Below are 55,622 nucleotides of genomic sequence, written 5' to 3' on the forward strand. Positions count from 1 at the left end.
TTTTATGATGAATCACAATGTTCCGTCGTTTTAACATCTTTTCTTTCGAAGAATTTTTTTTATGACGTGATTAATTATCTAAGGTTATTATTTTACCTTAGATAAACATTAAATGCAAAATTGTGGAGGGAAAAATTAGGTTAAAATTAGAGATGACATTTTGCATAAATTAAATATAGGGTTAATATACTAAAGTCACACGAAAAAATAGGTTAAATCTATGGTTAATATTGCGTCAAGGATTAACATTTAGAAATAAGATATGACATTTTGCATAAATTAAATCTAGGGTTAATATAGTAAAGTCACACGAAAAAATTAGGTTAAATCTAGGGTTAATATTGCGTCACAGGTTAACATTTAAAAATAAGAGATGACATTTTGCATAAATTAAATCTATGGTTAATATAATTTGTTTAGTAAAATTAAGGAGAAAAATTAGGAGCGATTTGTTTATTTTGATTTCCCTAACAATTAACGTTAACATTTTGATTAAATTAAATAAGATTAATACAGTAAAATTAAGCAAAGAAGTTAAGTTAAATCTAGGGCAAAATTTTGCGTTCGGGTTAACTTTAAGGAATAAGATATTACAATAGTTGTTATATTATTTTTATGTAGTGTTTTAGTCACTGTGTTGCCAAATTTTGGTTTACGCAGCTTTGATTTTCATATTTATAAAGGACGACAATTTTTCGTAATTTATAAGATTTCTCCTTCGAAACTAAATTTTTAAAAAATACATTATTCAACTCGTGCGAAGCACGGGTTTGTAACTAGTAATTATGAAGAAAAAAAAAATAATAGCCAGAGTGGCATAAATGAAATTGTAACAAGCTGAAAACAACCCTTCCCTAAAAAAAAAAACTGAAAACAACTCATTGGAATTTTATGTAATTGTTAACTATAAGGGGCATTCTAGGGGGTAATTGGCTATGGGTGACAACGTGAAGAATAACTGTAAAAGTTAGGGGTAAAATAGGGAATCAATTAAATGTTAGTTTTAGCGAGCAAAACGGTTTCGTATTTACGCGGTGGTTGCGGAATCTAGGGGTTATACACCATATCCCGCTTCATTTGATTTTCAACTCCGTTTTCTCCTTCTCCGGTCACCCACCGGCGGCCATATTGATAAAGACAACGGTATCGCCGATTATCCTTTTTAAGTGATACCGTTGCTTTGCTTTGCTTTGTGAGAGAGATTATTTTGAGTAATGTGAAAAATAAGATAACGAAACGTTGAAGAAACGAAATGGATAAAAGAGGTGGTGTTGTTGCTGCAATGGTTACGAAATTGGTGTTCTAATTGTGATTCGTGAAGATGAGCGAGGAGCAAGGAGGAAACAATGTTCCTTATTCAAATGGCAAAGAAGAGAGAATCTATGTTGCAATTAGAGTAAGGCCTTTGAATGAAAAAGAAAAAACGAGGCAGGATGTTTCAGAATGGGAATGTGTTTCTCATAGCACGATCAAATTCAAGAACAATGGTCATGCAGAACAGCGATCATCGCCGGATACATATACATTTGGTAGTAAACATGTTCATTATGTTGATTTGTTTGTTGTAGTTATAATTTATGAAACTTTGTAATACATAAATGTTGTTGTTGTTGTTGTTATTTGTGTTAACCCTCAAATTCTCAAAGGTCAGCATCCATGTAATCCTGTGTTCGACAAATAGTAAGTAAAACATGACCGAATATTGTTCAACTCACGAATCAAACTTGGAATCCCCGAACATTTTCATTGTTTCGTGAATCTCATTAACTACTTGAGTCAAATCACATGGTTACATGAATATTAATATGATTGATAGATTTTGAAGCATTTTGTTTTTTGAATTCCTACTCATATTTTATCGATGATTTGTTGGAAGCAGATAGGGTATTTGGAGAAAAATGTCCCACTAAGCAGGTTTATGAGCAAGGGATTAAGGAAGTTGCCCTTTCAGTAATTAGGGGTATCAACTGTGAGTAATATTATTCCCGTTCTTGTTATATGCTTGGTGATTTTATTTATCTATTGTTATGGTGGCTGATCAAAATTTCATTTTTGTTTTTCATCAATGAATTTTAATCTCAGCTAGCATTTTCGCGTATGGGCAAACAAGCAGTGGAAAGACATATACCATGACTGGAATTACTGAACTTGCAGTGAAGGATATCTATGAATACATAGAAAAGGTATAAAACAATTTGAATAGACGATATTGTTTGATTTTTGACAAAAAAAAATGACATTTTTTTTCTTGTATCTCAGCATAAAGAAAGAGAGTTTATTGTGAAGTTCTCTGCCTTGGAAATATATAATGAAGCTGTTAGAGACCTTCTTAATTCAAATGCTACCACACTAAGACTCCTAGATGATCCAGAGGTAAACTTAATAGGATATTTTCCTTATTATATAATAATGGTCAAGACTTTCTGGCTTTAGTTCTTTCGAATGGTTGAGAATCTATGTCCCTTGAACAGAAAGGGACTGTTGTTGAGAAACTTACTGAGGAGACTCTGACAGAGAGGAGTCAATTGCAGCAACTTATTTCAAAATGTGCAGGTACTAGGTCTAGTTAGTGTTTTTCTTATAATGCTTTTGATATTTTCTGATGCTCCATTTCAAGCCATATCATTATCTTGCAGCTGAAAGGACAACAGAAGAAACTGCCATGAATGAAACAAGCTCCAGATCTCATCAAATTCTTCGATTGGTATTCACTTTATCACTAAATTACATAGCAATTGAGATTAAAATATCGTATTTTACTCCTGAATTTTCCCAACATAGTAATTGAGATTAAAGTAACGTATTTTACTCCTGAATTTCCCAAAATGATGAGTTTATGGTTTTCTGCAGACACTTGAAAGCAATCCTAGTGATTTTGTAGGCACTGCAAGATCTGGCGCACTTTTTGCCAGTGTGGTAAGATCCTTACCCCTTTGGTGTGTGTGTTTAAATTGTTTGGTTGATGAAATGAAGAAGAGTTAGTTTCTTTGCACAGAATTTTGTTGATCTGGCAGGAAGTGAGCGTGCTTCTCAAGCATTATCAGCAGGCACAAGGTTGAGAGAAGGTAGTCACATAAATCGCAGTTTACTAACCCTCGGAACCGTAATCCGAAAACTAAGGTAGAACTTCCTTCTTCTTAAGCTCGCTTGTCAAGCAATAATAGAGACTAAATAATAAATCACAATCATTGATTGCAGCAAGGAAAAAAATGGGCACATACCTTACAGAGATTCTAAGCTTACTCGCATTCTGCATAACTCTTTAGGAGGCAATGCCAGAACAGCCATCATTTGTACAATTAGTCCTGCACGCAGCCAGATTGAGCAATCAAAAAATACTCTATTTTTTGCTAGTTGCGCAAAGCAGGTGACTACTAATGCTCGGGTCAACGTCGTCATGTCAGACAAGCTTTTGGTAAAGCAGCTACAAAATGAATTGGCTAGAATGGAGAATGAGTTAAAGAGCTTAAGTACCATCATACTTAAGGAAAGGGAACATCAAATTGAACAGGTGAGGAAGACACAATAAATTCAGTGTTTTGGATGGTAATTATACTATACAGTAATATCTACATTGCATTAAATATTATGGCAATACTTTAAACAATCTTATAATTTTGGTTCACTAAAAAAAATATTGCATATATGAATTTGATAAAAAAAATTATTAACTAACTGCTTCAAATGAAAATAATCAGACTTTATTCAATATGATGCTAATTTTTCCTTCAAACTAGTGAAGAACTATACGGTTAGTAAGTTTCATATCCAAACAAGGTTGAGTTTGCTTCTAAAATATAATAAAACCCATTGCATTGTATGCCATTTATTTATTTTCTTCTAATTTCCTCGGTACGAAGCTTAGGAACAATGGAACAGGAGGAAGTTGTCTATTTTCTGTTTTCTTAAAATGTTCTTATTCCTTGTGAACAATCACACTTTAGTTTCTTAAATCTCAAATAATGTTAAAAAATTATAAGTTTTAAAATTATTTTCCCCCTATTATAGTATGTCCAAAGAGATATCCATACTCTAACTTTTACAACCAAAATCAAATTCACTTAGTATATATGTTAAAATGGTAATAAGGTAATGCATACCATGCCATAAAAAAAAATGTTGACTTGGTAGAGTTGAAATATGGATGGGGCTAGTGGTTTGTAAATCTTGATGAGATTATTAAAGATCAACCATTTCTATAATTTGTTGCCAAAAACAAAATTAACACTCATATAACACAGTTACAAAAAGAAAATATTGAAAAGATACAAAATTTAGCTGTGTTTTTATTTTCTTTTTCTATTGATGGTTTTGATTCAGTTAGTCCTTTTCCTCCTTAATTTGAAAATTTGCAGAAGGATAAGGAGATCAAAGAATTAACTAGACAACGTGATCTCTTTCAAAATTTGCTCCAATCAGTTGGGAAAGATCAAGTTTTAAGAGTAGATCAAGATTGGGCCTCAGAATGGTCAGGTGTTTCTAATGATCTTAGTCCGGTTACAAATGTCATTCCTGAGAATCTTGACAGAACAACATCTGGTTCGTCTATTTCTAATGAGAACCTTTTCAAGCAACCTGAGTATTCTGAAGACAACTTTCTCTTGGACGGTTGTCCTCCGACATTTGTTGGGCCCGATCCTTGTCAAGGTTGGGAGGAGATGGCTAGCAGATCTGAATTTGAAGATAGCTTCAAGGAATTACCGTGCGTTGAAATAAAAGAAGTGGAAAAAGAGGACAAACCAGATATTAATATGCCTATTTCTACTTTTGAAGAAAGGGAAGGATCCACTCATGCTTTTGAAGAAAGTGAAGGAAATTCACCCATGATTCAATTTGTGGAAGTAGATGGTAAATCACCCATGGGGAGTGGACATAGTGATCAAGATGCTCCTCAGCAAAAAATTGAGGACATTAAAAGGACCAACAACCATCATGTAAACCACACAGAGAAATTTAATGACTCATTTGAATCTGAAACTTGTTGTATGGCTACCATATCTCTTCCTCAGGTAGAATGTAAATCATCTATATGGAATGGGCATAGTGATCAAGATGCTCCTCAGGAAAAAATTGAGGACATTAAAAGAACCAACATCCATCTTGCAAACCATACAGAGAAATCCAATGACTCATTTGAATCGGAAACGTGTTGTATGGCTCCCATGTCTCCTCCTCAGGTAGAACGTAAATCATCTACAGAGAATGGGCATAGTGGTGAAGATGCTCCTAAGCAAAAAATTGAGGACATTAAAAGGACCAACAATCATATTGTGAACCTCAAAGAGAAATCTATTGATTCATTTGAATCTAAACCATGTTGCATGGATGCAATGTCTCTCCCTCAGGTAGAATGTAAATCATCTATATGGAATGGGCATAGTGATCAATATGCTCCTCAGAAAAAAATTGAGGACGTTAAAATTACCAACCACCATCTTGTGTACGTATCAGAGAAATCTAATGACTCATATGAATCAGAATCCTTTTGCATGACAGCCCCGTCTCATCCTCTGGTAGAATGTAAATCATCTAAAGGGGATGAGCATAATGATCAAGATGATCCTCAACTAAAAATTGAGGACATTAAAAGGACCAATGACCTTGCGAACATCACACATGAATATAATGATTCGTTTGAGCCTGAACCCTGTTGCATAGCTGTCATGTCTCCTCCTCAGGCAGAACCTAAATCATCTACATGGAACGAGTGTGATGTTCAAAATGCTCCTCGGCAAAAAACCGAGGACATTGAAAGAACCAATGACCGTCTTGTGAACCTCAAAGAGAAATCTAAAGACTCGTTTCAATTTGAACCATGTTTCATGGATGCCATGTCTCCTCGACATGTCGAACCTAACTCATCTATAATGAACGGGCATAGTGATCAAAATGCTCCTCGTCAAAAAATTGAAGACATTGAAATGACCAACGACCATCTTGTGAACATCGCATATAAATCTAATGACTCATTTAAATATGAACCCTATTGCATGGTTGCCATGTCTCCTTCTCGGTCAGAACCTAAATCATATAGAAGAAACAGAGATAGTGATCAAAATGCTCCTCACAAGAAAATTGAGGACATCGAAAGGACCAACGGCCATCTTGTGAACCTCCCAGAGAAATCTAATGACCCATCAGAACATGAATCATGTTCCATGGTTGTCGTGTCTCCTCGTCAGGTAGATTGTAAATCATCTACAGGGAATGGACATAGTGATCAATATGTTCCTCAACAAAAAATTGAGGACATTAAAAGGACGAACGACCATCTTGTGAACCTATCAGAGAAATCTATTGACTCATTTGAATCGGAACCCTGTTGCATGGCTGCCATATCTCTTCCTTTTGTAGATGGCAAGTCATTTGTAGGGAATGGGCATAGTGATCAAGATGCTCCTCAACAAAAAACTGAGGATATTAAAAGGACCAAAGACCATCTTGTTAACATCTCAACTAAATCTAACGATTCATTTGAATCTGAACCCCGTTGCATGACTGCCATGTCTCTTCCTCAGGTAGATGGTAAATCTTCTATAGGGAATGGACATAGTGATCAAGATGCTCCTCAGCGAAAAGTTGAGGACATTAAAAGGTCCAGTGACCATCTTGTGAACCTCTCAGAGAAATCTAATGACTCATTTGAATCCAAATCGCGTTGTATGGCTGCCATTTCTCCTCCTCGGGTAGATAAGGTGGATCAGGAAAATTCATCGCATTCTCAGTTCCTTAAGTTGGAGCAGAATATGTCACCTTCTTCGTCCAATAAGCTAGACCAGGAACCCACATCACCTCATCAGTTTGATCAGGAAGACCTTAAAACTATATCACCTCCTCAACTTGATGACATGGAACAAGTATCATTCAAAGCATCAGCTGGTGCTGAAAAGGAATACTTTTTGGAATGCTTTCCTGAGAAGTTATCTGAACCGAAGTTACGTGCTAAAAGAAGAAAAACTTCAAAAAAATCTTCTATAATTCACGAGATGAATGCTTCAGTAGAAGATGCAGAATCTGTTATGGATTCTGATACGGAGGAAACTTCCAGCGTCCTTAGTTTTGTAGTAAGAATGGATGAAAGTCTAAAACCAAAACCAGTGGTCAAAGACATTGATAATCTTATGGTAAGCAACTAAGCACAAACACAAATTTTGATGCTGTCCGTCTTTCTTAGGGTATACCTATTCATGATTATTTCATTTTAATTATTTGTTACATGGCTAGGCATAAACTTGAATAAAAAGAGACTATTGGTGCAAAGACGAAACTTGGGAAATAAAAATATAGTGCATGAACCTTATCGTTATGCTAATTCTTAAATATGATCTGAAATAGTGTGAAAAATTATCGTATGAGATGCAATAAGCATATAAATTTTTCCATTTGGCTAGGAGTCATTCATGTTGTTTAAGCATATAAATTTTTATAGCGTGAATTCAAAGATAACATTGGTGTTCTTGCATGTGTAATTACTCTGGTGCTCTTGTATATAACTTATATTTAAATAGAAAATAGGAATTGTTGTCTAATAAGAACTCACCCTTGGATCTTTTGTGATTATAACTTAAACTAAATGTCACGAGATTAAAAGTTCTATGCTCTTACCTAAGTTCATGAGTTCCTTCATGAAGCCTTCACCAATGTGTTTGTTTTATTGTATGATAGGTACCTATGAGAACACCTCCAATCAACAAAAATGTGAACAGAGTAAGAGGTCTCAGTTTACCCGGAGTTTGGGGGACTTTAATACCCTCTAAATTTGAGATGCAGCAAAGAGATATAGTCGAACTTTGGGATGCATGCAATGTGCCACTCGTACATAGGTCCTATTTTTTCCTTCTCATCAAAGGTGAACTTTCAGATTCTGTGTACTTGGATGTAGAGCTCAGACGTTTGTCCTTTTTAAAGGACACTTTTTCTAGTGGAAATCAAACTACAGGAGTAGAAGGTCATGATGTCACACCCAATTCGAGGTAAAATATTTTGCTGCTTCTCGAGTAGATTTTGAAATACAATTCGCAGTTACATTTGTAAACATGATCAACCATGTTCATTGATTTTCACCGGACAAGTTAGTTTATTTTGCATGTGTCATATTTTTGTTATATATGGTGCAAGACATAATGACTGATGTTTCACTGAAAATATGAAGCATGTGATCATCCCATGAGATGAAACATAATGGCTGGTGTTTCACTTTGAATGCTTTACATCAAACACTTGCATAAAGTCACAATTATATGCTATTTTTATGTCATATATCAAGTTTTCACACTATTTTCATGCCACAATTACTGAACAGCCTGCTGTCTCTAACCCGTGAGAGGAAAATGCTCAGTAAGCAAGTGCATAAGAAGTTTTCGAGGAAGGGAAGAGAGGAACTATACCTGAAGTGGGGTATTGATTTGAAGACAAAACACAGAAGTATACAATTGGCATGGCTCATATGGACGGATACAAGAGATTTGAACCACATAAGAGAAAGTGCTGCGCTTGTTGCAAAGTTGGTTGGTTTTATTAACACGGGTGAGACCTCAAAGAAAACTTTTGGATTTGGCTTCTTAAGCCGACGTAAGAGCATAAAATCCCTTAGTTGGAAGGACACAATGTCTACCCTTTAATAGAGCTAGCTTGAGGGGGAAAAAGGGGACATTTCAGCAATTTAAATTCAGGTCGGTTAAATTAGTGTTGCAGTTTACTTCTACTTTTATCTTCTAGGTTTCGTTCTATCATTGAAAAGAAATGTAAGATGATAGTGATTAAATTAAAGTAAATGCTTCCTACCTATATTCATCTTCATCATCTATTCATTTCTTCGAAAAAAAATTCTTCATCATTTATTCATGAACAAGTTCTCATGGTTAGTTGATTATTTGTTCTAACGTACTTGGTTATATTTTTTTAACAACTTGCTAATTTTTGGTGCAGGCTTATTTTTTCTGCTTGCTGTGTCGTATGACAATGAGAAAAACCCTTTGTCGCACATCATGCTTGATGCCCAAGCCAACATTAGTAATAAAACATTGGGCAAAACAAACAAAAGAAAGAAAGAAAACAATTCTTGTGCAAATAAATCTGTTATGGAGTTGTTAATATTGTGTAACACATCTATCATTAAAATTTCTTTTTCATGGGTTTGAATGTGTATGAAGATTGATGAAGGTGATGGAGATGAAGAAGAAATAGAAGGAAGGAGATGAAGAAAAGAAAAGAAAAATCATGTGTTTGTGGTTCACTATTAAATTCAATGGTATTACATGATCCAAGGGTCTATTTTGTTTCAAAATAATTGAAGGTTTTTTTTTTTTTTTTTTGCACAAACCAAAATGATATATATTAACAACAACGGTGTAGTCCCCCGCACAAGGTATGCTTAGGGAAACACCGCTCAAAGAGTACAACCAGAGATGCCGAGAAGTTTGAGGCACCTCCAACACCAAAAATTAAAATAAAAAAAAAGCAAGCACCCTAACAATGTAACGGGTGTTGCCACCAATCATGATAACATAAAGTAAAGGACGGCCTATTACCTTTCAGCCATAAATAAGAACTCAATTTGATTTTCTCAATGAAAACGGAAGGATTTGATCCCGTATTCTTGAAGACTGGTCGTTACGATCCTTCCATATCATCCGGACACAAGCAAATCAAATTACGACATAATGAGAATGGCGCGGCATCCCCGCAATTAAAGAGAACCGAGTGTAATGTTCTCGCAACTGACAAGGAGACACTGTAGAAACGCCTATCCAATAAATTAAATAAATTAATAAAAACTACATAGTGTAGCCTATAATTTTGATCCACTTTAAACATTGAGTTAAAATTATCAAGAATGAGCTAAATTGGCTGATAGAATCGTATTTGAAAGAATGAGTTAAACATTGATTTGTTTGTTGTGTTGTTTTTATAGAAAATATAATGTTCTATTTATTTAAGATCAATTATATGTTTGCACAAATGAATTAATCAATGTATATCAGATACATCGTTTATTGAATGAATATAAAAAATCAATTTTTGTTTATAATAGTGATCGGATGATATAATAGTTAATGAAAGTGTGCTTCTCTAACTTGATGGGTCGGTTTAATAGTGTTGGTTTGAGATTTGAATGTACTCTTATTATTATGTCAATTTGGATAAGTAAATTTAACATCATTAAAAAATAGTTAGAGAAAGCAAAAAATTTATTTATTTTTAAATAATAAAGGTTGATAATTATTTGTTATGTTATATTTTTTTTCGTTTGGATTTAGATCCAGGACATCTAATCTAACTTCTTGTTTTTCAACTCAAACTAGTTACAAACTCGTGCTTCGCACGGGTTCAATAACGTATTCGATAAAAAAATTCTTCGAAAGAAGATATGTTAAAACAATGGAATATTATGATTCATTATAAAATATGTATGAGCTGATTAAGAGAGCATATAATCAGTTTATGAAATTAGGAATTAACATAATATTTAGGATGAAAACAATTAGAACCAATAAAGGAACCAATGATGTGTGAATTTACATATTATCCAAAATTATAAAAAAGAGTGTTGTTGTTATAAAGTTACTAAAAAATGATTGATACTCATATTTACATCAAATGAAATCAAGCAAAGAAGTAGCATCGGTGAGTGAAGATAATCTAGAGTTAAGGTAATCTGTTGAAAGTGCGGATCATGAACACCAAATCTTTATTTAGAAACGACTTGAACGTGCATATTTTTAGATGACTTCTCTAGATCAAAAATTAATTTATCACCTACTTCTAACATATGTTCTCGGCAAAATTTGAACCATTGATCGCCTAACTATTTTTTGTAACTTGCTCTCTTTGCCGTTATCAAGCGACACTTATACCTTTTTTGAGCTTGTTTGTCGATGAGTGTGATTGTTTTCCGTGTTCCTTTTAGAAATGTCCTTGATATCTCATTTGAGAAGTGTTAGGTACAAAACAAATTGCAGTGTTAATTAGAACTTATATATATGTACATTTCTAAAACATTTACCAAAGCATTATAAAGATTTACCGTAGGAAAATATTATGTTTTATTTTGTTCAAGAGATTAGGAAAACAACATTACAATTAACATGATACTAATTGGAACCAATGAAGGAACCAACAATGTGCAGATTAACGTTACATAATAGTTGGGTTTATAAAAAACTGCAAGTTTCATAGACTAACCAAAAAGGGATTTTCGCCAATATTTACATCAGACAAAATGAAAAGAACAAATGACATCCCAAAGTCAAGATAGTTTACGACTACAGTCCAAAGCGGTACGTCAAAATAGTAGAAGTTCAAATAGTTCAACAACAAATATCTACTTTGGAACAACTCGAATTTGCAAGTTCTTCTGCGACTTTTCAAGATCAAAGATGAGCTTACCACCTTCTTCCATCACTCGTTATCTGTAGAAATTGAACCACTGCCCACCCAAGTAATTTTCATGGCTTGCTCTATCGGCTGTAATGAGGTGACAGTTATACTGTCTCTGTGTCTGCCCATCAAAGAGAGTGATTGTTTTGCGCTTTCCTTTCAAAATTGTTCTTGACACGTCGTTTGGCAAATGCTAAACAGAAAAATAACTGCAATATTAGTATAATGAATATTTACATGGATAAGATGTATGCGAATATAGTTACATATAATTTATAAAATAAAGATATCATAACTAATTTTAAGCTAAAGAAAATGTAGCATGACTTCTAATTTATCTTCCTATCATCTTCATATAAAGTCTAGATAAATGCATGCATGTACATTATATGTACCACGTTGACCAATTAACATTGTTGAAACAAATGGAAATTAAGCATCACTTCTGCATGTGGATATATAGCTAGCACCATTTGACATTGATGTCTTCGAACATTTGGTACAACTCTTATAATACAATCCAAACTGGTTAGGATTGAATTTAGTTGTTTTCCAAATAGCGATGCAGTATGTTTCCTAACACAAATTATGCACATGAAATAAAGAATAATGGAATATGTATTTTAAATTTGTGCGTAAAAAAACTCAAAGCATGTTTGTGCATAAAAAAGCAGACGGTGACCAAGTTTATAAATTCAGCAATTGGCCTAACCTGAGACAGTTTGAAAAAATCGTTGTACGAAGTACATTGAAAAGAAGTCGAACTCTGACTTAAGTTCTAACTGAAACTTTGACTATGAGCTTGAGAAGTGTTAAGGTCACGACAACAATTCAAGAAACATTGTCAAAAAACAATCAAATCAAACTGTGAAATAATAAGTTACTCTAACACTGTATTGTGAAATCATAATGCAAACTTACTAAGTCTTAAACTTCTCAACAGCCAGATGATGTAGGTTGATGAGCAGCCTCAAACCTGACCAATTGTTACATAAATTTGGGTTTCCATTGACTACAAAATGGAAGCAAAGAAATCAAGGTAAATAAATGGTAAATGATAAAGCTACGGAATATTTTTCCCATAGTGTTACATCAACTATATTCCCACTACATAAGGAAAGACATATTTCGGGTCATTATCAAACTTATACAAAATTCTATCATATGATGCTGACAAAATAGAAAATAATACATTTTCTATTTAGCAATGTTTAGTTTTTTTGAATAAGAAAAAGATATGCATAGTTTGTTACGATATAAAGGTGCAATATATATATATATATATATATATATATATATATATAAGCATAATTTTATTAGGTATCTATACCTTTTTTGAAGAAAAGAGATATACAATTTTACTTTTAATTAAAATCAAAATTTTATAAAAATTATACGCATTAGCGTAACAAAAAAGCAGACACACATAAATTATTACTCTAAACGCTAATATGCGTGCCTGTATATTTGCGAGGTTGAAGCAGGAAAATAAAAATATTTTGTATCATTAAATGATAGCATGAATAAAAATATTTGTGAGGTTGTTATGATTAAACGATATTTAACTAAATATATAAGTGATAAAAGATAATAAAATTTCTTTGAAAAAAAGGTAATAAAACTAAATGGAACCTCCTTACAAAAATTAAATGGAACGGCTAAAAAAAATTAAATGGAAGAAAAAAACATATTGAAATATAATATTAGAAAATAAAAGAAAAGGTTCCCCACGTGAATTGAAGAGAGATCATTGTGGAATAAATTGTCGAGAAGTAGTCTTTTGAAGTAGCATTTAACAACTTTTGGCCAAACCTCATTTCATTCAATTTTATGCATTAAAAAAAGTACTTTTTTTAGCAAGTACTTAATTGATATTGTACTTGGACTAACTTCTCCTTAAAAATGTAGAAAAGTTGAAGAAAAAAAACCCGGGTCAAACGTTATCTTAATCTCCCACAACGGCAGTGTAGAAGCAACTGAATTTGGGAGAAACAAAATTAGAAAATAGTTAAAAACAAAAAATTGGAAAATAGTCAAAAGTTTTTAAAAATATGAAAATTGGAAAATAGTTAAAAAAAATTGGTGAGATAGCACTCAACCAAGCAATACTAAAAAAAAATTATATGCATTAGCGTAACAAAAAACAGACAGACGAACATAAAATATTACTTTAAACGTTAATGTATGTGTGTATATTCGCGAGGTTGAAGAAATCAAATAAAAACATTTTGTATCATTAAATGACAGCGTGAATAAAAATATTTGTGAGGTTGTAATGTTTAAACAATATTGAAATTAAATATATAAGTGATAAAAAATAATAAAATTCTTTTGAAAAAAAGATAATAAAATTAAATGGAATGGTCCAAAAAAAAAAGTTAATGAAAAGAAAACATATTGAAATATAATATTAAAAAATAAAAGAAAATGTTCCCAGCGTGAGTTGAAAAGAGGTGCTTGTGAAATATATTGTCGAGAAGTAATTTTTAAAGTAACATTCAACAACTTTTGGCCAAAGCTTGAAGAAAGGAAATAAAAATATTTGATATGATTAAATGAGAGCGTGAATAAAAATATTTGCGAGGTTGTGATGATTAAACAATATTGAAATTAAATATATAAGTGATAAAAAGATAATAAAATTCTTTTGAAAAAAAGATAATAAAATTAAATGGAACGGTTCAAAAAAATAAAGTAAAATAAAGTTAAATGAAAAGAAAACATATTGAAATATAATATTAAAAAATAAAAGAAAAGGTTCCCAGCGTGAGTTGAAAAGAGGTGCTTGTGAAATATATTGTCGAGAAGTAATTTTTTAAAGTAGCATTCAACAACTTTTGGCCAAAATTCATTCTATTCAATTTTATGCATTAAAAAAAGTTCTGTTTCTAGTAAGTACGTATTGATATTGTGTTTGACCTAACTTATCCTTAAAAATGTAGAGAAGTAAAAAAAAAACCAGGTCAAACGGTATCTTAATCTCCCACAACGGCAGTGTAGAAGCAATTGAATTTGGGAGAAAAAATTGTAAAATAGTTAAAAATAAAAAAATTGGAAAATCATTAAAAGTTTTTAAAAACATAAAAATTGGAAAATATTTAAAAACAATCGGTGAGGTATCACTCAACCAAGCAACACTAAAAAAAATTAGGCTTAAACGCTCAATTGGTCCCTTAACTTAATTTCAAGTATCGGTTTGGTCCCATAAGTAATAAAAGGTCCGTTTAGGTCCCTTAACTTTATTTAAAGTATCGGTTTGGTCCTTTCTGTTAATTTAATTCAAAAAAACGTTAAGTTTAGGGACCAAACTAATACTAATTAAATAAGTTAAGGGACCAAACTAATACTAATTAAATAAGTTAAGGGACCAAAATTTAACGTTTTTTTGAATTAAATTAACAGAAGGGACCAAACCGTTACTTTAAATAAAGTTAAGGGACCTAAACGAACTTTTTTTTATTTAAGGGACCAAAGCGATACCAAATAAATACTTAAGGGACCAAAAGAGCATTTAAGCCCAAAAATTATATGCATCAGCGTAGCAAAAACACAGACAGACAGACATAAAATATTAATCTAAACGTTAATGTGTGTGTGTGTTAATATTTGCGAGGTTGAATAAAGGAAATAAAAGTATTTGGTATCATTAAATGACAGTGTGAATAAAAATATTTGTGAGGTTGTGATGATTAAAACAATATTGAAATTAAAATAATTGATAGTGTGTTTGACCTAACTTCTCCTAAAAAATGTAGAAAAGTTGGAAAAAAGACGGGTCAAAAATACCTTAATCTCCCACAACGGCAATGTAGAATCAACTGAATTTGGGTGAAAAAATTGAAAAATAGTTAAAAGTTATTAAAAATATAAAAATAATTAAAAAAAATGGTGAGGGGTAAAATAGGAAATGCACCCTAAAAATGATGAGGTGGCATTAACCACACCCCCATCAATAGGAAATTACAAAAATGCCCCTCTTAGGGGCAAAATGGTAAAATCATAGGAATTTGTTTTTTTATATATAGTAAGTAGATTAAGGGTCTGTTTGGTAAACCCAAAAAAAGAGCTTTTAGCTCTTAGTTTATAGCTTATAAGCTCGTTTTACAAAAAAAGCTCTGTTTGGTAACACTTTTTGACCATGAGCTTATAGCTTATTTCACGAGCTTATAAGCTATTTTTCAGAAGCTATTCCAAGTATCGTTTGAGCTTATAGCTTATAGCTTCTCATTTTTTTGTCTCATTTTTACCCTTATCAATTTAACAAAAATTCATATCTACCATTTGTAATAAATAACTATGTTGAAGAAAAACATAGCACTTTTAATCCCAGATTTCACTTTAACTAAATATATATGCTCACGCTTTTATTTATTTTTACAAAATATATGCTCATGTTTACAAAAATAAAAACTACATTTTTTCTTAAAAAAATATATGTTACGTTTGCCTAAATAAATCATATTACGTTATGTTTAATTTTGTTTTTAAGTCTAAAAACAAAATTTTGTTTGATTTTGGGTCAATACGTTTAATTTTGTTTTAGTGGGTAACAATTAATTTTTTTTAAAGGTTTTGTTTAATTTTTTTATAAAGTCTAAAAACTGAAATAAAATCAATTTTAAATAAAACATTAGCCAATTTATGAATTTAAAAATAACATATGAAAGACATATTAGATTAATATATTTAAACTATGAAATTTTAAATATTTTAAATATCAATTGATACAAATTTTATAATGAATTAAAAATACCCTTTTATGTCATTTTACGTTTATAAGCTAGTTGAACCGCTAATTTTATCAAACATTTCAGTTAGCTTATCTTATCAGCTAAAAGCTATCAGCTAACTTATCAGCTATCCGCTATTTTTACCAAACAGAGCCTAATTGAACCGAGGAAGTGAAAACTCTCTTACTAAAAATTGAAGATTATATTCCAAAAATAAAAATAAAAATAAAAATAGAATCTCAGTTGTAAATTATAATCACAACACAAATACATTAATTGAATAGAGGAAGGGAAAACTCTCTTACTAAAAATTAAAGATAATATTCCAAACAAAAAAAAAAAAAATAGAATCTCAGTTGTAAAATTATAATCACAACACAAATACTTGCGAGAAAATTTGAGTGATATACGACTACGAACGAGGATGATGTCAGCAACAGCGACATGAAGAAAAAAAGGCAACCAACCAGAAAGGTAACATCCATGAGAAAGTTTGGTTCTACTCACACTCAACACTTTAATTTTAAGCACATATTTATATAAAACTAACAAAATTAAATAAAAAGTATGATGACGTTAACTTGTGCCTAAGAACATATATTAAGGAAGTCAAGATTTTCTTCATTTTGTATCCTCTCAATTTCTCCATTTGGAGATATATAGATTCAAAAAAAATTGGAAAAGGTAAAAAATAATCAACGATGATGGAATCCACTATCTATTTTATGTGTCTATCTCTCTCTAAATTGTGTATTTTCATTTATTTTATCAAATGGAGAGGATCATAACCTATGTTAAGGAGGTTCAGATCCCCATCTTTTGACAAAATAAATGGAGTTTACAATTTGGAAAGATAGACACAAAAATAGATGGTGCGTCCCACAATCATTAATTATATTTTACTCTTTTTTAAGATTTTATGTGTATTTATTTCTCCAAATGGTAGAAATGGAGAAAGACATAAATGAAGAGAATCTTAATTCATGTTAAGGAACTCAAAATGAACAATTTTGCATCGGAAAACATGATAGTTTAACTTTTAAGAAGTTGACTGCACGTCTTATAACACGTATATTTCTACAATGAGTTATTTAACATATGTCATTGAGGGCACAAATTAACATTTGCCAAAAAGTATTTAATGACATCAATTGATACATTATAATTTTATTTTTCTTTAATCTTTTCTTGGTTTTTTGTGTGTCTAAACTTGAAGTGTTGTATTTGTCCAAGCAAGACTTTCTTTCTCAACATCCATTTCCATTCCATTATTGTGGGGTAAAACTGTAAAAGTCGTATCCACCGGTAGATATCCAAATAATCCGTATGTAATGTAATGAACATGTTCCAAAAGTTGAGGCTTTTATCCGTATTTTGTTTCTTTTTTAATACTAGTACTACTATACATTACATTACATTACATACTATTATTACTCTTCCATCTACATAACATAAAATAAGAAAGAGAGAGGGAATCACATCACACATTGAAATACAGCAACAGCTGACTCTTGTTGTGGGGAACAGCAGCGTTTGCAGTGACCAAAGTAGCAGATTAGAGCGCAAACGCTCCTGTGAACTGAATAACTAGCTAGTACAAACAAACAAACAAACACCAATCCCAGTATCCACCAACCAAACCAAACATTATTATTACTATGTAGTACATCTCTTCTTCTTCTTCTTCATTCAACTCACAACACACAAATGGCAACAACGGCTATATTTCTCACCTTCATTGCATTAACCTTAACACATTCAGCAGCTGCAGCAACACAAATCAACTCATCTCATTCCGAAATCCAAGCCTTAACAATCTTCAAACTAAACCTTCTTGACCCACTCAATGCCTTAACAACTTGGGATCCATCAACACCTTCAGCACCATGTGATTGGCATGGCATTCTCTGTTACAACAACAATAACAGAGTTCACACTATACGTTTACCTCGTCTTCAACTCACTGGTTCAATATCTTCATCACTCTCTAATCTCTCACAGCTTCGTAAACTTAGTCTCCATTCCAACAACCTTAACTCATCAATACCTTCTTCTCTTTCTCATTGTCTCTTCCTACGTGCTGTTTATCTTCACAACAACTCTCTCTCTGGTTATCTCCCTCCTTCACTTCTCACCCTCACCAATCTTCAAATTCTCAACCTTGCTCGTAACTTTCTCTCTGGTACAATACCAAATAATCTCTCTAACTCCCTAAGGTTTCTTGATCTTTCTTCTAACTCATTCTCCGGCAACATTCCGGGGAACTTTTCGTCCAAATCTCACCTTCAGCTCATCAATCTTTCACATAATGACTTCACCGGTGGAATACCGTTTACTGTCGGAGCATTACAGCATTTGGAGTATCTGTGGTTAGACAGCAACCATCTTCATGGAACGTTACCTTCTGCTGTTGCAAACTGTTCTTCTATGGTGCACCTTAGTGCAGAGGATAATTTCATTGGTGGGTTCGTTCCTTCCACGATAGGGACTATGCCAAAGCTTCAAGTGCTGTCACTTTCCAGGAATCAACTTTCTGGTTTTGTCCCCACAACACTGTTTTGCAATGAAGACAACAACAATAATAACAATGCTACTAATCTTCGTATTGTTCAACTTGGGTTTAATAGGATCACGGGTATTTCAAACCCTCAAAATGGAAAATGTATTGATTATTTCTTGGAGATTTTAGACCTTAAAGAGAATCACATTATTCACACTTTGTTTCCTTCTTGGTTGACCAATGTGAAATCTTTGAAGGGTCTTGATCTCTCTGGAAACTCATTTTCAGGTGTTCTGCCTCAAGATATTGGAGATCTTTTTTTGTTAGAAGAGTTAAGGCTTTCTGATAATTTGTTATCTGGTGTTGTTCCAAGTAGCATTGTTAAATGTAGGTTGTTGAAGGTTCTTTATCTTCAAAGAAATCGATTATCAGGTCTCATTCCTTATTTTCTTGGTGAATTGAAAAGTTTGAAGGAGTTATCTCTTGGTGGTAACTATTTTACTGGTTCAATTCCAAAAAGTTATGGAATGCTTAATGAGTTAGAGATTTTGGATTTAAGCAACAATAAATTGAATGGGATTTTGCCTTCGGAAATCATGCAGTTAGGTAACATGAGTGTTTTGAATCTCAGCAATAATAGATTCTCCAGTCAAGTTTCGTTTCAAATTGGAGACTTGACCGCTTTGCAGGTTCTTAATTTGAGTCACTGTGGCTTTTCTGGTAGTGTTCCAGCTACATTGGGGAATTTGATGAAACTGAGAGTGTTGGATTTAAGCAAACAAAATCTTTCAGGTGAGTTACCTGTTGAGGTTTTTGGTTTACCTAGTTTGGAAGTTGTGGCACTTGATGAAAACCATTTGAATGGTTCTGTTCCTGAGGGTTTCAGCAGCATTGTTAGTCTAAAGTATCTTAATCTGAGTTCCAATGATTTTGTTGGCAGCATTCCAACAACCTATGGTTTTCTAAGTTCCTTGGTTGTTCTTTCGTTGTCTCGCAATTTCATTTCTGGTTCAATACCTAATCAGATTGGTGGTTGTTCTCAACTTGAAGTGCTTGAGCTTCAGTCAAATCGTTTAGCAGGTAACATTGTTCCAAGTGTTATCTCTAAACTTTCACGTTTAAAGGAGCTTAATTTAGGACACAATGGATTTAAAGGTGAGATCCCAGATGAGATTTCAAAGTGTTCTGCTTTGAATTCACTTGATTTGGATGGTAATCATTTTACTGGTCACATACCACAATCCTTATCAAAATTATCAAATTTGAAGACTTTGAACCTCTCTTCAAATCAATTGACAGGAGTAATTCCAGTTGGTCTTTCGCGCATTTCGGGTTTGAAGTATTTAAATGTTTCCAACAACAACCTCGACGGTGAGATTCCACCAATGCTGAGTTCTAGATTCAATGACCCATCCGTATACGCAATGAACAAGAAGTTATGTGGGAAACCATTGCATAGAGAATGTGGGAAATCAAAAAGACGAAAGAGAAAAAGACTAATCATCATCATAGGTGTTGCAGCTGCAGGACTATGTCTTTTAGCTTTGTGTTGTTGTGGCTATGTTTATAGTCTCTTAAGGTGGCGAAGAAAGCTCCGAGAAGGCGTAACAGGTGAGAAGAAACGCAGTCCAAGTGCAGGCTCAAATGGAGAAAGAAACAGTAGAGGAAGTGGTGAAAATGGAGGACCAAAACTCATAGTATTCAACAACAAAATCACATATGCTGAAACATTAGAAGCAACAAGAAACTTTGATGAAGAAAACGTTTTAAGCAGAGGAAAACATGGACTTGTTTTCAAAGCCTCATATCAAGACGGAATGGTTCTATCAATTCGTAGACTTCCAAATGGATCAACATTGATGGATGAAGCTACATTCCGCAAAGAAGCAGAATCATTAGGCAAAGTTAAGCATAGAAACTTAACAGTTTTACGTGGATATTATGCAGGACCACCACCTGATGTAAGACTATTAGTTTATGATTACATGCCAAATGGAAATTTAGGTACATTGCTTCAAGAAGCTTCACAACAAGATGGTCATGTTTTGAATTGGCCAATGCGTCATTTGATTGCATTAGGTATTGCTCGTGGCTTGGGTTATTTACACTCGGTGGAAATTGTTCATGGCGATGTTAAGCCACAAAATGTTCTTTTCGATGCTGATTTTGAAGCCCATTTATCCGAATTTGGGCTTGACCGGTTAACAATGATTAATAGTCCAATAGAAACAACTGCGTCGTCCTCAACAACGACGCCAGTTGGTTCTTTAGGCTACGTGGCACCGGAAGCAGTGTTATCTGGACAAGTAACAAAGGAAGGTGATATTTACAGTTTTGGGATAGTGTTGTTGGAGATATTGACAGGGAGAAAAGCAGTGATGTTTACACAAGATGAAGATATAGTGAAGTGGGTGAAGAAGCAGTTACAAAGAGGTTTGATTTCGGAGTTATTGGAACCTGGTTTGCTTGAGATTGATCAAGAATCATCAGAATGGGAAGAGTTTTTGTTAGGTGTTAAAGTTGCACTACTTTGCACAGCACATGATCCTCTTGATAGACCTTCTATTAATGATATTGTTTTCATGCTTGAAGGTTGTCGTGTTGGACCTGATATCCCTTCCTCTGCTGATCCCACCACACTACCTTCCCCTGCTTCTTGATTTTTCATTGGAAAATTTCATCCCTTCATGGCCATTATTGTTCACTTTTTGTTTCATGTAATGTAATGACAATTTGTTGTGTGATTAGTTTTGAATCAAATTAAAATGTCTGAATTATTGTTTATTTAGGATCCTCTTTTAGTCTTGTAGAAAGTGAAACTACAAAGCAAATATTCAAGCCAACTTCAATTAAAGATGAAAAGTTAAGTACAAAGTAAATAGAGGTCCCAAAAATATGACAACCAATTCATTCATATTTATGACTAATAAAGAAGCAAATACATATGGTCTCACTCTTTAGCTAAATGTAACCCTTCAAAGTTCAAAGCACCCTAGTATAAATAAGACTCGTGATGATGATGATGATGATGATTATGCGCACTATCAATTCACTCCTTCAGTGTTAATTGATCCTTAATTGCTGCGTGAAGAAATTATGCTAATGGAGTAGCTTTGACTAAACGGCGCCGTTTTCAAATGGTCCACTTCCGGAATTCCTTGCACGAAACAAGTTCGTTGACCATGGTCATGGAAAAGGATGTGTCCACGTGTCAAGTTAGGAACATAAACAAAAGTAGCCGTTAAGGTATGATGACATGGAATGGAACCGGACAAGAACATCGAAAAAGGGCGAATGGGTTGTGCGCTCCATCGAAAGTTGTTACTTTTCCTAATAGAAAACAAAAATGGTTAGTCGATAAAAAGTTTTTTAGAAATGTATCATGTTGCAACACAACACCACGTGCTTCCACTTGTGATAATTTTATTTTATTTTTTCCAAGTTTTTTATTTGGTTTTTTCTAGATTACCTTTGATGGGTAATTAACCCAATAAGCAATTTGTTGGTGGGGTCAAGATAGTTCATGGATACCATTTAAAAATGTGTTTATGTAGCTAATGTATATTGGTTGAGTAAATTACCCACCATTCTTCCATGGGTACCCTAGTTGTCACCTTTTTATTTTATGCAAACCAGCACCACAAACAATTACAATAATCATACACACTAGTTGATAGTGCATCCATCAACACATTATCTTTTTAAATTAGTTTTTTAATTTTCACTTTATTTCATTATTAATCATTTAATGTTTTATTTTGTCAAATTCTTTGTTTGGTACTTTCTAACGAGTGTTTCTTACCTTTTCAATGAGCAAAAATTATGCTCATTATATGTTTGTGTGTGTCTGTTTTACCCTTTGAAAAATGATGCTAGTTTGGTTAATGTTGTTATACTCTCTTCCATTTTATTTATGAGAAAAATTTAACTTTTTAGATTCATTGAGTAATTGATGTATCTTATCTAAAATATAGACTAAATATATCATTTATGCAATGAATCAAAAAAGTCAATTATTTTTTATAAATAGCGCCGGAGGGAGTAGAAGATAGCTAGCTTATCTCGCATGATCTAAGTAAGTAGAGATGTTTTGTAACAATTTTCGCTAGTACTGTCTTTAAGATGTTTTTTTTTTATCGCTTTTGAACTTAAATTTTATAGATTAAAAAATATAGTTGTATGTCACATTATACTTATCTATTAGTTTAACCGTTAGTTTTAGCAATCAAATTCAACTTTTTAGCTTATCCATTAGTGGTAGAGCTTCGTCAAGATGTTAGGAGTGACAAACACTAACTAAAATATTTAGATGGTCTAATCTCAAATAAAACGAATATGAATCGGGTAGGTGCGAACAAGAAAAAAATATATCATTTAATTATTTAAAAAATGCATTATTTGATTCTTTCTTCTACTTTTTTTTTTTTTTTTTTTTGTTAATGTATGTGCTTGAATTGCATGCCTAAATCTTGTGACAACACAAAACTAGATCTAAAAATTGTTTTTAAAAGGGTGGAGGTATAATATTTTAGCTCTAACGAAGATCTTTCAGTATAATTAAGTTATTAGTTAGGGCTCCGACTACGGTAGGCGACCTTAATGGGTCTCCTACCAAAAGAGACTACAATTTTTTTTTTTGTTGGTTTGTAAATTGGTTGTGAGCCATTGGATTTAGAAAGAGCATTTTGAATGGCATAGATTTCTTGGCAGGTTGACCCATTAGGATAGTATATTTTAATCTTTAAAGTTGATCTTTAATAACTCAAATAATTTTACAAACAATTGACGTAAATGGTGTTATTGTCAATTTAAGTAAATGATTTTGTTATGCATATTTTTGCCTATTGAATTTTTGGGTGGGGATGTTTATTAAAGGGTTAGTTAATTTGACTAATTGGGGCATGATTTTGTATTATAATTAAATTTTAGGTTAATAGTGTTTTTCACCTCTGTAATATACGTCATTTTCGGTTTGATTTGCACCCTCGTAAAAAAATTATTTTTCGGAAAACACCCTTAATAGGCCATTCAAAAACCAAAATTTCTTGAAAAAAAATTCTGAAAATGGCCTATTAGGGGTGTTTTCTGGAAAATAAAAATTTTACGAGGGAACAAATCAAACCGAAAATTTTATAGGGGCGAAAACCGAAAATTGCATATATTACAGGGGTGAAAAACACTATTAACCCTTAAATTTTTAAAGCAAAAGACAATAATAGAAAACATACGAATATTTGAATTAAATAGGATTACGGCTAACAACATAATACTCCCTCCGTTCCCTCAAAAAACATAATACTCCCTCTGTCCCTAATTCTAAGCACCCATTGAGAAAAAAAAATTGTTCCTAAATACACCATACGATCACTATTATAAGCAAAAAAAATTAACATTTTAGATTCATTCATTAAATGATGTATGTGGTCTATAATAAAGATTATATATATTATTTAATGAATGAATCTAAAATGTTAATTTTTGTTTACAAATTGAAACTACCTAAAATGACTTTGGCATTTAATTTGTTAATGTAATTTATTTAATACAGATTACTAGCAGTCATAGGTAACTCATATTTTATTCAAAACTGGTCTCTTACCAAACGAGACCCATGTTGATCGCCTACCTTAAACGGCGCCATTAGTTAGGTCATCGGTTATCTATTAACTGTTACAACTCTCAACTATTACTATAAGCCAAACCAAGCCTAACTTTAATACTAGGGGCGTATGTACTAGGAATTTTGAGCAGAACCCGGACCCAAGTGCATTGTCACACACGCACTAATATATAATATGGTGGAGACATACATAGTTGCATACTAGTACGAAGATACTACTCGTATGTATATATGTATTCATTCATATAATAGGTCCCACCAGAGTGTTATTGACTGACGATATAAAAGAATCCAATTCTAGACACTGACAAAGTTGAGTTGGAAAAGTCATGAAGAAGAAGTTGAAGTTGAAGTTGTATTATTATTATTGCTTGTGTGTGATAAATTTAGTAGATGTAGGGTGCATTGCATGGCCTAAAGTCTGAAACAAATAAAAGCCTGCCCTGCGTTAATGTATTCCTGTGAATTTCGTTTTACTGTATTTGTTGTGAGGAAAGAAAGTCCCAATGTCAAATTTAATAATGGCCCCACAACGTGAAACCCGGAATTCAATACCCCACGACAATTTGCAGACTCACTCACTCAATCAGCGTTTTTATGCAGATATGATAGGTCGTTTTCCATTTTAACTTCAATGGCAGCTCTTAGGAGAGAGAGAGAGAGATACAATTGAAGATGCATGAAAGCAAGTGTTTGTCATTGTTTTTGACCTTTTTAATTGAACTCAGCTCATGCTTTTGATGTGAGTAATAAAAAACACATACACACATTTGTTCAAGTTCAAATAAAATATATCCAGATAATATGGGGAGGGTTTTGAAGTGAATCTTCTAAGGTTCTGTTTGGTAAAAATAGCGGATAGCTTATAAGCTAGCTGATAGCTTATAGCTTATCAACTAGTTAAAGTGTTTGGTAAAATTAGCGGTTCAACTAGCTGATAAATGTAAAATGCCATAAAAGGGTACTCCTAATTAATAATAAAATTTATATCAATTGATATTAAAAATATTTAAAATTTAATATATTAATTCAATATTTCTTCCATATATTATTTTTAAATTAATAAATTTGCTAATGTTCTGATTAAAATTTATTTTATTTCAGTTTTTATACTTCATAAAAAAATTAAACAAAACCTTTCATAAACGTGGTTATTTTCTTTCAAAAATATTAAACAATAAATACGTAAGGGACGTCCCATATTTTTTATTTGGTAGTGATTTTGTAAGGGACGTCCTATTAGCAGAGTTGCTAGATAATAATAAAAATAATAAATATTATTAAAAAAAATCATAAATAAAAAATAAGTACGTAGACGTAATCAACTATCTTTATGTTTTAAATTAAGTCACGTACATACAAACAAAAATATTAACCATGCCCAGTATTTTATTTAAAGGGACGTCCTGTGCCGTTGCCAAATAATAATAATTACATTGTCATTTAAATATAAGGGTAAAACTGGTATTCAAATAAAATAACAAGGGTAAAAGTGGAAGAAAAAACAATAAGTTATAAGCTCAAACACTACTTGAAATAGCTTCTCAAAAATAGCTTATAAGCTCGTGAAATAAGCTATAAGCTCATGGTAAATATGATTATACAGTCCAAGTGGTTTATGATCTAATTTAGACTCTTGATTCATTTTTCAAATTGGCATATGTATATGTAATTTTAACACATTCTTTCCAAACAAATGTAATGATAATAATAAATAGTTCCCAATTGTATACGATATAATAATAATAATAATAATAATAATTAGTTAAAAAAACATTTACACAAAATTACAGATCTAATTTTTAGTTGAACAAAAGTAATCGTTAGCAAATACAAAGAATAATTTTTTGAGATATCTGTAATTTATTTACATGATTGTTCTATCCAAACACATATTTTTCAATACGCAACGATTATATATAAACTCTCAACCAAATAGTTAAGACTCGAAAAAAAAAATAGTTAAGACTCAAATATCTATCACTATTGTCGTTCCATCTTAGTGACAAACAATTTTCACTTATTTAAAATTACGTAAAAAAGATTGTGCATATTTGATATCAAAATAACCTTGACGAGACACCCGTAATTTTCTAAAAACTACAGATGAGGACTCTGTAATCTTAACAAACTCATGGTACTACCAAACATACACAAACAAATATCCATTCACCTGCCGTTGAACACAAGTGGCTACTTGTTTACCCCTTAAATCAATGGAGTAGTACACTTTACACTCCTTTTTTAACTCCATCACTTTTTCTTCGTTCGAGCAAGTCTCCAAAGCAAACACAGCAGGGAAAATATTGGTAAAAAGTACCGGTAAGTAGTAACTTACTAACCAGGACAAATTCCTTTCAAAAAAAAAAAAAACCAGGACAAATTCCGTGGGAGTTCTGATTGTGTAGGACCTTGCGTAAATCAGTAGATATTGTTCTCGTGAAAAATATTTGATCTTATGTTATATGACACATTCGCATTTCACAGCATATGTTTGTCGCATGTGCAACAAAATTTTACCAGAATATGTTTTTGTCCTCAAAGTTCCCCAACAAATCAATATTATTGTTATTACAATTACATATATTTCCATTATATTCCACTTCACTGAGAAACAAGACACGGCTTCATTCAGTTATGAAGTAAAAAAAAATTAATAACCATATTAATATACACTGGATTGATGCAAAATTAAATCCTAAGCAGACGATAGCCCTTCGGGAAGAGATTCATTGTCCGAATTTGGGGTAAGAAACCTTCGACAAGCATAAAACACAGCTGAATGGAAGCCACTTGGGTTGTCAATGAACACAAAATGGCCGGCCTACGATAGAAGTAATTAATTTTGTTAGTTCTAATATTGCAAAGATTGTTTCATGTTTTGGTTAATGATTAAAAAATGATACCTTAGGGACCCTGATAATTTCACATGGAACCTTCATATGCTTGCGAGCTTCTTGGGCACCTTCATAATTCATCCAATCTTCGTAACCATATATGAATGTGGTGGGCACCTTCCACTCTTGAGCACTGCAAAAAAGTGATGTAGTATAACACATTACACCCAAAGTCAACAAATGGGGAGTCCGTATTTAAAATTGAAACTGTAGAGAGGTTAACAAGACATTGGCTAAAAACCATGGGATATTAATCCTAATAATTAAGATATTTATCTAAAATTTGCAGACAAAAAAATGATTGATTCAGCTTTTCTCATGGTTCCTGATTTTTTTTCCTTAAGTTCATGTTTTAATTTTCTGCCCGAATGCTTGGTTAGACATTTCCATTCTTACCCAAGAGGCACGGATATTCATCAGTCAGTAATATGCCACACCACGAATTCAAGGTCAACTCCCTCACCAAGCTTTTTTCTTTTTTGATGATAAAAATATAGGGTGAAGGGATAATGCTCCAGTTCAAGGTAGGGAAGACCTTGGGGCTTAAAGAGTCCTTACAAATGATACAAGGCGCAACAGTTATCTTGATTGTGTTGGTAAAAAGTTAGATATTTATTTGCTTCCTATTTACTGCTCCCTTTACTCCCCCTCCCCACAGTCCCCAACATTCCTCTCAGAAATCAGGATGCAGGGATGCACATGTGCTCCTGGTGATACATCATAGATATGTGCAAATCATCAGATGCTGAGTTTTGAATCACCATCAGCAGCTACTAACCTATTCTATTTTTCCCAAACATGTAGTTGCCTAGTTGGTATATGCTGTTCTTATCTAAAAGTTTTAAAAATATGTCAATAGATTACTCCCTCCGTCCCAAATTGTATGACGTTTTGGCCATTTCACACGTATTAAGAAATGTAATTAATATTGTGTGGGGAAGAGAAATTATGAATTGTTTTACAAAATTATCCTTAATAAATGGTATGGAAAAGATAAATGAAATAATTGAAAGAATAGGGAGTAATTAAGAATTAAGGATATAATAGGAAAAGTAACATTAATATTTCATTGGTATTGTAAAGCGACATATAATTTGGGACAAATTTTTTTTCCAAAGCGACATACAATTTGGGACGGAGGGAGTAGTATGTTACTACACCAAAACAAGAACAATGAAGTCAATAGGAGTGGGCAAGTGGTGCTACAATTTTTATAAGGTTATAGAGTTAAATGACTAATCGATTGTTCATCCCAAAAATGAAAACAAAAAAGAATCGCATCTCAAAAAAGCAGGCTCTATTGACTTCGGATCAATAATATCTCTATGTATGACATGATTGGAAAGTATTCAAGACAATATTATTGATTCATCTGAAATCAGAATACATTTACTTAAAACAGCTAATCAGATGGGAAGAGAATGATTGCCAAACCTTTGAAGAAGGGGCATCCTAGCAAATGCTCCAAATGCAAAAATATATTTTAAACACAGCTCCCCACTAGCTTTGGCCGCCAATGTATGATAAACATAATCTTCAATAGATAGAAAAACAAATTAGAATTAGAATCTGTTACATTTAAATTTTAAACCATATATCAATTTAATATCTTGCCATACCAGTCAGCAGACTTGATTCCTCGTCAATCAGTTTTTGCCCGGTTGAATGTGTACCAAACCTAGCACTTGTATATTTGCGGACCATGTTAGGACCCCAAGGACCTAAACCTCTGCCACAAATGCATCAGAAAAACTGTTAATAAAATCAACAAAATAATATAACAATGTTGGCATGCAGAATAGTGATTCCATTTTATACTTTATACAATCCAGGCAACAAGCTCCTTCTGCTTATAACCATAATAAGAGAAAAACAGACACCATGCTCATATACAATAAAGCTCTTGCCACGGAAGAATCCTTTCAATAGCAGTCTAACCACTTGTGACCTCTTAGTTACATGGGGGCAACTCCAAGTTTCCAACCATTAATTAAGCCAAGGGTCATAAAAATTCATCGAAAATGATTACATCCATGGCTTTAGAGTTAGTAATAATAACCCAACAGCGACGAAGAGAACTTAAGTCAATATGTCGGTCTACTTCAGTGCTAACAAAATTACCAACTAGATATTAACAAGAACTCATTAGTAATCGAGAGAACTTAAGTCAATATGTCGGTCAACTTCAGTTATAAAAAAATTACAAATACATATTAAAGGAAGGGAGTCCAGCAATATTGACCTGAACTCGTGCGAAATGCATTACAATATCATGAAAACCAACACTTCATTTCAAAGACAACTTATTATAAATTTTAAGATATGGTTAGAATGAGCATCTAAAGTGTCAACAATCTTTCAGATGAAATAATCAAACAATCTTTCAGAACCCTCAAATAGTAAAAGACTCTAGAGTATCAACAAACTGAGGTGAGGCACAACCCACAAGAACGAATATAATAATGGAAAATTGTATACACAAGCCTCGTTATAAATAAAAGTATACACAGCATCACAGAGCATCTTAAACTGTCTGATTAAAAAATGTATGCTAACTTATCATAGGATGATAAAAATGGGACACAATAGTCTTACCTGACAATTTTCTGAGGTGTAAAATTAGATTCCCATAGATGGTTCAGAACTGCTCCCTTCCATGTTGCTCGAAACTTAGTAACAAACTCAGTCTTTGGATCTGTTTCTTCTGTAAACCCGGCAGGTCCCACCAAAATTAAGTGTTGTACGTGCTGAGGGTGCTATACGAAAATATGCATCAGGCCGATTGGGAAAAGAAAGTTAAGAAGTCGGTATCATTTATCATTTTAATGAAATGCAAGAATGGAATACTTACCTTGAGCGCGTATTTGGAAGCAACATAACCACCAAAAGAATGTCCAAGCAGTATGAAATTGGTAAGATTTTTGGCTTTTCTCCATTCCTCGAAAGAATCAATGAACCATGCCTCAGTTTCTGCAAGATCAACAACAACAACATTTAAGTAGGTAAACAAACGGTGAACTTAAAAGTGGAGCAAAAATGAAAGCGTAATTGTTAACTAATTACCTTCGGTACTTTTGCATGTGAAATCAGGTCTGCTTGATCCTCCCCAACTGCAAAAATATATAGAAATGATGGATAAGAGCGAGCTTACAGGTGAGAAAAGTAGGATTTAGCATATATTATATTATATTATATAATAACTCAGTAACTGACCCAAGTTGATCAACAGCAATGATTCTGAAACGAGAGGCGAGAGCATCAAAATTGCGAAAGAAGAAACCCTGAGAAGCAGCGTATCCATGAACCATAACAAGTGTAGGAGAATCGGGTTTACTATCAAATGTAACAGTGTTGAGAAAGCGTGGCTCGTTACTGGTTGAACGGAACCATCTAACTTTAGAGCCAGGAGGACCAGAACCTATATTAACATGCTCTTGAGCATACCCAGTCCTAAAAAACAAAGAAATTCAAGTAAGTTTATTAAAAGCGTAAAAGAAAGAAAGAAAGAATTCGAAATTGAATTGTACTACTTACTTGATAATGGAAAGAAGGCGTTTCTCAGCGGCGATGATATGATCGGTAGAAGTGGGAATCCAACGGAGTGAAGACCAGAAGCTTTTAGATTTCGAAGATGAATCGACGTCGTCCTTTTGTCTAATTTCTTCCGCCATTTTTCGATAATTAGTTTAATCAAGTGCGTAGCTTTGAATTTCTGACTAAAATGTTACTCCATATGTTTTGTTTTCAACAGGTAAAAGGAACTATGAGCCAACCAACGCTGACAATCCAAACTACTTACGCAAGGAGTGACGCACAACAATATTATTATTATTATTTCATTATTCAACTTTTGAATTTAATAATTTTTTATTTTCTGCCCTTGCAAATAACGAAAAATATGTGTACATGAATTAAAACAGGCATTTTGTTTTCGTGACATACTATATTTTATATGTAGGTAATTTCTACCGGCATTATTAATCGATTTTAAGTCAAATATTTAGTTATCATAAGAAATAAATATAATGTATTTAATCTTCCTCAAACAATATGTGTGACACACAAGATAGTCGGGTCAAAGTCCTTTATCACATGTATTTGTTGACGATAAAAATAGTTTTTTATTACTTTGATAAGCGTTTGATTTTGTAATGAAATGTTATACCTTACTCGCGCTATAGTCGAGGAAAACTCACACGTTATTTGCCTTAAGACATGATTTTTGTAATAGGTTCTTTAAACAATGTACTTAAAGCATTTGTTACATGATGAGTGACCTTTATAGAGAAAATTTTGACAAAGACAGAGATTAGTTTAAGCACCCAAGGTGGCAAGAATTTATAAAAATTTGTGCATTTACTGCATTGGAATTTGAAAACTAATTTGATAGTGATTTACAAAGACAGATACCAATTTGATAGTTTACTCTAAATAATTCATTATAGATACTAAAAGCATTTTTAACAATTTAACTCAAAATATTTCACCTCTAAATAAAATAAAATATATTATCAAACCCCCTTTTCCCGAGAGATGGAGGGTTAACACACAAAAAAGTTGAATATCCATTTTCTCATCATTTTTTAATATATTTTATAAGCACTTAAAATATAGTCAATCAAAAATATTATATAGATACTAATATATTTTATAATTTAACTTTAAAGAAATAAAAAATACCGTTGAGTTTTTTGATCATTTCCATATGTTTCTAGATAACAATGGATGTGAAAACAACAAAGTGTCACATTCTTTAGCATTTTTCAACTTATTATTATAGAAATTGGCAAACAAACCTCTTATTATAGAAATAATAAGTTTTTTTAGCCCGATCAATTTTTTGAAGGAAAAATAGTAGGATTTAATTGATATATAATATCAACAAAAAATTAATATATACACACATCCTGTCAACAAATAGATATACACGTACATTCCTTAAAAAAAAATACACTTACATGTCTACAACATTTTACACAAATAATTTATACTACTAATAAAACTAAAAACAATAACGAAAAATTTGCTCGATCTTTGATATAACCCATTTGACGTTTACATTTGTTTGTTTCAAATGAGTGAAAAGAGATTTTTAATAGAGAAGGAATTTAAAATGTGTTTATTTAATTTCTCAAGAAAATGATGAAGATTTTAACTTGGAGGATAATAAATTTGCTTTTATATATGTAATGTAAAATATTACATATAAGATTTTAACAATTAAGTCTTTATTCTAACAAGATATTACAGTACCGTCTCTTTCACTTTTTAAGGAATGTTACGGTGCCCTCTAAACCACCAATTTGGGAGGGAGCAAGAAAAAAATTGACTATAGGGAAAATTTTAAACTTTATTTTATTTCTAAGATCATGCGATCAATTATGAAGTGTTCAAAACTTTATGACTTTGGCACAAGAAATAGTTACATATGATGTTCAAAATTGTAAAGAAATAAAAAATAGTATTAAAGTCATTCAATACAAAAGCATTATTTATATTATACATGCCTTAAAAAAAAATTATAATATACATAACCATGATGTCATATTATATTATCATATCACAATACTATAGATTGAGTTGTTCTTCAGATACCATTAAAATGTTTGACAAGCTTTATTGATAAAAACAAATAATTATTTGACACGCTTCATTTACGATAGAAGTGGCAAATTGCTGTATTTATCGAGTTCAACCGCAACAAATAATAAAAGCAACTACTTTTATTATGGGAGACTCGATATTTATATTTCTATAAAGCGCTCGCCTATCTATTCCATTAAAGAATAAAAATTCCACAAGTTTTCCTCGCATGAAGATCTTAAAATAATTACTAACACAAAGATATATATACCACATCGAATCTATGCCAAGCACATACTTTGCCAGCTAACTAAATCATTACCTTTCCTATCATGCACATACACAACTGTGTCAAATGGTAAGAAGCATACCAGAAATGCATAAAAAAAATATAGTTTGGGTGTAATTTTCTATCAAGATCAACATGTAATTGGAAACAGCTACAATAAAAATAGAACATTGTCCTAGCAAATAAAATTTTTAATTGGATAACCATCATAAAGAATTTTCCAGCAACAAGCTTGACTAAATGGTTCAGAGAAAATAAATTGCTCGAGGACAAGAAAGTACTCACCCTGACCCCATTAAGATCCTACTGGAATTTATTTTCACAGGTAGCACCATTTTTTAGTACAAGATCACATTTGCTTTGTTTATGAAAACAGTCTGCAAAAGAAACAAAAGCAATGGTATCATAACAAGGCCATCAGCCTCCGCGACAAGAGGCAATAAAATAAGGTGTAGCATAAAAATAAAAACAAATGAACCTGAAAACTAGTTGTGAAGGTAAGAGCTGCAATAAATATCAAATCAAAGGTAAAGGAGGGAATGCATCTATTACCTCCCATCCGTGATTGGCATATAATCTTTCTCAGTCTACCAACAAACAGAGAGAGGTGTTAGTATAATCACAAAGAGAATGTTGGATAAAACACAATCCGATCCAAAAGACAGGCATCTAGTGTTGCAATCCTTTAAACAGTAATTAGAGCTGAATTGATTTCATAGCTCTGTTAATGAGGCAATCACAATTCTACTATTCTAGATTTTTCATAGCACACTCGACATACAAACAAACACACAAAAGAGAGGTCACGAAACTAAACAAACAAAAAAATGGTAAATCAAAGATCTCATAGAGCCGGTATAGTTCTTTCCCCATTCTGGAGAATGAAATAAAGTTTGTAATTCATTTTGAACTCAAAAAATCTGAACAACACTGTGTTCTAACAGGCCACAGTGAAATGGATATGTATACTTGTCAGCGCTAAAACAACCCTAAGCTGTACAGATAGAGGGAATTCGTAAAGTCAATTAATGTCATTGTCCGTCAAAAGAAAACCCCTTCAAAAAAATGGGGTATTAGGTTTTCAACCTTCAAGAGCAGTCTTTACAAAAGATGAAGGTGAAAAGATGGGACTAATGGAGTCTATTGTCATCTTCAAACTTCCAGAAGCCTGGCATCCAAAGGATTCAACCAGCAATTGCATTGAGCGTTCACTATAAAATAGTAAAGCCGGTTTGCAGAGTACTCTGGTATTCTGTTGAACTGCAAGAATGCTGAGAGAAAGCTGCATTTTGCATAGAGCGCACTTGATTTGAGCTGAACAGAATATATTATCTGTTTATCTACTAAAGCCTCCTGTAGTACATACATTGGAAGATTGAAGTACTTATGTGAGAGCAAGCACATGGCCACCAGAGACCATAAGAATAAACAGATTCCAAAAATCCTTCAACGAGCTGCAAACAACACTAAGATTTCACATCTGGTTTCATTTCCATGTGTTTCTCAATCAATTTGTCAACAAAAGGTCGAATCTGCATGTTTTAAGCATCCAACCCAAACTCAGTGACAATGGAAAGAATTAATGGTCAAAAGCAAGAAGGGAATCATGCTAAAAATAGGATCAATGCACAAAATTACAGTAATTAACGGCAAAGTACCTTATTCTTCCGCTTGAAATCTAGAAAATCGTGAACAGTCAAGGCTTTATCTGCATCTGTGGATTGCTCCATGACCTGAAACTTATTCCCAGTAACATAAGAAATTGACAAAAGCTATACTCTATTGAGATTATATACCAGATCGGTTATTCCTTATAACTATCAATTATCAAGCCATAGAGTAGCATTTTTCAATTAAACAAATAAAAAGGAGAATCAAAGAATTGACGGGAAAAAATTACCTTGGCTGTACTTTTCTTCATTATAGCCTTGTATGCATCCCTGTCTAGTGTTCTTGCCTTATAAAGAGGCATAAGTAAAGACGCAACATAATCTGCTACAGCCTTTTTGATACAATCTGCTCCTCGAGAATGATTTTTTGAGTTCTCCTTATTCACAGTAACCTGTGAAATAGAGCTGTCATTTGCCACTCCATCATGGTTCCGGCGTAACCTTGAACAGGCATTTGAACCCTCTTCATCTTTCAAATGTATGGCTGGATTGGAAAAATCAGAACCTGCTGCAGCTGCTTGAGATTGCCATCTCTCTATGGCGTGATAGTCTTTTATTCCCTCACCATCAGCTGAGTCAATCCAAGCTTTGGTGTATAAACTGCTTTCCACAGCAACACTTTCTCCTGAGTGCTCTCTGAAGTTCAAATGGGTTGCAATCTCATTTGAATGACTCCGCTGTGAGAGATTATCAGCTGACATTCTGGAATTATCGAGGTTAACACAAGCAGCAGAGAAATCAGCAGACCAGTCCCTAACTCTGCAATTTCTAGAATCAATCTCTGAAATACAATCTTGCCTTCCCAAGACACCACCAGACCATTTTTTCCTACTATCACTCTCATCATTTTGTGAATATTGTTCCCGCCTCTTAAATTTGTGGAATGAGGGTATCTTTGGAAGCTGGAGTTGCGCACTGTTCCTAACTTCTGCAGAGGTATATGCCTACAATCAACAAAAACTACTGAATCTTTCGGGGAAATGTAGCACCTGTCAAGAGACAGTTAATGATCTTCGGATTCTTAATCAGTCCATCATGCACTATAATGGATGGATACTAGTACTATCTGATATAATACAAAAATTTGATGAATTCAAAAGAAAAAACTAACAAATATAGACACAACAATATATATTACATAAAAGATTATATTTATATAATAAAAAATACAATTTACTGCGATTATTGAGTCTGAGTCCTATCCATTCTCCACCTTCCCTGTTTGCTATATGAAGGTGAAGGTTTGTTGTTTTCTGCAATGATTTTAAACTTTGAGAAGGGCAAGATCGCAAGAGTACGAATAACTTTTGAGGGAGGTGATTGGTGAGGAGGGAACAACTTCATATGACAAAACCCCACGCACCTAGCTCCACCTGGTCTTAGAATAAGATTGTCCCATCTCACCATCTTAGAATTTGAGATTTGGGCGAAACTCTACCACACAAAACCAACTTGCAAGGTAAGGACTGACCAAGTCTTATAAGCTCTACCTAGACTGTATCTCTCGTCGATGTAGTACTCTCTCCACACCCTCTCACTCAAAAAAATGGACATCGAAAGTTTGGACTAATGTAAGTGAACAGGTTTAGGATTGGATTTATTACCATCTTAGAATCTTGTTTAGAGCCCAACTCAATACCACAGTATTTTAGCACATGCCTCTTAAAGTATTAATTGACTGAAAGAAGCACCATATACATACCAACAGATTATTAGCATTAGAACTAAAGAAGCACCATATCCATAACATCAGAGAAACAAACCTCGGCAGCAACAAGTGCTTTTGCACGAGCAGCTTCTGCAGCAGCAATAGCAGCCTTTTCTTCCTCAGACATAGCACAGTGGGTATCCTTCATCTCAGTGTCTGTTTTTCCTGTTGAACCTTGGGATCTAGAAGAACTGACATCATGCCATAAGTCATTTACCGCTTGCTGACTTCCTTGTTTGCCGTGGGATTTTTTCATTTGTGCAATGGAAGCTGAATCCATTGCAGGAGTTAAGATACCTCCTTTATTCTCAAAAGTACCATGATACGAACTCAGAGGTGGTTTTCCTGATGCTGGATCTTTAATACATTTTCTCTTCGATATATCTACGGCATTTGCATGTCTTGACAGCTTTCGTCCTCCATTAGATGTCTTTTCCTTGCGAAAGACTTCAAGCCATACACTAACCAATTGACTTGCTATAGCACGAATATCACGGCTAGTGTGTACACAAACTTTTTCCTTCACTGTTTTCCCAATGCCTACACCAATAATTGAAAAGATAAGCCAAAACAGTGGAGAAACTGTGGATAACATATTAACAAGGCGTTTGGAAGAGCTCATTTGGGTTTATCTTATGATATGAATAATTGTGTGAGTGTTTAGAATGTCTTAAAAATACTTCATATACCCATAAGGTGTATTCAACCAACTTTCATAAGTTCCCCAGCAGAGCTTACAGAACTTATCCTCATTCTCTATTTAAATGTAAAAATAGTTTATACACAAGCCTTTATATGATAAGTGCTTACTAAATAAGCACTTCATTAAGCTATTTATCCAACTCTTCCTAACACATATGACCCTCAGAACAGAATAATCTACTGAAGCATAAACATATCTACCACTTGATAATTCACTATTTCACTTTGCTGATCACCAGACAGTAATGGATGGTCGTAAGAAAGACACAAACAAAGCTGATGTCAATCTACAATTATTATTTTTTAAAACATGTACACATTTTCATGCAAATCATGTCCCCGAAAAAAACAAACATAGATATACCTGATAAGCGCACAGCAAGCAAATCAGTTGAAACAAGCACAAGAAGACGCACACAATGTCGCAAGAGTTGGGTGCCATCCTTCCCCATTGAGTCCTGTTTCAAACATTATCAAGCACAAAATTTAAGAAATTATCTCAACATAAGGTAAAGATGTTTTACTTTTTCATGACAAAGGAGGTAGTCATTATATATAGAAGGTGAACAAATTTGAAAATTATACAACCAATGAGACAGCAGTACCAGTATCCATGAGTTGAGAATGTTTAGCCCCTTTTTACTCCCAGCAAAGGATTTCAAGTTTGCAACGGGAAGACTTAGCAACTGTTTGGCCACATGCAAGCGCCCAGCATTGGTTTTTGCATTAAGGAACAAGTCCCTCAGTAAAGCTTCCCGGCTTAAGATTCGAGCACCATCTAAAGACTTCTTGTACAATAAGTTGGAAAGCTCTGCTGCATCAAGTCTCTTTATAATATCCCTAACTTCATCTCTTTCTGTATCTGACTGTTTCTGTATAGCCTCCACTACCTCCACCTCTGCCGTATAATCATTTCCAGTGTTCAATAAGTCAATTATGCGCACAGCCTCTCGGAGTCCACTCATCATTGCACCACCAACTGTATCAGGGTGCTCTTTGCAGGTTGCTTCACCAGCAAAAAACAAACACTTATCAACTGGCCTCCCTAATATATCATAGTCTTCTCCCGATGCTCCAATAGCAACATAGGAGTAAGCACCATAGCTAAAAGGATCCCCCCCCCAATCAGTGACAACATAAGCAACAGGATCAGGTACTGAAGCCTCCCCAAAAAGTTTCCGAAGAACCATTAATGCATGGTTGACGTGACCAGAAGAGCTTAAATTCTGACCATCAATGGCCGCTTTCCCAACTACTAATGCTATGAGGACCGGAGCCCCCACTGTCTTCTTGACATTCCAGAACATAAAGCAGTGGCCTCTTCTGCTTGTCTCCTCAGCTGTTGCTCCGAAGTAGTCCACAGCATCATCCCAAAACACACTAGGAAATTCCAAGACCACTTTATTGAGAACTCCAAATCCAAGACGCTGAATAGAAGAATATTTCCACGGGGGCAAAGGTGGAGAGAATTTTATAGTTTCAGCCTTCAAGCAGCCCAATGGAACAGTAACCAGAACAGCATCTCCAAAGAACTCATTGCCATTTGATGTAGAAACTTTGACTTTATTACCCAGGCCTGATTCCTTGCTGTCATAAGACACGTTTGTTACAACATGGTTCAAATGGATGACAAGCCCTTTACCTAATGACTCGACAACAGTGCTGTAACCTCCTTTAATCATACAATGTGCTCCTCCATATCCTCCATACACGTCATCTTGATTCCAGTAGGGAAGAGAAACCTCCTTAAGCAGAGCAGCACACCCATACTCCAAATTAGCAAAGTGCCAATCCATAATCCTTCTTTCTTGAGGACTCAAGACCTCTTCCATTTCTTTGCCACTTCTTTGTTCGTTACTTCTTCGAGAGCGTTCCAAACGGCGCCTCTTAAGGGCATATTCTAAACCATCTTCAAGGGACATTCGCATAGCCTGGTCACCCTTCTGGGCAACAAGCAATACCATGTCATCAAGAAGACTGTTGTATTCAGCTTCCAGTGCTTCATCCATATCTACAGGAACTTTTTGTCCCGTCACTATGTCATATAGAGGACAGTCACTGTTTAGCACGGTCAACTCAAGACCCAACTGAGCACAAACCAACGCGGAAGGATCTGGTCTTCGTTCAGTAGCCACATCAGCCTCAACACCGGTGATAATACTAGCACCAAGATCCACAGGGACAGAAAGAGATGAGCGATCTGTAAATACTCGACCCCCTATCCTACTCCTTGCCTCAAGTACAGTTACAGTAAATCCCAGACGTTGCAAGTGGCGAGCAGCAGTTAGACCAGCAGGACCAGCTCCAATGACAATCACTCTCTTTCCAATCTTTGAATCAAAATTCAGAACATCACCTATCTGATCACCCGAGGCAGATTTAACACAGGTAGATTCATTGCTTTGCTCAGTCCCGTGTACAAGTCCACTTAATCCATCCTGAATCCCAGATTTTTCCTCGCAATCAAAACACTTTCTTTTTTCATGTTGTGTAATGTTTGACGTATCCATTGCCACCACATTAAAACTCATCCTGTCTTCTTTAGCTTCAGTTGTCAGGTCTTCATTACCTACTATAAGACTGCTCATAATTTCTACAGGGGCATCTGACTTTTTAGTCTGACCAACAATAAAGGAAACTCCATCTTCAGAATCAGCAACAGATGCTGCATAACTTTCTTCATATCCTTTTTCTCCTATAAGTGTATAACTATGCCTTGCACTATTTTCAACATTGTCTTTTAGAGAGGCAATTCCAACATTTATATAACCCTGAAAAAAATTATGATACAAAGTTCCAGTGATATCAACATTGACACAATATGTTTTTTCCCCAAAAGAAAATCATTATATGTTAATAATGACAAAAGGTATACATTTAAATGAGCAAAGGAAATGACAATCGATAGCTGAATAATATGATGAACAGACTTACACATTGATCAAGAAATGTATAGACCTCCCTAATAAGAGAAGAGCGAGGAGGTTCATCCTCAGAAGGAGTATCACGAACCCCACAGTCAGCAAGAGGCAAAATACGTGTGATATCACAGCCCCAGAGAGCTAGGATCTGGTTTCTGCAGTATATAAATTAAAAGATGAAGAATTTATTTTTTTGAATAATATCAAAGATGTATACAACAACAACCAAGCCTTCTCCCACTAAGTGGGGTTGGCTACATGGATCAAATTACGCCATAATTTATAACAAAAGCCTTTCCATGATATAGCAAAAATTCAATACAAATGCAAAAAAAAAAAAAAAAAATTACTTGGTCGAGAACATCTACTATTGTACCATAATGACTGGCCATAAATTGTTTTGTAGGCCTAGAGAAGAACATTTAACTATTTATATAAGATTGCATGTAGGCCATAAACTGGGAGAAAATTCACCTACTCCAAACTTACAAAAGCACGCCAAAAATGATGATAGATCTTGTCATTAATGTTAATTTCAATGTAATTTCAAGAAATTAAAATCTTAATTTCATGTTTAAGCAACCAAAACAAATAATAAATTCAATCAACATTCAAAAAGGATGTAAAACAGTTATATGGGCTTTTGAAGCACAAGACACCGTCAAAACCAAAATACTGATGAATGTAATCTTTCTGTTGCAGAGTGGAAACTGCAACTTGTCTGAACACTAAATATACTGACCTGCAATCTAAATACTCCTGGAGACCCCCTTTCCGCTTTAAGATCTCCTGAAATCTTATTTTTTCAACTGGACCAGCTTCATGGGCTTTCAGCCCAGCTGATACTGCTACTGCATCACTTTCAGACTCTTCAACAATATTCAAAGAATCAAGCTTCCCTCTTGGTTTAAGAATGCGCTCACCATCAACAACACTTTGGCTTTCAAGAAAAGGTTGGTCGTTTATTAAAACCTCCCAATCAGCATCCCCTTCATATGCCATGTCCCCCTGCCGACGCTTTTTACCCTTGCGGCGCATAACAGCTGATGTCTTATCATCAAAGTGGGCTACCTCAGACACAGAAGCAGCATATTCTGCAGAATTCTCAGTTTTCTCTGGAATTGAACTCTGAGGAGAGGCATCTTCAGTTTCTCTCTTGGCATAGAAACAATCACCATTTGCAAGAGAAACCTTTTCAAATGTATTCTTGGAAGGTTGAGTCGGATCTAATACTGAACTGCATTTTGGAATATAGTCAACAGAGTCCTTTGGAATATTGTGTGTTTCTAAAGGTACTATCTCTAGGTGATTTAGCTGAGCAGCCAATTCAGATTTAACTGTTTCATCGGACACTGTAGGATATAAACAACCGCCGGAAGCTGCATAATTTTTTTCAAGCAAATTACCAGAAACAAAAATCCTTGCTTCATCCTTTGTATCTAAAATTTTCTGATCGCAGCAATTTCTACCAGAGACAAACTTACTTTCAGAATGCACACCTTCATCTAATTTTGGGTTGCATCCAGAGAATGCCATAGCTCCATTTCTTGAGGATCCCTGGAATACATTTTCAGAAACCAGGTGATTAATTTTATCCCGTATATTTTCAGATGATTTAGTCAGGGGCCCAGAATCACAAGGGGGGAGCTTTTCTTTGTCCTTGGAAGTAAAATCACTGCATTTTAAAGGAATATTACACAGTTCTGCTTGGTCATCAGTCAAGTTATTCTTGAGCTCACCCTCAATAATTGGAGACACCCCTTCCCCCAATTTCGGGAGAGAGACAATGTCAGTGATTTCTTCAACATCATGCAATGTTGCAGAACACTTCTTTAAACCATCATTGAGAATTCTTTCTTCTAATGCATCCTTTTGGTCAGAAGGAGGACAAGTGTCTTCAGATTGTACACAAGACAATTGCTGGCTATCTCCATGGCAGACGTTGGCTAAAAAACAGGGATCGGCTAATGGTCCATCGTGAATGTTTGAATCATGTACACCCTCAGCAGTTTTTCTGGCACTTTTGGAGTCAAGGCTCAACCCGTCATTCACATTCTGGCTCCCACATTTCTGCTCTGAACTTACAGCAGCACAAGACTTACTAACAAAACTAGATTGTGCTGGTTGTAAAATTTCTGACAAAGAATCTCCCATTGTTTCATCAGAAGAGTGTGGCAGACCAGCATCAAGCAAAGGATCAACCCCTTTTTCATCTTTTGGAATATTTCTAGATCCCTCTGCGATCAAACCATCTTCAGACACATCAAGATCCTCAATTCCCTTCAGTGCCAAATCCACATTAGGCCCTTCTACATTCAATTGACAGCTACCCGCTGTTTTCATATCCATATCCAAATCAGATCCATTTTCTCCAGCACCTTGCCCTTCACAAGCACTGTCCTTATTCAACAAAGATTTTTCATCCAAACCTTCATATTGGCAAGAAACATTCAAAGACCCATCAGAAGATTCCACCGCAACATTCACATTAGAATCTTTCTCTTTATCACCTCTTGAGCCCCGATCTCTCTTTGGACCCTTCAATCTCTTCCTAAAACAAGCTAGTGTATCATCCATACCCCCCAAATCCTCTTGTACTACTACATCAACAAATTTCCCAACAGAGTCAGCAGCATTCCCACCAGTCCCCTCTGACACCAAGCAAAGCTTCTTCTTAACACAACGCGGCTTCTTTAGTTTAAATATAGGTTCATTATCAGAATCCAAACCAATTTCCACCGGTTTAATCCTCTTATCATCATTTCCAGAAAGCATATCTTCATTATTATCCATATTTTCAGTATAACCCTAGGTTTTCAACAAAACCTGAATCCCTATTTCAATGTCGCGCTACGAAAATACCTAATGCAAACCATAGTTTTCCACTTCACAATCGTGATAAAGTTGAAAAATATGCTTCAATGGCGATTCTAATTGTAACATAATATAAAAAAATAAAATAATAATGTAGAGTGGATTGGTTGGTGAATGTTGAAGAGTAAAACTTACACAACACAGTAGAGACTGTATTGCAGCGGTGAGTAGGTGGAGAGAAGGTGTGTACGTCGGAGCTTGAGTCTCTTCCTCCGGCGACGGTGGCGACTGATGGTTTCGATAGAGTAGAACAAAGGGGGAAAGCCCGCTTTCTTATAAACTGCGCCGACCAGGAACTGGACTCTTTGGGTGGGGGGATTAATTAATAATAAAATTAAATTATCTACTAAGTGTCTTTGCAATTGCGCGTAGATGTATTATTTCGCGCCAAAATTCATGGCGTAATTTTTTACTTATCTATATTTGATTAGATGGACAAGATCTAGCATATGAATTGAATGATTAATTTATGTTTATTACTAAAAAAACTAATTTATGTTTAGTAAATTTGATTTAAAAGTAAATCTAATGTGAGATCATTTATATTTAAACATATATTTGTGTAAAGATAAGTTATATGATCCGTAAGGCTTAGCACTAATAACAACATGGTTAGGCAGGATAATTCAATTAATAATAAAATTAAATTATCTACTAACTGTCTTTGCAGTTGCGTATAGATGTATCTGATTCGCGCCAAAATTTGATGGTTTATTTTTTACTTATCTTTATTTAATTAGATGAGACAAGATCTAGCATATGAATTGTATAATTAATTTATGTTTAGTAAAATTGATTTTGATTTAAAGGTGAATCTAATGTGAGATAATTTATATATATATATATATATATATATATATATATATATATGTTGTCTAATCCGTAAAGCTTAGCACTGATATCGACATGGTCAAGCTCGATAAACTAGGACTACCTTTGATTTTGAAGTCCAAAAATCTAAATTTTAACTTTATGTTATAATTTATTTCAAAGGGAAAATTATATTGAAAAATTAAAAACATATCAAAATTAATTTTATATTTTTATTATTGATTTTATCTTTATCAAAATTGAAACTAGTGTGCACCTATTATATTATTACGAGGGTTTTGTTTTGTGAGCTAAATATTTCACTTCAACTAGTTCAATGTTGAATCAAACTCATTAAATATATTTTTTTAATTAAATAAGTAATTTCGAGCTTGAAATTTGTACCCAAAAATATCCAGCTTCAAATTAAAACGGTTATATAAACTTTTAGTTTTTTTTTTTTTATCCACATATAAACACTAGTTTATAAAATCAACATTGACTTTTGTTTTTCTTCTTTTATAGACAAATTTGAGCAATGTTAGTTTTCTAGATCGAATTTGGGACTTCCTTCTTCAAATTCCGCCATTTAGCTCACAAACCAAGTTACTTATGTAAGACCCAATGTTGACTATTTATATCGATAGATATATCAAACTTAGTATAACTCTATACGATAAAGTTTGTGTGATTTGTCAAAAAAAATAAAAATAAATTATGTGATTGTTTCAAAATTAACATGGTTCCAAAAACTCAACTGTTAAATCAAAGTTATCGTTGCTTATATAGGATGTTGGCGAATCGGAACCTTTTTAACCATAGTTACTTTGTTTTTGTTTTTGTTTTTGGTTTTTATAAAATTTCAAACATCAAAATAACCAAAATAATTTGACATACTTTCTTTCAATAAAGTTTGTATTAATTTGTTTCATACCATTGAAAGCTTTTGGAAGCAGCACGCAATAACTTGGCTTCCATGGGATATGAGTCGATTGTTATCATTCGTGAAGCATCAGGGGCAACAGTCACATGTGATCACAGAAGTCATGTTTAATGTTTATGATGTTGCCTTGAAATTATTTAAATATGTTCTGAAAGGAGTCATAGAACGCATACATTTGTGGAAAAAGTATGTGAAGATTTATACTCATATGGAAGTGAAAAGTATGATGTGTATTATACTTCCCTTCGGTTCATAGTCCATAGATGCTATCTCAAAGGAGTTAGGTTCTTCTATCTTAGGATATCCTCTTTACAAGTTTTCCTTAGACCTAAAATACATTAAGGATATGCAATCAGTTGTCACACCAAAGTTGTACTTATTTGCTTCTTTACTCCGTTGATATGAACATCAAATATGATTTTAGCCCAACCTGATGTGTTAACTATTTTCAAAATCAAAGAGAATGGGTTTATATAAATCACTGCCTGGTTTTGTTGGGAGAATGAGACATCAAGGTTAGTCGATATAAATTTTCTAATCGACAATGCATGCTTGATTAATCGATGACTAACTCTTTTTGACTCTCACTTTATCATAAATCACAGGCTATCTTCTGCATTAGCATGCTTTATTAATCACTTCGTTACTACTGGATTTTATTGATCTTATTAGTTGTCAATGCTCATCTTTTGTTATTAGTGAATTCTTTTTGTTTGGTGAAGATATTAAATATTTGTTCCGGATCAAATAGAAGTTCTGGTAGTTTTTGTTAATTAAGCTTATATAACAAGTCAATGGAGGTTTAACTTATAGAATTTTAGTTAACAAGTTTTTGCGGTTGTTCACCTTCAGTCTGATGAAAAGGAAGGATTAGCCTTCTCCAAGGATTTCAAAGGTTTAGAGAGAAGATTAACGTGTTTTGATTTTATTTTTTTATATATGGTTGTTTTAGTCATTTGTTCCTTTGTATTGAATGCCTTAGGCTTTGTATTTTTGGGGACCTCTTCAAATTTCCACTGACATTTTTTATTTGTTTGGAGCGGCTTTCAACCAATGTAGCATTTGATTCCCTATCTCTAAAACACAAAGTCTAACCGTTTCATGTTTATTTGTTGGGCTAGGCAAATTACTGGGATTTTATATTAAACGTCTTTTTTGCTCAAGTATTTAACATATTATAAATTGTAATTAATTCTTTCAACAATTTTCTTGAGCTTCTTTAGAATGCAAACATTGGCTATGCAATTGCACATGCAATAAGCCAAACAAGAAGAGTATCTTTCTACCCTGCTATAAAATCATGTCTTCCTCTTGGATTGCATGTGAGATTTATTTTTTTTAGAAAAAAATATTGTGTTAATTATTCAAGGGAGATATTTTTAAGAATACAAAGGACTTTAAATCTTCTAAAAGAAAACATCCTTCTTTGAAATGACATGCAATTTACACAAGGCTATAAATTAATATTACGAAATTCATACACAAGAACCTAGAACTTAGATGTTTGTCTTCAGTATTAATTATGTTAATCGTCATCTGAGTACTGCTGTAGAAGTAATTGCTCCAGCTCCTGTTCATATTCGTCAGTCTCTCCCAATCCTGTTTGTTTATAAAATGTTTGTTTCTGGACGCGCCAATCATCAGAAATCATCTCCACAAGAACTCCTATCAATTCCTTGTCTTCTGCTATGTGCTTTATGTTTTGGACGTCCAATATACTACTTGCTTCTTTAATTAAAAAAAAAAAGACAAGGACCACCAATTGATTTAGACAATGTTCAAAATTGATGTATCATGAACGGGACAAATTGTAACAACTAGATAGAACATTCAAAATAGGCCTCAAAGAAAAGTTCAGGAGTTCTAAATGTAAGAGATTAACATTAACATATTGTCATTTATTAAAGAGAGAAAAATTGCACCAACTCAATTTGGAGAACCGCGAACCTCAATAAACATGACTTATTAGTCTTCAAATAAAAAACAAGACGTTCAAAATACATATTTTTTCACTTACATTTAGTAGATAATTTAATTTTATTCCATTGTTGTATAGGTTCAGATTAGTTTAGTAAGTCAGAAAAATCAACATTAGTTTGGACTTGAACAAATTAAGAAAAACACTCATTTGCAGTGAATAACAGGGAAAACACAGACTTGGCTTCACAAAAAGAAAACACTTCCAAGATATAGAAAATGTTCCTTTTTCAAGTGCCTGTGATATAGTATACAACATGAATAAATACCTTTAATAGCTACATTCTTTGCCTCGGCATATTCAGCTGACATTTTCTTCAGCAAACTGAGGTCTACTTCCATTCCCTGGTATGTAAATAGGAGAAAGGAAGTTACGAGACAATAAATCACAAACAAATATAAAGATAATTTACAGTATGAGATTAACGATATACATTTACCGACAGGCTGATTGGTTTCTAAAAAGATAGATATCAAAATCTACCCAGACTGATTAGTATGCTAAAATCATGGACTTGAAACCCATCAAGCTCAGTTACCAACAAATAAACCTTCAACCCCCCCAAGCTCTCATGATAAGTTCTTACTGAATAGTGCTCAATTAAGTTGTTAATCTAAACACTCCCATAAATGGTAATACATATTACTGGACTTCAGTTTTTGTTCCATCCTCCTAATGTCAAGTTGGCTGTATAATACCATAGTTGAAAAAGACTAACAAATAAATCATTTTGCAAGTCACAAAGAACCGGAAACTTACAAGGTTCATGCGGACATAGTTTTCAATTGGTGTGCTATCAAACAACCTGTCATCCAAATGGAACACGTTCAAACAAATAAGCTGTTGGCTTAAAACACTAACATGACAATACGACAAAGAAAGAAGGATATTGAATATAAGTTCAAAGGTTCAATATGGTCATGTACTTTTCATATGCCTCTTGAATATGCCTTCTCTAATTGTTGGAGTTGCTTTACTGTTTCTGTGACAGAACTTTCAGCTAAGTCGACAGCGCCAAAAAGGAATGTGTTTCTTTCCAGCATTCTTTTGACTGAAGTAGGCACCACTCCAATACCATTTGCCTTTGCATCAATAACAAGGATACTAAGATTCTTTAACTCTCCTGTAGAAACATGCAAATTTGAGTTTTAATGATTAAAGCTCACGAAATCATTTCATTCTCATAAAACCACATCATCTTTATGTTACGACAAATTCAAAGTTTTCATATTAAATTAAATAATATTACCCCACCATTACCCTCCGATGGGAGGTACTCCCAATCGCAATCCTCATCACCCCATAAACTATAACATAAATTTGGAGTAATCACCTCCATCTTTGTCTCTTGGATAGCCAAAAACTGCATCTTATGATGACGCATCATCTCCTTTTACTCCTTTCACCCCACTCACCTGACTACCAACAGTTAAATCATTTAAATAAGGAACCTGTGGGCCACCTACATCCTCCCGTTGACTCTCCCCTTCACCTGTCCCCAGCCGCTTATTTCTCTCCTCTGACCCCTCCACAGCCTCCACGTTCCCCTCCCCAATTCCTGACCCCTTCTCTGCTAAAGCCTCATCCTGATCCGCTCTCCCAAACGTCACGTCATCCATTGTCCCCTCCTTTGCCACATGTCATATACCCATTAGATCATTTGAAAAACTTTCCCCCAGTGGGGTCACTATATTCTGACATTCTCCAAAAGCTTCACCTTGTATATCCTTTTGTCTCTTCAACATTAACTCCACTTCTAGCCTGGTATTACCACATGCCACACCTAGCCGAATAGAGTCCACGGGACTAGGACTTTCGTCACCCCCATCCTCCGAAAACACCTTGTCATGTTGAAACATATCTCCGCCGTGAGAAGATGCCGACGACGCCTCTTCCCATCCTGGTCCCACCGATGCTGCTGTTAAATTAATCTTCAGGGCCACCCCTTCCTCCACCACCCATAGGCCAAAAACCGCCCCCATCACATTTATTTTGAGAAATTCATTGATAATCCCCAGCCTTGCCGTGCGAACCAGAATCCTTGACATACAGCTGTGCAACGTAACCGTATCCTCGTCAAAGTCCATAAACTCCCCAAAAAAAGATCATATCTGCTTGAAGAAGCCTTCCTCCCACATGTGCATAGAAATTCCATACACTTTCAGCCAAACCCTTCTTCTACTAGCCACCAATTGTGGAGACCATCTCTTAATATCCTTAAACACAACTGACCACCACTGCCCATGTTCCTTCCTATCTAGTTCGAATCGCACCGGATCCTCCACTTGCAGTAGCACCAGATTATCACCCATAGTTGTCACCCTAACATTCTTAATCCCTTCCATCACTAAGCTATTTTGCACTGACTTTGCCTCCCTGTGATATGAAAGCTCAGCCACAAAGCACTTCTCCAGCACCTTCAATCTTGTTTCCGTCGGAACCACCTCCACACACCTTTGCTCACTATCCTCATACAGGTTCTGATCCTGCACCTTAGTTAAAGCAGATTTGAAGGTTTTCCCCTCCAACACCTTAGCACCAATCCCACACACCAACTGTTTCCCCTGAATCCCGTTATCCCCTTGAATAATCTTCTTCTTTCTACCAAAGCTAGCCTTGTTCACTCTCAGTCTCCTCTTTCCCACCCAGACCTCCTCTCCAAATCAGCAACATTAGAAACCTCCTTAAACTGAACCCCCCCCCAACGACCGATCTTTCGAGGAACAAACACCTCACCCACCTTGCCAAACCTCCCGAAATCCTTCCACAGATCCGAGATATTGAAATAACCCGGGAAGTTAGTAAAGAAGAAGGAAGTAGTGATTTTTTCAAGGTTGTGAAAATAACCACCACGGCCTTTGTTTCCCGAAGCCGCCCTCCTCGACAGCCCATTCCCCCCCCCCCATCTCTCTCTCTAGATTCCCTCTCGATGCTTAATTGATTAACTATAAAAAATATATTCAATACATGTATGCAGACATATTTTCATTGGACACATGTTGATTAAAATACTAAATCAGAGATAAAATTAGTGAACCTATGAAACCACAAACAGAAAATAGAAACATACACGTGTAGCTTTATACAGCTCAATTGAGTCAATAAAAAAACCATAATTAAAGCTTATGTTATGAGAAAATTAACTAATCCATTCCTTCCAACAAGCATAATTGTATGACCCTTAAGAAATTACAGTAACAGTTAAATGTGATTATGATTCAAGATTTCGAGTAAAAAATTCCCATACCAAGGGATATATAGACCTTAAAAGGAGGTTTGAATGGTTGAGTCTCGTAAAGACAGTAGAGGCAATACAGGCCACCCAATCTCTGTGATAAAGAAACATTGCTAACCATATAACCTGCATGTGAATATAAAGGAGTTTCTACATTGAAATAAAAGGTAAAGGCTAGAAGTAAAACCTCTACAATATGACAGAATTGTCGAATACTGCTGAACTTTCACTAATACATTGTGATTTTTAATTTGTTTGTGTTAATGCTTTAACTTTTACAAATGCTTTTCAGCACAAAATAAAGCAATTCAACACCCAAATTACCGGGGGGGAAATTCAGAGCTCAAGCTTGCATTTTTATACTATTTTTAGATATAAAATTAGTTAAGATCAGAACTGCATAGCCCAGGTAAACATGTACCTATACAATGAGCATACAGAGATTGCATAATGAAGGCCAACTTGGTAGAAGGACAAGCTTCATAAATGTAGGAAAATTTCTTAGAAATCCATACTCTCTTCATATCAGCCAAAGTTTTCGACTCATCCTGTCATTAACCAAAATTGAACAACAAAAATTGATTGTTAATAACCAAATAATAGGAAACAAGTAGGACTGGTTGAAAAATGGTTTTGAATCAAACCAAACCAAACTGGAACACCTAAAAGAAAAGAAAGTTAATTAAGTTACTGAAATAAGCTCTTTCAGTAATTATATTGACACAAAAAATGAACAGAATGAGGAAAGCACGGGTGATAAATTTGAACAATACCTGAGTGAATTGAGCTATGAGTTCACCAATGTCCTTCTTGAAACAGTCCATATTCATGGTGAAGAACCCTAATGTGCACAGTGGCGGAACTGGGGGTTGGCAAGGGGGAGCCACCGCCACCCCATCCTAAAAAAAAAAAAACATTTTTTATATACTAGAAATTACAAAAATATCCTTCAATAGTACTAATATTTCCTATTCAGTCTCATTTCCTCTTCCTGTTTCTCTTTCATCTGAGAAGTGAGAAACGCTATCCTTTTCTTCTCCCAACCAAAGCAAATTGATCCACCACCGCCGGTGAGCCGCGATCACTCTCCTCCTTCTCCATCCATCACCGCCGCCGCGATTACTCTCCTCCTTCTTCAGTTTAGAAAGCTATCTCCATCTCTCTCCACAAACCCTAATTGTTGTAACTTGTAAGGTAATGTGAAATTGAATGTAATTTCCTTCAATTATGATTATGATTTGATGATTACATGTTCTTTAGTTGATTGTCAACTCTAATTGTTAAACCTGTTGACTGTTGTTCTTTGCCCCTTTGGTCGTAACCATATTTACTGTCCTTTGTTAATTGATAAATTCATAATTGCATAACCTTTACTCTCTTTACAAAGATTTTTTTGTTAATCATAGTTTTAATCATAGCCTAGTGATGGTTTCACTTTCTAATGAAATTACTTGGTTAAGTCTTTGTGGTAAATTCTTGGAGGAATCTACTGATTAATTTTATGTGAAATATAGTATTATTGATGTAGGACTAAACTTTTTACATCTTAAACTGCTCCAAATTGAAAGCCAATGGAGTGGAATGGATGATGACTCAAGTTTGTGAATATTTTTTTTAGTATTTATAAGAGTGTCTCTGCATCTTTGCTCTGCTTTTTGTAAATGCTTTAAAGATACAAATGATATGCAGTTAAAATGCAGTATATTTGATGGTTGTTTGAAATTGTGAATATTTTTATGTAATGTTAGATAAATTGGAGCAAGAAGATAGCTATGCGGTTGTAGCTTAATGTTGCAGTATATTTAATGTCGGGAGTGAGGCAGGGGTATGCTTGCTCTGTGCTAGTATATACTTCGGCCTCATGTTTGATGCCATTGTTGGTTTTGGGTTTTCTCGGTGAATTGGTGTTACGTATTTAGGCGGCACCTCTTTGTATTTTTTCCCGTTTTTTCCACAAGTTTTTTTAATAGCAGCCACCCCAAACTTTTTTGTCTGGCTCTGCCACTGAATGTGCAGCAGAGAAATCTGTAGCAGCAAGTAGTCCAAAAGGTCAAAACTTGCATTATAATCAAAAGAAACAAACTACATACATAAACATTCATTTAATCAAACAGTTTATGTGCAACCGAAGAAGAAGGTGAAATTACCAGTTAGGTGAGAATTGAGCTAAAAAAATCAGTGAGTGAGGGAGGGCATAGAATTCGAGGAAGAAAGAATATAAACAGAGAAGGCAGATAGTTTATTATGGTTTTATTAAATTTATATGATATTATTAATGACGTGGCAGAATCTTAAAATTTGATTGGTTGGTAGTGTAATGTTTGACTTACACTGTCAGTGCACTACCTTTAAATTAAAGGACGAGGGAGCGAGTTACAGTTACTATCAATCAAAACCCGCAGTGAAATAATCTGAGAAGAATGAGCAAAAGAGCCGCACCTGATCCTGTGGCAGTTCTACGTGGCCACCGTGCTTCCGTCACTGATATTTGTTTTCATCCCTCTAAGCCTATCTTATTCTCCGGGTGGGTGGATATTTACTTCTTCTCAATTTCATTTTTTCAATCATCATAATACCTTCCTTGCTTCATACTCTTCTTTTCTGTCTGCAGTTCCGCTGACGGTGAACTGCGAATTTGGGATACATTTCGCCGTCAAACTCTTTCATCAGCATGGTACTATTTACCACCTCTACTACTCTTAATTCTATATACATACATACATACATTAACTGTGATATTATTTTTAAACTCAAGGTTACATAGTGCTGCACATGGGATTCTTGCTCTTGCCAGTAGTTCTTCACTTGGGACTAATAAATTTGTCAGGTACATAATATATTTTTTCTTCCTAATCTCCCTTCTTTCTGCATGATATTTTAGCTCTATTCCAATTTAATTTTATCCTGTATGCATGTATGTATAGCCAGGGTAGAGATGGAACTGTGAAAGTTTGGGATTTTGATGATACTGGTTTGTCCAGGTATGTCCCTGTATTTGCTTCTTCAACTTTATGAATATGGGCCCGTTTGGATTTATTTATTTTTGAGCTTATGAAAAATTGTTTAGGCAAATAAATAAGCTTTTATGTTAATTCATAAATTCTCACTAACGAAAATTGTAACTTCAGAAGTTGTTTTTTGATAAAAGTTTATTTATTTGCATAAGCTAAAAATTAAGGCAATCCAAACAAGCCCTAAATCTCATGCTCTTTTAGATTTAAAAGGACAGTGTATTCTGTGATGCAAGCTACTCAAATATTAATTATCATCTTACTCTCTTCTGATCTACATCCGCCATTGCCAGGATTCCATCCGTTACAATCAAGACAAACAGTTACCACTTTTGTAAATTTTCCTTGGCTAAGAATCAGAGTACCGGTTCAAAAGCAGGGGAAGCATCAAAAGATTGCCTTGAAACAGAAGAGGTTCATACCAATCAAAGTTGTTCTGAAAGCTCTGAAGGTTTGTGAGTTCTAGTCAACAATTGGTGTTTTAAGAACTTTTGAAACGTGTCACGGTTGTTTTGCCATCCCTGATATTTGAATTCAGAGTTCCTGCTACTTTTTACCATATTAGAATAACATGACATTCATTGAATTGTGAGGATTTCAATACTAACATTAAAATAGCAAATTTGATACTGTTGCTTTAGCTGCAAATATGTGGAACAATAGAACTTTATGGTCTAATTAGTGTTGTTTTTTCAATTCACAACCACAGTTGCTTTCTGAGCATAAGCATGTCTATTTCTGGAAAATTTATTGCTAACAGTACCAGCAGTAAATCAGTAAATTTTAGGATTAGCTGTATTTGAGCTTTTAAGGAAGAATTTGAACAATGCTGCCACTGTTGTCATTTTTCTTTTACACATCAAAGAATATGGGTTGATATAATCACAAAATTCTTAGACGTGGTACACTTTTGCAAGTCTGGATTGATATATGTGAATATTTTTTGTTTAATTTATTTTTGGACAAGACTCTCTGAGTCTTCTCGCTTATTTTTGGAGGCCTGCTATTGCTTTTTGGAGATGGTACCAAAATGGACCAAATTCCTAATTTTGTCTTTCTATGTTGTTTCCTTTTATATTCTTCAAATGTTTTTACATGCTTTGTTTTACAAGAGATTTTGACAAAACCACCTTTTTTGTTAACGATATTATGTACAATTAAGGGCTATCATATGTGGCTTTGTCGGGGGAGAACTCTTCTGAGGTAGGTATGTTTTTTTATTGATACATTATCTTCATCTTTGTAAACTGTGGACCCCAAGCTCACCAGTTCTATCATTGTTAAAGGTTGAAATTTGGGATCTCAAGTCAGCTGAAAGATTTGCACGTCTCCCTTCAAGTATTGGTAGTAACTCTTCAAGTGTTAGCAGCAAAGGTAGAGGCTTGTTTCTAAATGATTTGTTATTCAACTTTCTGCCATTATTTTTTTCAAATTCTCATTCCTCAGGTTCCACAGTGCTTTCACACACCCATGTATGCATGTATATATGTGCATGTGCATCTCTGCGTGTGAGAGATACTGACTCTATCTTTTAAGTTGACTGTTCTCACTTGAATTGTTGCTTGAGAAACTTACAGAACAACCTCAAACCTTTAATTGATGTTTGCATTCTTTTCATGTTAATGCACTTTTTACATCTTTTTTCTGCTTCTAAACATTATAATTAATAGCTAAACCTTGACTGGATTTCCCATTCTTTTCATGGTTATATTTTCTCTCTAAAAAACTAATGCAATCATTTCTTGTCAGGCATGTGCATGGCACTTCAATTGTGTGTACCATCTGAATCACAAGGATTTTTAAATGTCATGGCTGGGTATAGTTTTGATCTCTCCATCTCTTTGTCACTCACCCGCAAATACACATTGAAGACATGCTGCATTATCAGTGAAAGGGGTAAATCTTGATCATTGGGTTAAGTATGAAGTGTCAGTTTGTTTTCTTAACATGTGTAAACTTCTAATGTAGACGATCTAAGTGACATAGATTGGTCAAGATATGTCTTCTCATCACATTTAGGCATACCAATATTTGAAGTTACTTAGGGGGTTGCATGATCGCTTAAAAAGTCCTAAACTTGGGTCAATATCCTCTCCATTTCTCAAAAGAAATGAAGGGCCCCATTGGAGATAGTCACACATATGATATTGGTGGGACCCATATTTGATACCCAGTCCCCAAACTCTCCTATATGGCTCCCTCTCGATTTCTTTCAAGATCCCAACCCCCCAAACTCGGCATTCCAATCTTTAACATGATCCTGTGGCCGTCTTACTGTGTGTGTGTGTGTATATTAACATGTATGTATTTGTGCGAGCGTGTGCGGTCGAGCAATATGACATCATTAAATTCATGTAGATTGGTGTTTTTATTGTTTATGTTATTTGTTCTGTTGTTAAGGAGTTGCGATTGTGCTAATAATACCAATATTTTACCTAGTTACCAAAATAAATAGAAGTATTGAGTTAGTGTAGTATATTAATTAATATTACATTTTCTTTTCTCATTTTTTCAAAATTTTTATCTTTCTCCCTTGGGCTGTCATGAAACTCAATCGTGTCTTATTAGCTCTAGTCTTTTGTCTTATTTAATCCCTCTCTTTCAAGCTGAGTTTGAGACCTTCGAAAAAAAAAAATCAGAGAGAAAAAGAAAAAAGGCATAATAGAATGGATAGATTTGATTTAAGGGCGCTCACGCCTTAAGCACAATACAAACAATCCTCCTTATGAAGGTGTGGAATGTTGGACACACTTGTGAAACCAACATCTGTAT

At 34.1% G+C, this 55,622-nt stretch overlaps 6 protein-coding genes across 13 annotated transcripts in view; 3 read left to right on the forward strand and 3 right to left on the reverse strand.

Annotated features, from left to right (window-relative positions):
* The first annotated feature begins 953 nt into the window (after positions 1-953).
* Positions 954-9,289, forward strand: LOC11435491 (kinesin-like protein KIN-7I). The gene is made up of 13 exons (XM_003603680.3): positions 954-1,529; positions 1,880-1,969; positions 2,083-2,183; positions 2,260-2,373; positions 2,472-2,553; positions 2,637-2,704; positions 2,851-2,916; positions 2,996-3,120; positions 3,199-3,511; positions 4,356-7,124; positions 7,666-7,973; positions 8,303-8,672; positions 8,929-9,289. The coding sequence occupies exons 1-12, from the start codon at positions 1,322-1,324 to the stop codon at positions 8,619-8,621; spliced, it is 4,563 nt and encodes a 1,520-aa protein (XP_003603728.2). The 5' UTR covers positions 954-1,321; the 3' UTR covers positions 8,622-8,672; positions 8,929-9,289.
* An 8,254-nt stretch (positions 9,290-17,543) lies between these two features.
* On the forward strand, positions 17,544-21,393 carry LOC11433249 (probable LRR receptor-like serine/threonine-protein kinase At4g36180). Its single transcript, XM_003603683.4, has one exon. The coding sequence runs from the start codon at positions 17,817-17,819 to the stop codon at positions 21,267-21,269; it is 3,453 nt and encodes a 1,150-aa protein (XP_003603731.3). The 5' UTR covers positions 17,544-17,816; the 3' UTR covers positions 21,270-21,393.
* Positions 21,394-26,708: 5,315 nt separating this feature from the next.
* On the reverse strand, positions 26,709-30,895 carry LOC11433250 (probable 1-acylglycerol-3-phosphate O-acyltransferase). The gene is made up of 9 exons (XM_003603685.4): positions 30,661-30,895; positions 30,340-30,576; positions 30,190-30,236; positions 29,978-30,096; positions 29,722-29,882; positions 28,746-28,855; positions 28,561-28,660; positions 27,136-27,259; positions 26,709-27,053 (listed from the first exon to the last, which is right to left on the reverse strand). The coding sequence occupies exons 1-9, from the start codon at positions 30,795-30,797 to the stop codon at positions 26,928-26,930; spliced, it is 1,161 nt and encodes a 386-aa protein (XP_003603733.1). The 5' UTR covers positions 30,798-30,895; the 3' UTR covers positions 26,709-26,927.
* A 2,787-nt stretch (positions 30,896-33,682) lies between these two features.
* LOC11426826 (lysine-specific histone demethylase 1 homolog 3) lies at positions 33,683-43,175 on the reverse strand. Of its 2 annotated transcripts, XM_024779348.2 has the most exons (9): positions 43,009-43,173; positions 40,742-42,861; positions 40,013-40,154; positions 37,684-39,849; positions 37,443-37,536; positions 36,432-36,916; positions 34,899-35,612; positions 34,657-34,731; positions 33,683-34,530 (listed from the first exon to the last, which is right to left on the reverse strand). In XM_024779348.2, exons 2-9 carry the CDS (start codon positions 42,790-42,792, stop codon positions 34,465-34,467), a joined length of 5,793 nt encoding a protein of 1,930 aa, XP_024635116.1. In that variant the 5' UTR covers positions 42,793-42,861; positions 43,009-43,173; the 3' UTR covers positions 33,683-34,464. The 2 variants fall into 2 exon arrangements, with proteins under 2 accessions (XP_024635116.1, XP_013462192.1); XM_013606738.3 differs by having other exon boundaries at positions 40,742-43,175.
* Positions 43,176-45,960: 2,785 nt separating this feature from the next.
* Positions 45,961-50,752, reverse strand: LOC11436125 (uncharacterized). Of its 2 annotated transcripts, none has more exons than XM_039832174.1 (7): positions 50,613-50,752; positions 50,261-50,387; positions 49,852-49,965; positions 47,582-47,727; positions 47,364-47,409; positions 46,873-46,948; positions 45,961-46,354 (listed from the first exon to the last, which is right to left on the reverse strand). In XM_039832174.1, exons 1-5 carry the CDS (start codon positions 50,667-50,669, stop codon positions 47,401-47,403), a joined length of 453 nt encoding a protein of 150 aa, XP_039688108.1. In that variant the 5' UTR covers positions 50,670-50,752; the 3' UTR covers positions 45,961-46,354; positions 46,873-46,948; positions 47,364-47,400. The 2 variants fall into 2 exon arrangements, with proteins under 2 accessions (XP_039688108.1, XP_024635124.1); XM_024779356.2 differs by having other exon boundaries at positions 46,029-46,354; positions 47,531-47,727.
* Positions 50,753-50,785: 33 nt separating this feature from the next.
* The window catches only part of LOC11436126 (protein DECREASED SIZE EXCLUSION LIMIT 1), a 9,230-nt gene continuing 4,393 nt past the window's right edge, over positions 50,786-55,622 (forward strand). Inside the window, exons 1-9 of one of the 6 annotated variants that reach the window (XM_039832173.1) lie at positions 50,786-51,033; positions 51,588-52,363; positions 52,451-52,513; positions 52,595-52,666; positions 52,764-52,820; positions 53,144-53,301; positions 54,013-54,053; positions 54,137-54,224; positions 54,600-54,666. In XM_039832173.1, the coding sequence (XP_039688107.1) occupies positions 52,260-52,363; positions 52,451-52,513; positions 52,595-52,666; positions 52,764-52,820; positions 53,144-53,301; positions 54,013-54,053; positions 54,137-54,224; positions 54,600-54,666 (650 nt within the window). In that variant the 5' untranslated portion in view covers positions 50,786-51,033; positions 51,588-52,259. The remainder of the gene's footprint in view (positions 51,034-51,587; positions 52,364-52,450; positions 52,514-52,594; positions 52,667-52,763; positions 52,821-53,143; positions 53,302-54,012; positions 54,054-54,136; positions 54,225-54,599; positions 54,667-55,622) is intronic. The other 5 variants (XM_024779351.2, XM_039832172.1, XM_024779353.2 and 2 more) reach the window with 5 other exon arrangements.

This window comes from Medicago truncatula, chromosome 3 (assembly GCF_003473485.1).
Source record: "Medicago truncatula cultivar Jemalong A17 chromosome 3, MtrunA17r5.0-ANR, whole genome shotgun sequence".
NCBI classification, from domain to species: Eukaryota; Viridiplantae; Streptophyta; class Magnoliopsida; order Fabales; family Fabaceae; genus Medicago; species Medicago truncatula.

Excerpts from the sequence above, each read along its gene's own strand:
- LOC11433249 (XM_003603683.4), top strand. The coding sequence starts at position 17,817 with ATGGCAACAACGGCTATATTTCTCACCTTCATTGCATTAACCTTAACA.
- LOC11435491 (XM_003603680.3), top strand. The coding sequence starts at position 1,322 with ATGAGCGAGGAGCAAGGAGGAAACAATGTTCCTTATTCAAATGGCAAA. Across the intron at positions 1,530-1,879 it reads GCCGGATACATATACATTTG|ATAGGGTATTTGGAGAAAAA; the intron begins GTAGTAAACATG and ends TGTTGGAAGCAG. Across the intron at positions 7,125-7,665 it reads AAGACATTGATAATCTTATG|GTACCTATGAGAACACCTCC; the intron begins GTAAGCAACTAA and ends ATTGTATGATAG.
- LOC11426826 (XM_013606738.3), bottom strand. The coding sequence starts at position 42,792 with ATGGATAATAATGAAGATATGCTTTCTGGAAATGATGATAAGAGGATT. Across the intron at positions 35,613-36,431 it reads AAGCACTTGTTGCTGCCGAG|GCATATACCTCTGCAGAAGT; the intron begins GTTTGTTTCTCT and ends TGTTGATTGTAG. Across the intron at positions 34,732-34,898 it reads TGAAGAAAAGTACAGCCAAG|GTCATGGAGCAATCCACAGA; the intron begins GTAATTTTTTCC and ends AATAAGTTTCAG.
- LOC11433250 (XM_003603685.4), bottom strand. The coding sequence starts at position 30,797 with ATGGCGGAAGAAATTAGACAAAAGGACGACGTCGATTCATCTTCGAAA. Across the intron at positions 29,883-29,977 it reads CTTCCAAATACGCGCTCAAG|CACCCTCAGCACGTACAACA; the intron begins GTAAGTATTCCA and ends ATTTTCGTATAG. Across the intron at positions 27,260-28,560 it reads AGGATGCCCCTTCTTCAAAG|TGCTCAAGAGTGGAAGGTGC; the intron begins GTTTGGCAATCA and ends ACTTTTTTGCAG.
- LOC11436125 (XM_024779356.2), bottom strand. The coding sequence starts at position 50,669 with ATGAATATGGACTGTTTCAAGAAGGACATTGGTGAACTCATAGCTCAA. Across the intron at positions 50,388-50,612 it reads TCATAGCTCAATTCACTCAG|GATGAGTCGAAAACTTTGGC; the intron begins GTATTGTTCAAA and ends GGTTAATGACAG. Across the intron at positions 49,966-50,260 it reads TCTGTATGCTCATTGTATAG|GTTATATGGTTAGCAATGTT; the intron begins GTACATGTTTAC and ends ATTCACATGCAG.